This window comes from Lactuca serriola, chromosome 9 (genome assembly GCF_051521515.1).
Source record: "Lactuca serriola cultivar US96UC23 chromosome 9, Lser_US96UC23_V15, whole genome shotgun sequence".
Taxonomy (NCBI): Eukaryota; Viridiplantae; Streptophyta; class Magnoliopsida; order Asterales; family Asteraceae; genus Lactuca; species Lactuca serriola.
In genome coordinates this window covers 165288941-165361029 of record NC_136416.1, presented here as the reverse complement: position 1 = coordinate 165361029, position 72089 = coordinate 165288941, and the positions used below count along the sequence as shown (strand labels likewise).

General features: G+C 38.3%; 4 protein-coding genes and 1 long non-coding RNA gene across 9 annotated transcripts; 2 read left to right on the top strand and 3 right to left on the bottom strand.

Annotated features, from left to right (window-relative positions):
* Nucleotides 1–4480: 4480 nt before the first annotated feature.
* Nucleotides 4481–6822, bottom strand: LOC145076259 (uncharacterized). Its single transcript, XM_079022202.1, has 5 exons — nt 6025–6822; nt 5677–5862; nt 5351–5600; nt 4729–5276; nt 4481–4642 (listed from the first exon to the last, which is right to left on the bottom strand). The coding sequence occupies exons 1-5, from the start codon at nt 6820–6822 to the stop codon at nt 4481–4483; spliced, it is 1944 nt and encodes a 647-aa protein (XP_078878328.1).
* A 12739-nt stretch (nt 6823–19561) lies between these two features.
* On the top strand, nt 19562–20573 carry LOC145074007 (uncharacterized). Of its 3 annotated transcripts, XR_013691646.1 has the most exons (4): nt 19562–19751; nt 19840–20013; nt 20093–20201; nt 20337–20573. It is a non-coding gene; the product is annotated as an uncharacterized LOC145074007 (long non-coding RNA). The 3 variants fall into 3 exon arrangements; XR_013691647.1 differs by having other exon boundaries at nt 20101–20573; XR_013691645.1 differs by having other exon boundaries at nt 19563–19751; nt 20093–20573.
* Nucleotides 20574–38310: 17737 nt separating this feature from the next.
* Nucleotides 38311–41878, bottom strand: LOC145073102 (rab GTPase-activating protein 22-like). 3 transcript variants are annotated; one of them, XM_079019655.1, is made up of 12 exons: nt 40980–41878; nt 40698–40793; nt 40487–40590; nt 40246–40418; nt 40060–40140; nt 39817–39939; nt 39596–39684; nt 39383–39488; nt 39204–39301; nt 38843–39094; nt 38660–38743; nt 38311–38575 (listed from the first exon to the last, which is right to left on the bottom strand). In XM_079019655.1, the coding sequence occupies exons 1-12, from the start codon at nt 41076–41078 to the stop codon at nt 38549–38551; spliced, it is 1332 nt and encodes a 443-aa protein (XP_078875781.1). In that variant the 5' UTR covers nt 41079–41878; the 3' UTR covers nt 38311–38548. The 3 variants fall into 3 exon arrangements, with proteins under 3 accessions (XP_078875781.1, XP_078875780.1, XP_078875782.1); XM_079019654.1 differs by having other exon boundaries at nt 39204–39488; XM_079019656.1 differs by lacking the exon at nt 40698–40793.
* On the top strand, nt 41287–48842 carry LOC145076258 (uncharacterized). Its single transcript, XM_079022201.1, has 5 exons — nt 41287–41391; nt 46168–46226; nt 46765–46943; nt 47368–47648; nt 47721–48842. Exons 1-5 carry the CDS (start codon nt 41287–41289, stop codon nt 48840–48842), a joined length of 1746 nt encoding a protein of 581 aa, XP_078878327.1.
* Nucleotides 48843–52810: 3968 nt separating this feature from the next.
* LOC145076255 (uncharacterized) lies at nt 52811–53164 on the bottom strand. The gene has a single exon (XM_079022200.1). The coding sequence runs from the start codon at nt 53162–53164 to the stop codon at nt 52811–52813; it is 354 nt and encodes a 117-aa protein (XP_078878326.1).
* Nucleotides 53165–72089: the final 18925 nt, after the last annotated feature.

Here is a 72089-nt window from a genome sequence, read left to right as displayed (position 1 = left end):
CAAGTGCAATTGCGAGCATGACATGTTTCCATCACACCCAAAACCAATCAGTTTCTCTCGGCTTTATCTCTTGAATCTACTCATGGTCAATTGTCAACCTAAACATGTTGACCGAAACACAGAGAAGACTGTAACCAAAGAGGAAATCATGACCAAAATTGAGGAGTCCAAACTACAAGCAACAGAAGCTGCTGAACATGCTGTCACACACTGCCAACATGTATGGAGTCAATTAGAAAGACAAAAGAGCTCTGGTTTCGCTTCAGATGATGAAGCAAAACTAGCTTCTTCAGCTGCTTCCATTGCAGCTGCTGCTTCTGTTGCTAAAGTGGCTGCATATGCTGCTAAAATCGCATCAAATGTTGCAGAACAAGCAAGATTAATGGCTGATGAAGCTGGACGTGTGGCATATTTGGATAAAAGATATGAAAACCAAGTTAGAGAAAAACAAACTTGATTCATCAAAAGCCCATAAAGTAGAGCAAGTAATTTCATTTCCTTGTCTCTTTTTCATATTTCCAACTCTACCCTTGTTGTCAAATTACTAAATAGTTATCATTTTGTGGTTTTTCAGGAATGTCTAAAAGAACAAGAGGCTCTAATGACTCTTGAATAAACAAAAAGACAAAGAGCTAGCTTACAAATTTTATATATTTATTTCAGGTGTCATCCAAAAAATGATGAGTTTATGGGAACATAATCAAACATAACAAATTAGAGAGTCTGAGAAGTAAAAACATAGTCAAACATAACAAATTAATGACATTTAGCATATCATATTGCAAAAATTGCAGGGGGGTCTCATTATGGAGACATCAATGAATCAAAGGCAGCAAAAAAATCATTCACACACCTGAGTAACAATGAAAATATTTATTACTAACAATGAAAGCCTTGTGAGGATCTCAACAGTTGCACAGAGGTGGTTTGCTTTTTGTTAAAAGCTGATTGGTTCACCTGACGATGCAACTCTTGGGTTTCTAAGAAGCGATAATGCAAGAAGATATGTGAGACAACTTCCTCAGTATCCAAGACAACAATTCTCAGCAAGATTCCCAAATAAATCCCCAGGAGCTTTAGATTTGCTTGAAAAGATGCTTGTATTTGACCCAAATAGGCGTATTACAGGTATTTTTACCAAATAGCTTCCTCCGGTATTTTAACAACCGGCGTGATGGGTGGCTGAGCAACAGCGGCGACAAATTGAGAGAGGGAGAGATGCGATCAGCGTCCGGCGATTGGTTTGAACGGAATATTTTAGAACGTGATACCTCTAATTTGGGGGGGAGGAAGTAGATTTGTGTGATTTACTAATTTACCCTTAATAAAATTGAAACAAGGCTCAAGTTCATCAAAGGATTCTCTCTTTTCCTTTTTTTACTAAAAAATCAAAATAAAACAAATTAATTTTTTTTTTAGTAAAAGCTGGTACAAGGCTGATGGTAAATAAATTTTGATTTAGGGATAATAATTTTCAAAGCCTAAAAAATATGGGGATAATATTATTATACGAAAATTAGCAAATGTATGTCATCAAAATCTAAAAATTACAGAATATTTATAATGTAGAAATTATATATATAATTAAATTTTCAAGACAATTAAAAATAATATTTTATTTTTGTTGTTGAGTTTTTTAAGATAATTGTGTATTTTAATATATTTTTTTCAATAATCTTATATATTTTACTTCGGAAACATATTTCGTAACTACTTGACTACGAAATTTTCCGTAGACAAATACCTATGGATTTTGATTTCGTAGTTATTTTGCAAATTCATATTTTTGTAACAAGTTCCATAATAGATTAGCTACAAAATTTTAGTTTGTAGCAAATTTTCCTAGCAAAATAGCTACGGATCCCAATTCCATAGCTAACTAGCTACGTATTTTTATTTCGTAGCCAATTATATAGCTAACTAGCTACATACATGGATTTTGTAACAAGTTTCATAGAGAACTAGCTACAACCAAAAAAATTGTAGCATTATTTGTAGTAAACTGGCTAAGGATTTTAATTCCGTAGCAACCATTCAAGATTTAGCTATGGAATGCAATTCCATAGCCATTTCCGTAGCAAATTAGTTACAACCAACCATTTTGTAACATATTCCGTAGTAAAATAACTATAAATTTAGATTTTGTAACAATTTTACGTAGGTACTTAAGATTTAGCTACATAATGCAATTTCGTAACCATTTATGTAGCAAAATAGCTACGACAAGTCGTTTCGTAGCATATTCCGTAGTAAAATAGCAACGGATTTTAATTCCATAGTAACTTTCCGTAGCTATTTATGATTTTTCTTGTAGTGGAGGTCGTGATAACAACAAGTGTTTACGAGATTTGAAGTGTGGAAATGGTGCTTGTTTGACAAAGGTGAGTCAACTTGTGGTTTTAAAAGTACATTGTTAGAAGTATCCCATATCTTAGATGGATCGGGATGCACCTAGTTATCTAGGATGCATGTTCCCCTTTTGATGATTGATTGTTATGCCATTATTGTTGAAATGTTTTATATGTAATGATATCTAGGGTGTTGCATGCTAGACTCTTCCTTGTTTGGTGTGAGATGTGAGTTAGGGTCATGCTAGATTGAGTGAAGTGTATGAACATTATGTGATGTGAGCATGTTAATTCTTGTTTGAAAATATTTGTTTAAAATGTTTTAGGACAAGCATGCTAGTGTTGTATCAACTTCATTGATGTGTTGTGTATGGAAGTAGTGTGTGATGTAAAATCTAATAAATTCATGAAATTACATGTTTGCATGAAAATAACCTTTAAGGAGGTAATATGTTAATAAAAGAATATTCATAATAATTACATGATTACTTGAAAGAGTAAACGTGTAACTCCTTATTTAATTAATCATTATTAAATTAAAAAGAGGAACACACTAGCGGGGCGAAGGGTAGAAACCTAGACATAGGTATATACCCAATACGGATATTATGATGGCCTAGTGGGTTGAAAGATACCTATAGGAAAAAGAGCTTAAGCCAACTTTGACACCGACCGGTTTTTCTAGACAACCACTCGAGACATGGTCTTGGTACACCTTGGTATACCGGGACTAGGGTGATGTTGGTCAAGCGGTGGGACCAGCGCAAACATTACGTGGGATTTGGGAGGTGTATCTGTTGGTATTGGCACCACTCGTACCAATCCTGAACGACAACGCATGTATACGTATGTGCACAGTCGGAGTAGCGAACGCAGCGCACCGGGAGCAATGATTATGGGTGAGAGTCGCGCCTCATTTAGTGTATTGGGTCGTGTCAGTCACATTAGTAGCGAACGGGGTCTTGCTTTGTGGGTTTTGCGGTGAATAAATAGACCCTAACTAAGAGGTAATACTTTAATAATTATAGCAACGAGCGGTGAGTAATTATTAATGTAAAGCGGAGAAACATAATATTATATAATAATATTTAGACAAAATTTCACGATTGGTCCCTGTGGTTTACACAATATCGCACTTTGAGGACTTTCTAGCAAAAATTCACGCGAATAGTCCTTAAGGTTTCATTTAATTGCGCGATTGGTCCTTGACCCTAACCCCGTCATTTTTGAGCCGTTAGTGAAGGGGTAAATTTGTCTTTTCATCTTGTTGTGCATCAGAGTATATAATTTAAGGTCCGCCTTTGTATCCTTCTACTTCTCGTTCCTTGCCTCTGTTCTTCCCTCCCTACTCACATTCTATTCCAAAATTGAAGAAGATGGTGATATGCCACTGTGGAAGGCCGGCGATTTTGGTGACATCGTGGACTGACTTGAACCCAGGTCGTCGATTTTGGTCATGCTCAAGGTTAGGAGGAACATGCAGCTTTTTTGGATGGTTCGACCCTCCCATGTGCCCTAGGTCAACTGTTGTGATTCCGGGGTTGTTGCGTGGAAGAAACAATCTCGAAGCAAGATTGATGATGGTGAAATGGCTACTTTGTCTGAGTTGGTTGTTTTTCATGGTGTGTTACCTTTTCAAGTAAAAAATCAAGAAGCATTTGGGGGGGGGGGGGGAATCTATAATTTGGAATCTGTGTTTTGGTCCCATTTTTTTCATAGCTTTTGAAGGATTTTCCCTATGATTGTATGTAATGTTGGGACAAGAAAATGTAACAGATATAATATGTAATGTAAGGTTGATGTTTTGTTTTAATGTGATGGATATTATATTAGCAAGGAAGGAAATTGTCAATTTGATTGCATGTAAGTGTAATGTTGATTATTAAAGTGCAGTAACATAGCCAAAAAACTAATTACCAAAGTAGCATTACCATTAACCATAATGCATGTAAGTGTAATATCATGTTACAAACATAGAATACCCAAAAGACCTATCAAAAGTAGTTGTTTTGATTGACATACCATAACCAAACTTAGTAAACATGTTCTAACTTTAATTAGACATAATAGCAAAAGATTACTTAGAAATACAAACTAAGCTACAACATGTTTTCCCTTCTTTTGTCCACCCCCTATCCAGCTTCACTAGGACCTCCCTGCCCCTTGCAAGTCCTAGCATTGTGACCTTTGTTGTGGCATTTGTTACAAGTGACTGTCAAGTGTTTCCTACTTAACTTGGTACTTTGAATTGGCTCATCAACTGCCCTCTTCCTTTTTTTCTTTGGCCTACCAACCTATAAACAAATTCATATGGTTACATATTAACAAGTTTATTAAATAGTTTCAAGTTAAATTAAACAAAACATGTATGACAACAAACCTGTTTGTGATGTTTGGGTGGGAGAAGGGTTGTTAGACAATCAGATCTAGGCCACATGCTCCTTCCATTTATTGGGTCAATTGTGTGTTGGTACATAGCATTCCATGTACTAAGCCAGTAACATTTGCTCACCCAAGCCTCAGGATCTCCACATTCTGACCCATTCTGCATCTTATCATACATTGCAGCAATAGCATGCTGGCATGGAATACCTGTAATGTCCCATTTCCTGCAAGTGCAACTCCTCTCTTTCAAATTCACAACATACTGCTCCATCCATAGACCAGTCACTTGATATTTATCAGCTCCATTAAATAAAACCCTCATCTTACTTGCCTCTGTCTTATTGTTTTCTAAGATTGTTGTTGCAGTTGTACTTAGAGAACCTTTGCATTTGTCTAGCACCTTATGAACATTTACTATTCTCTTTGTGAGGTATTCTCTAATATATTCCAAACAAGTGATTATAGGCTTGTCCCTTGCCTCATCTAGCTTGGAGTTAAATACCTCACACAAGTTATTTGTTAAACTATCAGTCAATGCCCTTCCTATATATAAAACCAAACAATTAATTACTAAAATCAGTTATGAAATATGTTAGTGAAAAGAGTATGATACTTACCAGAGAAATGGGATCTTGCCCAGTGTTTTGTAGGAATTTTACTTAACCACTCATGTGCTTCTGGGTTAAGCTTTTTCAGTTTCTCCATAGCCCTATTAAATTTTGGTATGTTGTATACTTTTCCACAACACCATACTGCTTCCCTCAATTCATCTCCTTTGTGTTTCAGTTTCATGTTGTCATACACATGTCTTAAACAGAACCTTTGCTCAGCTGATGGAAATAACTTCTCTATTGCTGCCAAGATTCCCTGTGAGTACAATTAAAATAAGTTAGTAAATGAAATAATAAAAAAAAGTAAAAGTGAATAAAAAGTTAGAGGGTACCTTTTGCCGATCTGAAATGAAAGTGAAGTTAGATGAAGAATTCAAATCTAAGTCATCACCCAAGTGTTCCAAAAACCATGTCCAAGAGTTAATATTTTCAGTCTCTACAATGGCATATGCAACTGGGTAAATGCCATTGTTCGAATCAAGCCCAACTGCAGTAAGAATTTGTCCTGGAAAGGGACCCTTAAAAAACGTACCATCAAATCCAAGAAAATCCCTCAAACCTTTTTTAAATCCCTCCTTCAATGGACCTAAGCATATATATATATATATATATATATATATATATATATATATATATATATATATATATATCCGTTTGAAGATCCTTGTCTCAGAAGACACATTGGGTTCAGTTTCGACATCTATCTTCACAGTTGTTCCTGGATTCTTTGACTTCAATTCCATGGCATATTCTCTCAAAACACCGTACTGCTTTTCATAATCACCATAAACATATTGTTTTGCCATAGCTTTGGCCCGAAATACTTTCATCTTTGATATTGAAAGTGAATACCTCTGTACTAACTCCTCTTGTAAAGCATGTGTAGGGATCTTGGGGTTACTTTCAACTTGATGCAATATGTTGTTAGCTAGAAACTTAGATGAACAAGCCCTCACTGTCCTTGTTTGCAAACAAGAATGAGAATCTTCGTATGTTTTGACAGTCCAAAGTTGTTTCTCATCTGCCCTAGATATAAAAAGAACCCATGGACAAGTTGTTTTCTTGGAAAGTACTAAATTGCCCCTATCTTTATTACTGTCACCAGTCAATTCAGGAACAATACCCCTACACTTTACCCTAACTCTTGTCTTGTCATTCTTTACATAATGTAGATCCCTCCTTTCTTTTACAGAGTAGTTGGCAATAACTTCTCTTATTTTTTCCTTTTCCTTGAATGTCTGACCAATCTTAAAAGCTTTAGTGTGAACCTCACCAGATGAACAAGCAACTGGTTTTAGAATGGACCTTAACAATTTCTTCCTAGGCTCTTTTTCACTAGCAAATGACTCAACTACATCATTGTCTAAGACTTCTAAAGGTTCATCTTCAATGTCTTCATGTTCCTTAGTATTATTGTTTGTCGGATCAAGCTGGCCCAAGTCCATGTCTTCATCAAGTACACTACAGAAGTTGATCATGTTCACCTCCACATCATCTATCAAAGGTTCCTCATCAAACACTGTTTTTTTTTGCATCATGCTGACTATCAAAATCACTTTCATCTGCACTATCCTCACAATCATATTCATCATCTACAACTGGATCATTATTCATAACTGGCTCATCATATTGGTCATCTATGATTGGCACATCATTCATAACAGGTACATCATTCATAACTGGTTCATCATTCAAATCTGGTTCATCATTCATAACTGGTTCATCATTCAAAACCGGCTCATCAGTCATAACTGGCTCATCATCCATAACTGGCTCACTATCTTGTATCACTTGTGAAGGTCCATCAAATGTTCCATATGGCACAATGGACTGGGAGTAGTCTAATTTTATACTAGAAGACCCAACAACTTTTCCCTTCTTTTGGTTCCTATCTAGTTCAGGGGATACATCAGTAACCAACTCCTCAATAATAACCTTGGTGGGGGACAAAAAATAATTGTTAACCCTTGTATGCCCATGCTCTATGTAGATACTTAAAAGGTTTTTTTTTTCCACATAATTTGACAATACATGCACATCCCCATCATTTCCTAGAGGTAACAGACCAAAGTCCAACTCTATTTCTGGAATAAGAAAATGATAATACAAAGTTTTCCCTTCTACGTACCCTATTTCTCGAACCATTGTATCCAACTCATGCACAGAGAAAACGTCAATATCTACGAAGTCAACATAGTCTATTGTTCCATCTACGTACCTTCTCCCAGGGCTTTTCGTGAATATCCCACCATGATGGATTTTCAGAGTGAAATAGTTGCTTACTCCCTCTGAAATAAAGAATAACAAAAAAAATTTCAACAATTTGGGCATAATATCAAATCGAGAAAATCAAAGATCACTTTAGTAAGTCACTTACGGTATATCCTTTCCAAATCATAATTTGATGCTTTAGTGTGTTTGGAACGAAGTGACCATAACGTTAACACCATTATCGTTTTCAATCGACAGATGATCCAAAAGCCTTGTGTTCTGTTGGAGAAGAAGATGAATGCGAAAGGGTAATGGGTAGCTGAGGAAGATGATCTTTGTACTTAATTACAGAGTTCATGCGTATATGTGCATAATGATCGATTATTAGAGTGACTGCAAGATGAAAAGACAAATTTACCCCTTCACTAACGGCTCAAAAATGACGGGGTTAGGGTCAAGGACCAATCGCGCAATTAAATGAAACCTTAAGGACTATTCGCATGACTTTTTGCTAGAAAGTCCTCAAAGTGCGATATTGTGTAAACCACAGGGACCAATCGTGAAATTTTGTCTAATATTTAAGCGCTGAATCGATAAGATTAAGGGGGTGTTTGTCTTGTCTTTTTTAGATGCAAAAATCCTTTTTGGAAAAGATAAAAGATAAAAGATGTTTGGTAGAAACATGTTAAAAGCTACTTTTGGATTTTAGATAGAAGAAAAACTGACTTTTTGGAAAAGTTTGGAAAACCCGACTTTTTGTAACTTTTCCAAAAAGAACTTTTGCCTCTCAAAAAGACAAGCCAAACACCCCCTAAATTAGTTACAACGGCGTTGAGGAGAGTAACTAATAAAACAAGCTCTAACTGAAGAACTGTTGTAAATTGAGCTAAACCTGTGTTTGTTATGTGGTGTGATGTTGTATGTATTGCTAGTGAGTCTTTGACTGTGTGTAGATGTATTGTGTGAATTTATCTATGATATGTGTGTTCTCTCAACATTGTACTATATTGACTCACGTAGCTTATGCTAGCACTTGTTCTTTGCTTGTTGGCTTTCCTTGTGTGTTGGAACAGGTAGCTTGACATGATGCGTTGGTGAGGATGGGAGCTTTTGGGTAGTCTTAGTTAGTATCTTTAGTTATGATACCACTAGGTGTAAGACCCGTGTATTACACGGGTTTATAAAAAAGAAAAGTTTAATATAAAATTATAAGTATTATATATTCTTTAAAGTAATAGTTTTAAATAAATATAAAGGATATAATAAATAAAGTAAGTAATTTAATATATAATGTAGAAGATTTGAAAGGTTGTAGAGCATTTATTATGAAATTTAATAGAATAATCTACCTTACATGTGGATTTTGAATTTAAGAAAATAAAAAATACAAGAAAATAACAAGTGGAAAAAAATTAATACAAAAACTATTAAAAAATGACATGTGTCAAATTCAATATAAACATGACATTTGGCAAAATTGATTTTCATTTATTAAGATAGATTTGGACATGTTGAGTTTCATCATTATGTTTTTGTGAACTTTAAATTTTGATGGGTTTGTTTTTACATGAAAATAACTTTGATGATATTTTTGAAATAAACCTAATAAGTCTTCTGCAATGTATTCTGATAAATAAATGTTTTTAAAAATAAAAAAATTGGGTGAAAAATCACGATGTTACACTTCAGCGTCATTTGCTCCCCCTGAGAAGGAAGCCTTTCTTTTTCTTTGATTGAGCTACTCATCATCAAACTCAATGTCGATGTGAGTTCCTTGACGGATCTCCCCCTCATAATATGTATCATAGTAAATAACACTTTGAGGAACAACAATTTATGCCATAATATCCAAATCAAGAAACCTTTTATACACATCAGTCTCAAACTTATTATCAGCGTCTGGAATAGGTTGGTTATCATTCATTTCTTTAGGTTGAAAGACAACCATTTTTTCTTGATTTTCTTCCCTTCTTGATTCAGACTGATCAGGTAGGAACAACATTGTAGTTGTCATTACCAGTTCTTGATTATTCTCCCTCTTTTTGCATCATCGGTTTGGGGAGGAGAGTCATGAGGTGGAAAGGGGGTGTGAGGAGGAGGATTTGTTGGTGGTTGGGGATGTGGATTATTCCCATATAGTGGTAGTGGTGGTGGAGGTGGCTAATAATTTCTAGATGATGATGGGGTGGATTATTTTTGGGTGGTGGTGGAGATTGTTGATCATCACCTGGAGAGCGAGGAGGAGTGTCTTCAATCATCACAACATCATCATCAACCAAAGCCATTATGTGTTTGATGTCATCCATACCACTCTCTACTTTGGTTAGTCTTTCTCCAAGAGACTGAGTCATCTGAACCAATAGGGAGAGTTAGGAGACAAATGTTTAAAGTTGGAACTAGACTCCCCCTGAAAGGTAGTGGTAGACTTTATAGGAATTAGCATTGGAGGTACAATTCGAGCTTGAGGAGAAGGAGATCTTGGTCCTGGAGATTTCATATCATGAATCAGTGGATCAATAGTCTCCATATGAGGTGGGGATGATTCGTGCTATGTTGTATCTTCCACGGAACGAGTTGTAGATGAAGTAGAGGTCAAAGAAAAGCAAATGTGTTGGTTCAATATTGGGGGAGAGTTAGTCATTCCCTGATTAGAATCTTCTCCTATATCAGCGTCATATTCATTTGCTTCATCATCAATGTCTTCTTCATCATCTTCAATATTGCCCTTGTCATCCTCTTCTTCAAAGTCATAGGTTTCAACCATTGGATTAGGTGTCTATGACAATAATTAAATTGGTATATACTTGAATCCTATGTGTATGTTAAAGCTAGTGGGAGTATAGTAACTTTCCTAGTATTGTATGTTGATGGCATACTCCTTATGGGAAATGAAATTTCAACATTACAAGAAGTGAAATCTTGTCATGGGAAGTGCTTCGTCATGAAGGATCTAGGGGAAGGAGACTATATTCTTAGGATAAGAATTCTTAGAGATGGAAGGAAAAGACTTATTGGTCTTAGTCATATTACATACTTGGACAAGGTACTAAAACGTTTTAGTATGGAAAATTCCAAGAAAGAGGAATTGCCTATTCAGTGTATTGCCAAGTTGAGTAACACTCAAAGCCCTAGTACAGATGAAGAGATAGCTCACATGATTTGAGTCCCATAGGCTTTGGCTATAGGTTCGATCATGATGATATGACATGTAATTGCCCTGATGTGTATTATGCTTTGATCATGGTTAATAAATTTTCAGGAAATCCTGGCAGAGCTTATTGGACTGCAGTAAATATCATTCTTAAGTACTATCAAAGGACAAAGGAAATGTTTCTAGTCCTTGGTAGAAGTGATACATTGAGAGTGATTGGATATATTGACGTTAACTTCTCGACAGATCGAGACAAGTTATGTTCTCAGTCAGGCTGGGTGTTTTTTTAAACAATGGAGCGGTTACTTGAAATAGTTCCAAACAAGGAATGGTGGATGATTCTACTTGTGAACTAGTATACATCGCAGTGAGTGGAGCATAAAAGAAAGCGGCTTGATTGAAGAACTTTATCGGCGATCTCAGGGTAGTCACTATCATTCAATAGCCATTGGAACTTTTATGTGATAATAAAGGTGAGGGTTCTTTAACCAAAGAACCCAAGGATCCTGGTAGATCCAAACATGTCGACATAAAGTATCATTACATCAAACATAGGGTTGAAGAAGGGCATCTCCTGGCGAAGAAAGTATCCTTAGAAGATAATCATGTAGATCCTTTCACAAAGGCTGTATGTAGGGTTAAGCATAACCAACATTCTAGGAGCATAGGGTTGAGAGATGATATTAGTTTTAGTAGTTAGTTGATAGTTTGAAACTCGTGACAAAATAAATGTAATTGATTTTAGTGATTAAATAATAGATATTATTTATGAGTATGGTTACTACATTTTTCAATTGTTTATTCTTTTGTTTCTCTTTACATATTTTACTTCCTAAATAATTTGATTATTCGAAACTCCATAGTCACTCATACTTTTGAAAGTAATTAGTAAATCAAGACTGTCACGAACTGAATTGTAGATTGTCTACAGGAGTTAGACATTGCAAGAAGATTGCTACAATGTTTATGAGTACTTAGAAAATGAGATTTTGAGTATTGGATGAACCCACGCTCAGAGAATTACTTCATGGATTATATCATGAGTAGTTCTGATATATCTTTTATTCTTAAAATGAACATATATGAGTTGTAATTTACAAGTCGGTTATGCATTGGTGTAACGTAAATGCATCAATAACATGATGTTATAAAATGTAGCATCATGCATAGTTCGGTGAGTAAAATATACAAGCATACAAGTCGAATTTTATTCGTTCCTTTTGCCCTAATGGGAAAATCGAGATCTTTGGTCCCCTCGGTGATTCAATGTTGACATTATAGTGTTGGGCCCGGCCAGGACTAAATTGATGTGTTCAATTAGTAGTCTAATGAGGTCATCACAAAAATCATGAAATCCAAAAACAAATTTTTGGACAAGAGATTGATTGTAATCCATGTCTCATGTCTATATGATATCTTGAAGAATGGAGGAATATTTGATCACTTATCTTAAGGCTGATGTCTGATCAGATCAGAGTTTGGCAGTTGCATTGGAAAGCACATTTTGTTGTTTAATTTAGAAGTTATACTTGCAATTATAGTTATTGACTTATCCAAGTGGGAGACTGCTAGATTTGGTGTCTAAGCCAATAACTAAATTGGTATATACTTGAACTAAAATCAAAGACCTTTTGGGTTTCCCTCAAAACTAGTAATTGACTAGAATGACTTTTGGAGAAAGATGTTGGTTTATTGGTTTATTATATAATTAATAAATAGCAATCAATAATTTATTAATATATTATGATATTAATATATTAATTAGAAATAGTATTATTTAATTAATAATTAATCAGAAATTAATTAGAATTAATTTTGGGATTAATTAGGTTAATTAAAAGTGCAAGATCCTAAGCTATAATTGCTCAATAGTTGAAAAAGAAGGTATTCCAAAACCTTCTTATACCTTGGACGCTTTTAGGAGGCATATTTAGGGTTTATGGAATATTCCTTATGCACAATTAGGGAGTTGGATAATTACCAAATTTGAAATATTAATATTATATTCAAATTAGGGTTTCCAAGGCTCCTTGTCCTTTGGTTCCATATTTCTGACCACCACACATACCAAAGGAATAGCTGAAAATCGCATCCCCTCTCATCTTTTCTCAAGTATTCTAATTGCTAGGGTTTGGGTACAAACCATTAGAGGCATTAGATTTCTGGTGCTTGCTTTCTAAGAGCTTTTTGAAGAACGATTTGGTTGATTATTTGCAATAATAATCAAAAGGTATGTAAACCATAATCCTTTGTAACTTTCGATTATAGTAGGGTTCCCTCAGGGGTCTTGATGTTCATAGATTGTTGTTATCAATAGAGAAAACTTAGATCCAAATAAGTAGTATGTGAACTTAAGGGTTAAGTTTTTTCTACCACATGTTTTAATTATAGCCTATAAAACCCATCATCATTAACACAAGGATTTACAACCAAATTTTCCATGCTCTGGGTAAGATTCATATCCCCATCATTGGGACCGACATTGATGATCTTTTATGAGAGAACTAGAAAGGGTATGCAGTCTTCATGATTGACATTATAACCTTCTCCAGTACGAGCAAGAATTAGTGTAAGACAACGAGGATATGGAACTAGGTTGGATTCTTGTTCCTAGTGATGCATCCTACCAACTGATCGAACAAGAGTTGAGAAAAATCCAGTGCAGGTCATGGCATACAAAATTTGTTGCTCAAATAAGTTTAACTAGTCTAAGCTTCATGTCTTATGTCAAAATGTAACACACTGTTTTGAATCGTATCCTAATTTGAGGCTATGACTCGAAGATCAGTTATCATAAGGCTATGGGCCTTAAGGAAAGAAAGATTTAGACCCCTTGGATGTGGATAATATATATTAGGTGATCTGAGAGGTTGGTTTGTGTTTTAGAGCCTAAGGGTATAACTGTAAAGTGACAGTTTAGGGCTTTTATAAATTTTGGATTTAATCTCGGGAAGTCTTAAGGCAAAGGAAAATGGATAGAATTGTAGAGCTTCTCATTACCTTTATGTGGATATAAAGAACATCGAAATCGGATTTAGAATGAAGAAGTTATGCCCTTCGGAATATTGGTGGTTTTGGTCCCTAGCCGAGTACGTTGGGCGTACTCTATAAGTACCTTGAGCGTACTTGCTCGACCTCTACGAGTTTCCATAGTTGACGAGCGAGCGGTGTATGCTACGGAGGTGATACGAGGATGTTTACTCGAGATCTTCGGCATTGAGTTTCTGATAGATCTGGTCCCGATAGCGATGGGGGACGTGTGTGTCATAGTGGCCATGGATTGGCTGAGCCGATTTGGGGCTGTTATAGACTTCGAGCGTTAGTTGGTGACGATACGAGACCCTAGTGGGGGAGTACTTTCGGTGTACGGTGAGGGTACTCGTTCTGGGTCAGCATTTTGTTCGGCTACCAGAGCGAGACAGAGTTTGCAGCAGGGCTGCAGCGGGTTTGTAGCCTATGTGATGGACACACGAGGGGCCGCGAAGGGGCCAAGTTCGGTGGATGACGTTCCAATAGTGCGTGAGTTCCTGGATGTTTTTCCCAAGGAGTTGCCAGGTGTGCCTCCCGAGAGGCGGGTAAAATTCCGCATTGATTTGGTTCCGGGGGCAGCGCCTTATCGCCTTGCGCCGCCAGAGATGTAGGAGTTATCCTCGCAGCTTCAGGAGCTGCTAGGGAAGGGGTTTATTCGACCGAGTAGCTCGCCATGGGGAGCGCCGATCCTTTTTGTCAAGAAAAAGGATGGTTCACACCGGATGTGTATTGATCACCGGGAGTTGAACAAGTTGACGGTCAAGAACCATTATCCATTACCGAGGATCGACGATTTGTTCGATCAGTTGCAGGGAGCGTCTTGGTTTTCCAAGATTGATCTGAGGTCTGGATATCACCATATGAGAGTGCGTGATGAGGATATCCAGAAGACAGCGTTCAGGACTCGTTATGGGCATTACGAGTTCATGGTGATGCCTTTCGGGCTCACCAATGCACCAGCAGCGTTCATGGATCTCATGAATAGGGTGTGTAGACCGATGCTAGATCGTTCGGTTATCGTGTTCATTGACGATATACTGGTGTATTCGAGATATAGAGAGCAGCACGAGGAGCATCTGAGAGAGATTCTCGGAGTATTGAGGACGGAGATGCTTTATTCCAAACTCTCCAAGTGCGAGTTCTAGTTACGGGAGGTCCAGTTCTTGGGGCATCTCGTCAACCAGGATGAGATTTTGGTCGATCCGGCCAAGATTGAGGCGGTTATGAGTTGGGAGGTGCCGAGATCTCCCACCGAGATCAGGAGTTTTCTGGGGTTGGCCGGCTACTATCGGAGATTTATCAGAGACTTCTCCAAGATCGTCGTGCCTCTCACCAGGTTGACCCGAAAGGGTGTTGCTTTTTCATGGGGTCCGGAGCAGCAGACCTTCTTTGAGACACTTCACCAGAAGTTATGCGAAGAACCTGTGTTAGCCCTCCCGGAAGGGATGGAGGATTTTGTGGTGTACTGTGACGCATCGATATCAGGGTTGGGTGCGGTGCTTATGAAGAGGGGGCATGTGATAGAGTATGCATCGAGGCAGCTGAAGCCTCATGAGACGAGGTATCCCACCCACGATCTGGAGTAGGGGGCAGTGGTGTTTGCCCTCAAGATATGGCGTCATTATTTGTATGGGGTTTGGTGTATCATATACACGGACCACAAGAGCCTGAAGTATTTGATGGATCAACTCAATCTGAATATGCGTCAGAGGAGATGGTTGGACGTGGTAAAGGATTACGATTGTGAGATCATGTACCACCCGGGCAAAGCTAATGTCGTAGCTGATGCGCTGAGCCGAAGGGCGGAGAGTGCCCTGATTCGAGGCACTTGTATGAGATTGACAATGATGACTCCGGTGTTGGACACCATTCGGGAGGCCCAGGCTGAGGCCGTGAGACTGGAGAACCGCAAGAGGGAGCGGGTGATTGGACAGGTACCTGGGTTTGTTACCGATAGTCGAGGGCTGATGACCTTTCAAGGTCGGATTTGGGTATTGTATACAGACGGGGCACGTGCCATTTTGATGGAGGAGGCGCATAGATCGAGATTCTCGATCCATCCCGGGGCCACAAAGATGTATTTGGACCTGAAGAAAGATTATTGGTGGCCCTGTATGAAGAGGGATGTCGCGTGGTTTATTGAGAGGTGCTTGACCTGTCACAAGGTTAAGGCCGAGCACCAGCGTCCGCATGGCAAGTTGCAGCCGCTTGAGGTTCCCCAGTAGAAGTGGGAACAGATTTCCATGGACTTCATCACCAAATTGCCAAGGACCGCGAGGGGTGTTGATGTAATTTGGGTTATCGTCGACCGGCTGATGAAGAGCGCACATTTTCTTGCTATCAGTGAGAGCTCTTCTGCCGAGAGGTTGGCAGAATTCTATGTGAGGGAGGTGGTATCGCGTCATGAGGTAACGATCTCGATTGTGTCAGATCGGGATGTATGTTTCACTTCCAGGTTCTGGAAGAAGTTCCGTGAGGAGTTGGGTACGAGGTTGCAGTTCAGTACCGCCTACCACCCCCAGTTTGACAGACAGAGTGAGCGGACGATTTAGACGCTCGAGGACATGCTCCGAGCATGTGTGTTGGACTTCGGAGGAAGTTGGGACACGTATCTGCCGTTGGCTGAGTTTTTGTACAACAACAGCCACCATTCTAGTATTGGTATACCTCCTTTCAAGTTGTTGTATGGGAGGAGGTGTCGGACTCCCATTTGCTGGGGAGAGGTAGGGCAGCGTGTGTTGGGTAGTACTAAGATAGTACTTCAGACAGCAGAGTAGATACAACAGATTAGACAGAGGTTACTGACGGCTCAGAGTCCAGAAGAGTTATGCGGATCGGAGACGATCCGAGCTGGAGTTCCAGGTGGGGGACTTCGTACTCCTGAAAGTATCTCCTCGGAAAGGAGTGATCCAATTCAGGAAGAGGGGCAGGTTGGGTCCCCGGTACATCGGTCCATTCAGGGTGACCGCGAGGGTGGGCAAGGTAGCATATCGGTTAGAGCTACCTACGGAGTTGAGCCAGATTCATGATACCTTCCACGTGTCTCAGTTGAGGAAGTGTATAGCCGACAAGTCGGCAGTGGTACCGCTGGAGGATATTCAGGTAGATGAGAGCCTGAATTACGCCGAGAGACCAATCGCGATCCGGCATCGGAAGATCAAGGTTCTGAGAAACAAGGAAGTGCCTCTGGTGCAGGTCCAGTGGCAACATCGGAAAGGGTCCGAGCTGACCTGGGAGTCGGCGTTGGAGATGCAGGAGCAACATCCAGAGTTGTTTGCCGAGTAGGACTTCGAGGGCGAAGTCTGATTCTAGTGGGGGAGAATTGTAACATCCGGATTCTCAGGTATCTCATTTTAGGTATTTATATTGAATATTAGAGAGGGACTCGGCGACTAGGCGCTAAGACTCGCCAAGTGGGATCGCACATGTTCTGGTCTGGTTTAATGAAGGACTCGGCGAGTCCATACGTGGACTCGGCGAGTCCACACTGTTTAATGAAACCCTAATTTCTCGGGTTTAGGACCTATTTAAGGACCCTTATAGCCACCATTTGCGGCTACCAGACCCTTGAGAGAAACCCTAATAGTGCTTGAGCGTTTGTGAGAGAGAAGAAGCCATTATTGGACCTTTGTGGGTTTGTTTTGCAAGAAGAAGTTGATTCCAGCTTAGAGGAGGCCAAGGAGGTTGCTTATTTGTGGATTGAAAGCAAAGGACATCATCCTTGAGGTAGCATATCGATCCTTTTTCTGTTTTGTTAAAGAATCCATGGATCTAGGGTTTTCTATACCCTTTATTGGGTTGATTTGTTGGGAATATGGTCCCTTATCATGTTTAGATATCAGATCTGGATCCATAGTGGTCCAGAGAACTTATTCCATCTTGCTTTATGAGGAGTTATGGAAGAGATGGACTTAGGATGTTGTATTTGGGGCTAAATCATCAAGTAGAGTCATTTGGACGTTGCATGAGTATCAAGTTCGAACCTTTACGTGTTTATTGAGCTTGGGAAGGTCAGATCTATGGATTGGAGGAATAGATATGACCTCAGAAGGTCATTTGAGTGTGAGCATGGAATGAACTCGCCGAGTCCATAAGCAGACTCGACGAGTTGAGTCGAGTCGGGGTTGACTCGCGATTCGTGACAGGTGTAACTCGTCGAGTGGAAGAAAGACTCAACGAGCCAAGAGAGACTGAAAGGATTTAGAGGACCCACATGGACTCTCCGAGTCACCTTTGTGCACTCGACGAGTCGGGTCAAAGTTGACCGTTGACTTTAGGGTTCTGGTCAAGACTGATTCAGGAGAGTTTAGGGAAGGGTAGAATGGCTTTCTACCCAGTCTATAGAGATGAGATCATGAGAGAGTATTGATCAGGAATGTTATTTGAATAATAGGAGGAGGCTAGGTCGGGACGTTGAGCACAGAGTTTATCCGACTTCATTGAGGTGAGTCTTCTCACTATGTTGTACCTGGAAGGGTACCTATGTGTGACCGAAAGGTCTTGTATGCTATGATGTATGTGCTATATGCGGTTATGTGATATGTATATGCTATGTATGTTATGTATGATAAGGATCGGAAGGTCAAGATGATATTTATGTATGTGCTATGTATGTTACGTATGGTAAGGGCCGGAAGGTCAAGATGATATGGACTGGAAGGTCAAGAGGGTATAGACCGGAAGGTCGATATGGGTAGGACCGGAAGGTCTATCAGGATTTGGGACGGAAGTCCCCTGGGACACATGGATCGGAAGATCCTACAGAGTCATGGCCTGGAAAGGCGTATGTGGGGTATGTGGTATTTTGGGGAACTCACTAAGCATTAATGCTTACAGTTGTTGTGTTATGTGTTTCAGGTACTAGCGAGGATCGCGGGAAGGCACCGACATGATCCGTACACACTTATAGAGTTTTTGTCATTTAGATTCTGGGGACATGTTTTGTTGTGATACAACGATACATTATGTTTTATGATTATCGTGTGAATGAAAGTATGATTTAGAAATGAAAAATTGTTTTGAAAATTCATTACACTCCTCCATCGGTTCTGCCTTATCTTCCCCCATTGAACCGGATCTCAAATTCTTCTGTTTCAATCATTGTTTTGAAAACCGGACCGAACCGGCCGGTTGAACCGGTCGTGGTCCCGGTTTTTTAAGTCTTCAGAACCGCTTGAAAATTAAACCGGCAAAAACCAGCGGTTTAACCTAAAACCGGTCTGAACCGTTCTGATGTAACCGTAAAAAACCAACGGTTCTAAATATATATATATATATATATATATATATATATATATATATATATATATATATATATATATATATATATATATATATATATATATATATATATATATATATATATATATATAATTTGTACTGAGTGAAGATTGAAGGGGACCCACGCTTTTAAAGGAGAAGCCCATTCTTCGTTAGGAGGACTGAATGGACTTCACACGCTTATATAGAACTCTAAAAACTCCCCAACTTCAGTTCGTAGCCTTTTTTTTTTTTTTTACTTTTACTTTTCCATTATTTTTATAACAAACATTTGAAAAATAATCACACCGCATAAATTATTAGAACATAAAACTTAAAATGTGTTGCTTCATTTTAAATCGATATATATATATATATATATATATATATATATATATATATATATATATATATATATATATATATATATATATATATATATATATATATATATATATATATCAACAAGTGATCCGGTTCATCCGGTTTTTGGGACCGGTTCAACCAGTCGAACCAATTAAACCATCGACCCGGTACGAAAACCGGTTCCATGTCCGGTCCGGTTTTCAAAACATTGGTTTCAATGTGCCATCCATACCCTTCACCGCCTCTCTCTTCACCCTGCTTCGCACCCCCGGTCACGTTATCTTCCCTCCTACTCCAACGTCTCTACTGACGCTCATCCCCGACACTTAGCCACCGCCTCCATCGAGCCAACTCGGAGACTGCTCCACAGTTATCAACCCCGGCTTCCAGGTATGTTCTCTCTACTCTACTTTATCTCCTCAGCCATGTCTCATCTCTCGCTTCCCATCTGTTTCCGTTCTTTGTAACACTATCTCAGAACCCAGATTCCTTCAAACCATTCTCTTATCAATTCCCCTTTCTCGCTTCCAATAAACCGAAGAGGTAGACGCCTATTACTCATCTTCACACTCACCGCTTCCAACTCCTACACAACACCGACGTCTTCACGCATTCGAGCCCTAGATAGGACCCACGTCTACAATCGGTTCATGTAATGAACTTCAACCCTATTTTCGTTTCTTTCTATGCCATTACCTTCATATTGAGTTTTAATTTCATTTTATTTTTAGAGGATCAGATGAATTTTCCGTCCATCTATTACACAATTGGTTGGCTTTTGTCTATCGCTTTTGACTTCCCATCGATACGCAACCAGCGATTTAGGGATTATTGCTCCAGGTACGTAACTGATTTGAACTATCTCTGCCACGCTCTACATCTCTACCCAGTAAATTTCCAACTCTTCTGACAATTCTGCATTTGCTTACGTAAATAACTTCATTTCGATCCCAAAGATTCGTTCGAATTTTGTAGACAACTGATATGGTTGAGCGATACCGAGAGGACAAAAGGCTACGCCGTTGATTTCTTGTCAGTGTCTCTTCATGCGGTGTCTAGGGATCCTAAGGCATTTACACCTCTAACACAACTGTACTTATATTGTTTTGGCCTGTATTTTATCTCGATGTAAAATGTATTATGTTTAGATTGCACTAAATGACTGAAGTATTCAGTATTTAATTGAAATGCATTGTGTTGTGTTTAAGAGTATTTGGAGATGAAGTTTATCTTTGCTGTTACAACTGTTTTGATATGAATGAAGGTTCTGTGATTCATTGTTATTTTAGATTGATACAGGTGATGAAGATGATGATGAATCAGAAAATCAGATTCAGAATCTAATGAGACGTTTGATGATTATAGGCATAATTTGAAAGGGACCTACATGTAAGATTATGCACATCATGGGGGCCACATTGTCAAATTTTATAATCTTGAAAAAAATTTGATTTTAACAGTTTTGGACCAAACTGCTCCTCCATACTATTTTTATAGTTAAAAAAAAATTGATTTTAACAGTTTTGGACCAAAATACCCCTAGAGACTAGAAAAATAAAAGTAGAGTGCTATATATGGTAATATGGGTATATAGTCAAAACTGTAAATCGCCTCAGCTCTTTTATAGTATCCAAAGTACATTGGTATTTTTTAAAGTTTTTTTCTTATGGATTATAATATTTTCAATCCTAATTCATCCACTTATTATGTTATTTATTTTTATGTTTCATTTTTTTACTTTCATAAAAGTGGAAAGGGGCAAAATGGGAAAGGTAGAACAAGTGGGTGTACGCAAGTGATCACAAGTACACAGCCAGGAATCGAGTCTTATACAAGTCAAAATATTTTGAATTAAAAATTATAGGGGTTGATATCACGTAACAATTGCTAATATGAAATAAGAAATTTGTATTAGCAAATTGAAGAAAACGTCGTACTTATTATAGTAACTAAAAAGTAAATAGAACTGCTCAAAAATTAGGCTAATGGGATATGCTTAGGATCGTGGGTTAACTTCGAGTAGAAAGTTAGTCAACTCAAAAGCTCATTGTGTTTTACTATTATTTTAGCTGATCGACATAACAAAAGACAATTGGATAATTAAATTTATTGTTCTTATATTGATTGTTTCATGAAAGGAACTCTTCATCACATTTGGATTCATATCTGGATCCACCTTTCATGTCTTTAATCAAGGATCCAGATCAAAGACAAAAAGAACAATGGGAAAAAACCGCAAAAGCATAAAACGGGTTTAGATTGGCTAAAATTCTAGGGTTTGGTGATCTTGGTGGGCCCCCACTTTAAAATTATGTGCAAAGGTGTAGCCGTTTCCCTTGGCTAAAATGGGTTGTGAAAATTGTTTGCGAAAAACATGAAACTATAGAACAGATAGGCATATGGATGATTGAGTTAGATGACCACCTTTTGCAATAGTGAACATGGGTCCTTTTTGTTGTTATTATTAGTGATTACAAGTAACACATGGTTGTTTGTAGAATTGTAGGTGATCCTTGGAGGAAGGAGGGACATAGGACGTTTCTACTGGGGTTAAAGAAGCTGATGAAATATTATGATTTGTATGCAAACATTATTCGTGAATATTCAAAGTTTTACTTTCCTATTAAACCTGTTATTTGTGATAAAGATTCAAAATGCTTCCTTTGATTCAAGGGACACATAGTATTATAGATAGACTTACAACAACAACTGGTGTTTTCGTCCCTTTTCACAATTTGGTTTACGGTATGTAGGAAGGGTAAAATGGTAATTTAGCAGAGGCAAATAGTCTAGCCAAATAATGAGAAAAGATGGCATCCGACCCCGCAACGCGGGGTTACTCACCTAGTTATTATTAAAAAAATATATTATTGTTGCTAATTTTGAGTTAATAATCTAACACTAACTTGTTATAAAACATTTTGATTATTTTAAATAAAAGATAACATAAAAACTATTAAAATTACATCTTTTTAATAGCCCCGCTATCAGTATAGGTTGTACATGAAAATAAAAGTGAACTTATTTCTTGATTTATACTTATTTTTAATTATGAATGCGTGGCTAATTAGTTTATATAATATGACATTTTAATAGAATATATCCATAAGTTGCAAGTGAAATTGACATTTCAATGTATTATTAGACTTTAACATTATATTTAAACATTTAATTAACTTTCAAACCTCTTGATGTAGGTTCCATATTTAACATTATAATTAAACTTTCAATATTTTAAATAGTTTTAAATCTATCTTTTCTGAAAAAATTATTATCAGACAAAATTACAAAAATTCTTCCTGTGGTATGCATTTTTTAGGGGTTTAGTCCAAACCTTGACCTTTTTAGATTGATGGTCATTTTGAGCTAGTTTACATGCAATTTTAGTCCTTGTCCAAACTAAAAAAAAACTATAATGATTATTAAATATAAAATCGGTTCCACCTGTCCCTCTCTAATTATTATTAAATATAAAATCGGGTCCACCTCTCTCTCTCTCTCTCTCTCTCTTACACAACTGACATTTTGTTAGGAAATTCTATTCTCATGAAACCATCATCTATTGTAAGGCTTGTACTCTAAGTGAATACTACACTCTATGCTCATTCAAATACATCTCATATGGGCAGATAAGGGTTGGAAACCCTAGAAATTCTAGCTCAAGTTCATTATGGACTAGGACTTTCTTATTGAGCCTAAGGGACCAATAAACCATAAATTCATCAAATCTATAACATTTTGGACCATTTGGGCCTAGAATGATTTATTCTAACCCTAATGAGTCTTATTGGGCCATAACAACTCTAATTAACCTTAATGGACCTTAGAACCCATTCTTTTATACTATTGGGCTGTGAGATACCCTAAATGGGCCGAAAAGTCCTTATTGGGCCTCATAAATTCGAACCAAGGCTAGAAATGGTCCAAGCTAATCTACCTCCCTTGTCTTAAGCCCAAATTTTCGACCCATTACCCATTATCCATTATGCATTTAAACAAAAAAAAAAGAGATAAATGAGGAATTATGTGCATAAGACACCTCATGTTTGCATGGTGGTCTTCCATGCAAACATCACTTCAATCTCTCTCTCCTCCCCTTTAAAATTCGACCACTCTCTCCCTCTCACACAATAATTCATTCCAACTTCATCTTTACACTCCATTTCCTCTCTAATCTTCAAGAGTTTCTTCCATCTTTTACTCCAAAATTTCGTGAGTATGCTAGTATGTTCAAGAGTTCCTCATCAAAGATCCTAACTTGGTAAGTTACTTCATGACTTAGATGTTAAACTTCATCTTTATGCTAAGATCTTTTATCAAACATCATCAATCTCTTGTTCATGCCCCTAGAATCATATCATCTTCGAAGGTCTCCTCAAGAAACAAACTAGGCCGAAAAACAACATCACTTCTTCTCATCTCTTCACCAAAAACCGAACCCAACACCCGAAGGTGAGTTCATACCCCCTTGTTTTCGGTTTTTACTTGTTTTTGGGGGAGAATACAAGTTGATTTGTGTAGATCTATGTGTATATGCATGATTATGTGTGTTTGCTTGAATCATTTGGTGATTATGTGTTGCTTACTTCATAAGTCTAAGAATATGGAGTTTACCACTTGGATCTTCATAAGAACCTTGAGAAAAATATGTGTTATCACATATAATACATGTAAACTTGTAGATTTGGGATTTATACACTTAAAATAACAAAAACGAGTGTTGTGAACAAACATGAATAACTTATACTCAAAAATCAGCTTTTGACAGAAACGTTTTAGGCCAATCTCCAACTGTTTTGACCCCCTTAATGGTAATATTTTTCAAAACTGTTTTACATGCTCAAAGTTCAGGTTTATACCTTTAAAATGACTACTCTCACATTTTCATACGATTTTTCTACAATTTTTGGCGAATTTTACAAAACTGCCTATCATATTTGAAATAATTTCGGACCAACCTGTGAAGGTGAGTAATTTCACACTAGTTTGAGGTGATCAAAAATTATGAGAAAAATTGTGAACAAAGTAGACAAAATTCCCAAATGTCAAGAATTTACATATCCAAATTTTGACTTACGATGAATTTTCTACGGATTTTCTAACAACTAGGTCAGAAAAGCCCAAAACCCGAAAAATGTGTGTTTCCACAAAAATCAAGCCAAAAATGATATTTTTGACGAACATGGGTTTAAAATGTTATTTTTACCACAAACTAGTCATCAACACAATTTTTGAACAAAATGGAGACTAAAGTGTTATTCTTATAAAAATTGGGCCTTAATTGTAAATTTTTGGCTTATTGGGCCAAGAACGTCATTTTTACAAAAAAGTGGACTTTTATGCTATTTTAGTGAATACTCGAACCAAAACCAACGATAAACTAACAAACAGATTAATTTGATCATTTTCTAGGTTATTGGGTCTTAGTGTCCCATTTATATGTTTGATAGGTCCTGTATACTATTTATATGTTTATTGGGTCTCATTGACCCATTAACATGTGCGACGGACCTTGGATACTATTTGTGTGCTATTTGGGCCTGTAAATATCTTACATGTGAAATGGGCCTTAGTTGTCCTTTCATATATATTTCGGGCCCATCTTATATAATCTCGTTCCAATTGGGCCTTAAAATGATTTACATGTTTAGCGATACCTTAGTGGTTCACTTACATGGTTCATTGGGCCTGGAATGAGTTTATACCTTTCTTCGCATAAATTCGATTAAGGATCTAGTGATTTTTTTCGGTTGGCACCTATTAAGTGTACGAGTGTAGCCTGTAGTTATAACCAGAGTCTCTTGGAGGGAGAGCGGGGATTTGTGTATAGATCTATACGGGGTTGACACCCCACACCTGAACTGTTTGCTACAGTTAGACTAACTCAGTCTAGGATGACGAAAACCTTATAATCAAAAATCAAAACCGGCATCCAACAACGCTAAGACAGACGAAATTGTTATTATTTAGTATGGTTATGACGACTTACTTAGAGGAATTAACGTTATGAAGTTTACGGAAGACCATTCTCTTTTCTCTTGGATTACTCGGAAACATTCTTGTACTGGTACTCAACCTCGGGGGTTGGTATGGCAGCTTTCTCTTTTACAGACAACGTCGGGTTGTCTGGGAACATTCTCTTTACATGCTCTTTACATTCTCTCTACATTCTCTTTACCCTTTTAGTCAAATAAACAATAACATACATGCATTAATACAAGATCTGATACAAACACACTAAACAGTTTGCAGAAAATATAAGATTTTCTGGTGGTTTTCAAAGTTATACAAATCATTTTCACAAACATGCTTATGAACTCACCAACATTTTTATGTTGACCGTTTTCAAAATAACTTGTATTCTTAGGAAACTGTTGAAGCAGGATGAACGAAACAAACTAATGGATATTGTGTTATATTTTGTTTCATCATACTCTTATTATTTTGGCATGTAATATTCAAATACAATACTCGATGTAAACAATGAATGTTGTTATATTACATGTGTGATGATGATGATGTTATGTTTCATTTATATTCACTGTAATGATATTTCAAGATGAAGCCACGCACAAGCCCCCGGACGTTTCCGCCGTCTGGTTCGGGGGTGTGACACACACACACGCACACACACACACACACACACACACTCTCTCTCTCTCTCTATCTCTCTCTCTCTCTAGATAGTATCCACTGAAGATATCTTATTGGCAACAATCTCGTACCCACCATACAAACACATACCCACCCACCACTATCCGCCACCACCACCATCAATTATTTTATCTCTATCTCTCTCACTCTCCCTCTCCCCCCTCTATCTCTCTTATCCCTCATACACACATCAAAGAAAGTAAAACTCAAGATCGTCTTCATCGGGTGTTGACTGAAGATTTGACGGTGATATAGCGGCAGAAGGAAAAGAGACCGAGTGATAAATCGATCGATCAATACAGAAGGGAAGAAATCATGGGTCAAGGAAAAGGAAGTGGCTGCAAAAATCTGGCAGGGAATTTAGATCTAGATGAAACTTTTTGGTGACGGTGAAGCACACCCCCCCCCCCCATTCATCTTCTCTAACCAAACCCCCTGGTTGTAGCCCCAAATAGGTCTAATTTCTTCCAGTTTTTTGTGGTCATGCTCCATTGTATCTATATCCTTGCGTGAATTTGTGGTCTCGCTCATTCTTTCCTTGCTCTGGTGGTGTTGTTTAGCTCTGATGAACTTCTTCTTACCCTCCAAATCCAAAAATCTAGAAATCAAAATCGAGTACTATTCATCGTCTTCTACAACAACGATTACAATGGATTTATATGGTTTCACAACACGAACCCATGGTTTCTCTATTTCAATCGAGTACTATTAATCTACGTTTGATAGATAATAAATAATAAATAATAGATGGATAGATAATAGATAATAGATGATAGATTTTCATCACAAAACTCGAACATAAACACATAATCTAATGTTCAACATGATAATACAACCAACATCAACAATATATATTTAATAATATCTATGAAATACTACAGTGAAAATTATATATATATATATATATACACACACACACACACACAATAGTACAAATATCATATGTGAATATCGTATTATTGTAGATCATTTTTTAATGAATCTCATTTGGTGTAGAAAAATATAATATATGGGATTTCACTCGGTATAATAGAAAAGAAAAAATAACCATAAACTTTGTTTCATTTTATTTTCAAATAATATAAACAAAAATTGTATTATTCCACTAATATAAATTTGTATCTTCCTCTTCCTCATTCAATTTGAATAGATGCACCACAATAAATAGTTTTGAGTGTTCTCAAAACATATTTTTTTCCATCTTATGCATCAAACTTTAGAAATCTCATCTACATATGTGAACTATTTATATCTTTATAATAAATAATTAAATATAATAATTATCACTTACTAACCATAAGTTAAGACGCTCTTCATAAGTACACATAATTAATCATGTATGTACACATAAGTTACAAAACTCTTGAGTTGTAGTTATTAATTAATTCTTAGTTAAAAAGACTTTTGAGTTGTAGTGGGAGTTTAAAATGAATATATTGTAAAGAAAGTTCACTATTATAATAGATATATATAGATTAGACATTTTTTCATGTTGTTATAGTTAGGATGTAAGACCCAGACGCCATGTATTTTCCATTTCAACCCTTATAATGAAATTTGTTGCAAATTGGTCTCGTAGCTCATTTAATAAGGAATGTGTATTATGTTAGTATGTTGGGCGTACTAAAGCGTACGTCGAGCGTACGTGGATAGAGGTCAAACCCTAATTTTTACGGTTTGAGCCCTATTTAAACATCATTATCTCCTCAAGACATTTTCCCTCGTCAGCCATGGAAAGTCATAAATATGGAAACTTCATGACGGAGAATGATGTTTTGGGTTTAGATCTGATTTTGGATGAAAAGTCTTTATGGAATAAACACTTAATGAGAAAGAATATATCCTTACGGAGTACGTAGCACGTAGTGACTATGCCCAGCGTAGTGACTGAGTATGCAAGACGTACTCAGTTTGCTTTTCACTTCCTTTGACTTTTTGACTTTCTAACTTTGTCGGTTGACCAGGATTTTGACCAAATGTGATCTAGGAGCATTTTGGGTATTTTGAGTTTATAGCCCTGGTATTTGTGTAGGTGATCAGTAGAGGCAGTATTCAGAACAGTGTTTGGTCCAACTATTATTTCAGACTGTGATGTGAGTTTCCTCACTGTACTTGTAGGTCGTAGGCACCAATGTCGGCCCAGTAGGTTGTTATTGATGTATGGTCCATTAGCATGACCCAGACATCAAGACCTGGTGCGCCAGCCTTGCCTGGCACTCGCCTATCAACCTTGTTTGGTGCTCGGCGCTCGTCTGGCGCCCCCAGACGGTCTTTCCCAGCTCCTTGCTAGTTGGGCCTGATTGGGTTGGCCCAAGGCATGACCTAACTTTCCCTTGACCTAATTGTACCCTATAAATAGAATGATTCCTCCTCTATGAGGAGGTAGCTTCTAGACATCTTCTCTAACCTAGAGCTTTTTAGCACTACCTATCAGCCTCCACTACACTCAGGCATCTCCCACCTTGGGAGATCAGCCTCCATGGCCAAACACACACTTAATACAACAAGATGGCTCTCTCTAGTTAGAAAGAACTATCTCATATCTATTAATCGATCTAACTTGGTCGTCAGAGCTTGTTCCCGGGGCACACTCCCTATGGCAACTCTAACGACTTTGTTGTGATGATAACTTAGGTATCTCGGCAGGAACTCGCTAACGGCACCACTTCTAGATCTCCGGTCCAAATCCAAGACGGAAGACCCGGCGGCCTGAGCTCATATCGCAACATGTGGTGCCATGCGTGGGACCAAGAGCGAATAACTACCGTCTCTTGGTCTCAACGTCATTTTCACCGTCGATTTGTTTAGATCAGTTGTTCTTCGCCTTAGGTCTGCCCAGATCTGTTCATTTCTACCATTATCTGTTCAGATACATTTGGATCTCTCCAACATCTGTCCAGATCTGCTTCCCAAACGTTCAGATCTCTAGATTTGCTTCGTTCTTTCTCTTAGATCTCTAGATCTACTTTGTTTTTGCCCAGATCTAAAGATTTGATTTATTATTTTCGCTCATATCTCTAGATTTATTCTGTTGTTCATTTGAACATTTCTAAACCTTCCAAAACCATTTCCAGATTAGTTTTCGTTCATATTTTGGTGATTTATTCAGAAAGTCGGGGAGGAAAGAAAGCTTTATGAGTTATTGCACCTTTATCAGTTCATATTAAAAGAAAATCATTTTTAGTTGATGTTTTTTGTGCAACCTCATTCTTTAAAGTTGTTGTTTATACATATGGCTGCAAAGCTTGTACATTTCATAAAATCTCAGCAAAACCTCATAAATACGATAGACGTTTACCCATTTCACCAAAACACATCCTGTTTCATTTACCCTGCCTCAAAAGCTACCAGTTCCCGACATTTATAGTTCATTCATACATATTGTACAAAAATAAAAATAAAAACACAAGAAAAGTATATGTGTTTATTTCAATGGACAAAAGCAAAAATAGAGTGAAAAAAAAGAGGGATGAAAGAGGCCATCGGTCAAGAAGGTGTAGGCACATGTGCCCTCTCAACCGACCAACCATTAGGAAATGAGAAAAGTTGGCATGAAAAATAAAAACACCATAGGTGGGGCCCACCTGATCTATCACCCTCCTTGTCCATCTATGTCCATCGGTGACTGCAACCTCATGGCATCGTCGATAAATCACCTTCAACAAATCATCTTCAACGACCATCTTCGGACAATTCTAACTCTGATGTGGCATCTCTGATCGTCATTGGTCGCCTCCATCTCCGACTAAATGGCTTTGACAAAACAGCATCGCCAAACTCATGTTTTCTCGCTGCCACCTGCTACTCTTTCGGAACCACTCGTTGACCACAACAACTCTGGCACAAATCATCGTCACAACTGGACCGCGTCCAACCGTCGCCCCCTGGTCTGAATCTGTCACCACCGACTAGAGCTACATAGCACCTATTGGATTAGGTGTCTAAACCCATAACTATAATTGGTATATACTTGAATTCATAGTAGCATAGTGCTTTTAGGTTGCCTTCACTCTAGCAACTTGACATGATGACTTTTGGAGAGAGATGTTGAATTTATTATTTGGAATAATAAATTGGTGCATAAAATGATTTATTAATATACTATAAGAATAATATATTAATTAGAAATAATAATATTAAATAGTATTTAATTAGCAATTAATTTGGAATTAATTTTGGGATTAAAGGAACTGATTGAAAATGTGGGGGCTGTTTTGTAATTTATTGATAGTTGTGAAATTGGGCTATTGGACCCTTGGAAAGGAGTGGAATAAAATTATAGGGAGCTCCTATAAGTAGGGGAGGCAACTCTCGACCCAACCCGTAACTCCACATTGACCCAACCCGAAAATAGACGGGTTTGGGTTGAGATTTTTGACTCGCCAACCCGTCAACCCGCCAACCCACCAACCCATTTATTTCATGGGTTGGGTTGGGTTATCTATTTGGGTTTGCGGGTCAACCCGCCAACCCGTATATATATATATATATATATATATATATATATATATATATATATATATATACACACACAATGATATATTTAATTATTAATTAAATTTGATTTCCATCCGTATTCATAATATTTTGTATCATTGTATTCCTTCCGTATTCGTATGTGACCAATCTATGTTTGCGATTCGTTAATCAGAAAAAGAAAAAATACATGTCGTTATTTCACGAGTCACGAACGAAGAACACATCCGCTTTCTATGAATGTTTTCATTTTTCATTTTTATTTGGATGTTATTGACTTTATGAATTTATGTTGAAAACCCTTTTTTATGTTAATTACTTTAATCATTTTATGAATTTATGTTGAAAAAACCTATTTTTTTTAAAATGTGTTGTTTATTTATTAAACGGGTTATATGGGTTGGGTTTGACCCATTAACTTGTGAACCCATGAACCCATGAACCCATATACTTAAACGGGTTATATGGATTGGGTTGGGTTGAGGTTTCCAACCCACCAACCCGTGACCCGTCAACCCATATATTATATGGGTTGGGTTGAGTTTATGTTTTCTGACTCGTGACCCGCCAACCCGAACCCAACCCAATTGCCAGGCCTACCTATAAGTTTTCGTCCAAGGCTCTTTGATAAGGAGTGCATGGGATGCTTAGGCCCTAAGCTGGAAATTAGGGTTTCCTCCAGCAAATCCTAGCTTTGGGACTAAGCAACAACAACTATATAAAGAGCCTCACCCCTTAGAATTTCGGCCCCCATTGAAACATCCAAAAAATACGGTCCAAAAATTTTGTTTTAAATTCATTTAAGAAAACCATAATTCATATAACTTCATAATAAAGATCATAATTCATGTATCTCAAATCATCATAACAAAATAATGTATAAAAATCATTTATCAAATTATCATAGTAAATCATCCCAGGCTAAAAGTTATGGTGTGTGCCATGCAGTCATCCCGAGCTCTTCCCCTGGCTAGTGGAAGTACCTAAAACCAAAACTGAAAACTGTAAGCACGAAGCTTAGTGAGTCTCCCCAAGCTACCACATATCATACACATAAGCACATATCAACATACATTGGGCCTAGCCCACTACCTCGGGACCCGCCCGCCATCGGACAAATCTGGCATCAGGCCCTGCCTGGCATTAGTCCTCGCCTAGCATCGAGCCCCGCTCAGTATACAAATATGTTTCTACTAGGCCCCGCCTGTCTCTGGGCCTCGCCCGGTATACGCATACAAATAATAACATATAATCATGCTATTACATAACAGTCAAACACAACACTATAACGGCTAGTCTCAAGGCCCCGCCTATCTTGAGTCGCGCCCCTACTCTGCTAATAACGAGATATGGAACCCTGTCCATACTCAACTAGTGATGAGATATGGGACCCCGCCCACACTCACCTCCCTACCAGGCACATACAAGTATCACAAAGACAACAAGTATAACTAATCATGCATTCCTTCCTCGGGTACCACCCGACATCGAACCGTAGTTCGAAAACATACATATAAACTTTCCCCGGGCCTCGCCCGACATCGGATCGGAATTCGGAAACATATAAGCTACATCGGTCTATCCCCGACATCGGATCTAATCTAGCGTACACTAATATACATAAATGGGCCAGCATTGGTGCCTTCGACCCGTTCCTACTGGAGAAAGCTCACCTCACAAGCTGACTGCAGAATTTCACGAATAAACCTCTCGCTGCTAGCTAGTAGATCCTTAAACTGCTGACCGCTCGACTCCCCGAGCTATCATTACCAACATAATACTTAGTCAAGAACTGATAATCATTCTTAGGATAAAATGACCATTTTACCCCTGGTCCAAGTCAAATTCAATGCTTGGTCAAAGTCAAAGTCAACACCCCGAGTTGACTCAACTCGTTGAGTTGTTCCATCAACTTGTCGAGTTCTATAAACCAGAATCCTGGAATCACGATCCAACTCGTCGAGTCACTCCCCTGACTCGCCGAGTTCCCTGGCTACTCATAGTCGCAATTTCGCGAATCAACTCGTCAAGTCATCCTCAGACTCCTCGATTTCTACCATAAACAGAAACGGGACATCACGACTCAACTCATCGAGTCCCTCTCTGGACTCGGCGAGTCCCTCTTTCTGATTGGGCTATCTTAAAGGGTGAAGCCCCTATTCTTCAGATCCAAGCTTCATGCTTCAACTACATACTGTAAATGCTCATTTAAGGGTAAAGTTTCAAACTTTACCCACTAATAGTCCTTCTTATTGGGTTTAGCTAAAACCCTAGTTCTTTAAGACATAGCTCCATGTCCAAAAACCATAATACTCCACAATAAAGCATGCAAACTAAGATCTAGACCCTGGACACCCAATGAATGCATAAAGTTTCATGCTTTCCTTCCATGCATGGCCTTTTAGGGATTAAAAGTCCATAACAACATCTTAAAGCTTGCATGGGGCTTCCATGGCCATAAATTTTGCACCTTTATGCCATGAAACCCCTTCTAAACCTCAGATCTGAAAGGTAAGTCACTTGGGACGTCTATTCCCCAAGGACTAAGCTTCTTGGACTAAAACCCTCATAAAGTGAAATAAGGAGATCTAAAAAACTACTAGACAAGTTAGAGGCATGATTCCTAGAAAATAATGAGGATGGGATTTTTCTTCTGGATCTATAATCTTCTCTTGGAATCCTCTAGCTTCTTCTTCTTCTTCTTCTTCTTCTTCTTCTTCTTCTACAAGCTTCAAATCACACAAGGTTCACTCAAAAATGGCTCACAAGCATTAGGGTTTCGTGGATTAGGTTTTGGACACTGGAGGCTGGAAATGAGGCCATAAGGTGGGGATTAAGATACTTAAATAGGGTGCAAAACCCCGAATCTAGAGTTTCCCAAACCCATACCAACTCGTCGAGTTGGTTTCTCAACCCGCGTCCCAAAAGCTTATTTCTACTCATCGAGTTGTCACCCTAAGACTCAACGAGTAGACCTTCAATTTGCATAATATCTTTCCTTAATTAGCCTTCTAGTTTCTGGGTGTTACACTTATCCTTCCAAACCCTAGTAGAGCTTAAATCTTGTGCCTCATCCTCCTCTTTCCTCTCATCCTCTCGCATAGAGTGTTTGTAAGCCATTAGAGGTGTCACATTTGAGGCACTTGCTCTCAAGAGTTCAAGATCTTCAAGGATTCTTTGTTATTACTACATAACAAATCAATGTATGTATCTAAACCCTAGTTTGTGTTGATTTCGAAAATAATACATGCCTCCTAGGGTTTCTAGATTTGTTTTCAATGCTTGTATGTCTAGTAGAGAAAACATAGATCCTTCAATTAGGGTTGCATGCACACATAGGATTGTTTGCTATGTATAAAACCCATCAGTGGTATCAGAGCGTATGGTTTTTTGTTTTCAATTAGATTTGATGTAATAGGCTAAAATTGACAAAATTAGGGTTTATGGCATTTAAACCCTAGCACTTGGAATTTTCGCAAATTAGGGTTTCATAACCCTAGTTTCGAAAAGTGTAAAGGGTGTTTGAACCCATTCCTTAGGCCTCCTTAAAGTCAAAATCTAGGGTTTCCTAACCCTAGGGTTTTCGAAAATAAGGCAAGGTTGAAAGCCTTGTCTTTCCCCCAAGTCATGGATTTCAAATTAGGGTTTTGGATTGGGTAGTTGTGTTTGGTAATTATCTTTTAATTGTTTACTAGATAATTATAAAATCTTGTAATTATCCTTCCTTATTTTCGAAATCTAGGGGGTAAAGAATTATGTTAAATTAATTTAATTAATTTAATGGATAATCCTTAATTGATTTAATAATTTAAATTAATTGTTTAATTTTGGATAATTATTTAATCAAGGTTTTTAATATTTAAAATTTTAAATTAAAAGTTATTAATTTTTGAAAAATTTAAATTAGATTAAAAACCCTAGTATTTTAAATGTTTAAAATGCACCCTTATATTATATAAAATTAAAAGTCTAATATTATATATGTATAAGACAAGCCAGTCGAACCACTAGTACGTCTCATTCACGAAGCTGATCTATAAGAGGGTATAAGGAATCTGCCTATAAAATAGCGGTTGAATGGGTGTCCACTCTCACCCATCACTTCCTTGATTGGTGGAGGGTCGTTAGCCGAACGGGTTTGATAGGACACTTAATTTTCATTAATAAGTATAATGGAATATATACTTAATTCTCTTAATAATTATAACCAAACGGGTTTGATAGGACACTTAATTCTCTTACTAGCTGGGCCTAAGTTGGGATAGCTCAAGGCCTGACCTAACTCTCCCTTGACCTAATTTTCCCCTATAAATAGAATGTTTCCTCCTCCATGAAGAGTCAACTTCTAAACATCTTCTCTAACCTAGAGCTTCTTAGCCCTACCTATCAGCATCCACTAGGCTCAGGCATCTCCCACCTTGGTAAATCAGCCTCCATGGCCAAACACACACCTAACACACCAAGATGCTTCTCTCCTGTTAGGAAGAACCATCTCATACCTATCAACTGATCTAACTTGATCGTCGGAGCTTGCTCCCGGGGAAAGTCTAACAACTTTGCTATGTTGGCAACTTAGGTATCTCGTCGAGAACTTGCTAACGATACCACTTCTAGATCTCCGGTCTAGATCCAAGACGAAAGAACCCGTCGTCCTAAGCTCGTATCGCAACAGTTGCGTATCCTAGTTTAGGATATTGTTATGATGTAGTGATCTATTAAGATCTGCATGATTATCTGTTTGATGTTATATGTTTTATCTGATGCATATGTCCACATAGTGCGGCTGGGTTGAGGCAATACCGCTCTGTGAGAAAGCCAACAAACTTGAGAGCAAACCAAACATAAGCTATGGGCTAAAAAGAGGCAAGCCAAACTTATTTTGTATACTCTAGAGCAATCCAGACATGAGTTATGGGCCAGAAAGGCAAGTCAGAATCATGTTGTGGGCTCAGGAGTAATCCAGCCCGATGGTTGTAGACCCAATATGCATGTTTGTTATATGTTTGTGTGGTGGTATTTTGGGGGAACTCACTAAGCTTTGGCTTACAGTTAAAGTGTTATGTTTTAGGTACTTCGACAGTTTGTGTCTACCCATCATTAAAGTACCATCTCTAAGCTTCAGGATGCCGCATGGAAACGGGAGATTAAGATTGAGACTCAGATGAGGGACCAGAGGTAGGCTACTGTTTAGTCATATCCTGCAGTGAAGCGGTTCAAGCCCGATGATTCACAATCTAGGGGATAGAGGGGTTGTACTTGTGGTAAATGTGGCAAGGTTCATGAGGGTATTGGTCGGTTTTCTTCTGGGTGCCACTAATATGGCGGGTAGGGCCATATTTCTAGGGATTTTCATTAGTAGGGCCCAATACTGAGCACCAAGATTTGTTATCCCTATGATCAGGTTGTCCATGTGAAGTCCAACTGTTCATTGCTTGTTGCAAGACCGGTGCAGCCTCCATCCCCGACTACTCTAAGGATTATGAATGGACACTAGGGCAGGGCGGACCCCCTGAGGGCTCGAGGTCGTGCTTTCCTGCTCACGGCAGAGGAGGCCAAGGCGGTGCTGGATGTCATTACTGGTATGTTTCCATTTATTATTTTGTCGAGATATTTATTTGTATGCTTATGATTGTATTTATGTTAGGTACCTTCTTAGTGAACTCCTTGCCTGCTCTTGTCCTTTTTGACTCGGGTGCGAGTCGGTCTTTTGTGTCTCATTCCTTCAGTATGAGTTTTGATATATCTCTTGGAGAGTTGAAGTGCATGTTGCGATTTTCCATAGCTAACAAGCATGGGATTTTTGCATCGAGCGTTTTTTGGGATTGTACTTTGGAGATTTTTGGGGTGTCTTACCCAATCGATTTGATCCCTATTCCTATGAGGGATGTATGTATGATAATGGGGATGGATTAGTTGAGCAAATTTGGTGACATGATAGATTGTGAGGGGCAGTGAGTTGTAGTTCAAACCCCAAGTGGGGGAGAACTGATTATTTATGGCGAGGGTACCAATGTTGGATCAGCCTTTTGTTCTGCTGATAGAGCTCGACAGTATCTACAATATAGATGTTTGGGGTATCATGTTTATGTGATTGACACTCAGGTAGAGAAGGGGGTTTCGGTTTCAGTTGTACCTGTAGTAAGAGAGTTCCCAGATGAACTACCCGGTGTGCCTCCCACGAGGCAAGTGGAGTTCAGGATTGATTTGATTCTTGGTGCGGCCCCGATTGCTAAGGCATCGTACTGATTAGCACCACCAGAGATGCAGGAGTTGTCCTCTCAGCTTCAGGAGCTGTTTGACAAACTTTTTATCAAACCGAGTAGTTCGCCTTGGGGAGCACCGATCTTGTTTGTAAAGAAGAAGGATGGGTCCTACCGTATGTGTATCAATTATCGGGAGTTGAACAAGTTGACGGTGAAGAACCGTTACCCACTTCCAAGGATTGATGATCTCTCTGATCAGCTGCAGAGTGCATCTTGGTTCTCCAAGATCGATTTAAGGTCATGGTATCATCAGATGAAGGTTAGAGATGAAGACTTAGAGAAGACAGCGTTCCAAACTCGTTATGGTCATTACGAGTTTGTGGTGATGCCGTTTGGGCTCACCAACGCACGTTCGAAATTTATGGATTTGATGAATCGGGTGTGCAAGTCAATGCTTGATCGTTCGGTCATTGTTTTTATCGATGATATACTGGTCTATTCCAAGACCAGGGAGCAGCATGAGTAGCACCTTTAAGAGCTTGTAGGAGTTTTGAGACGGGAGAGGTTTTATGCCAAGTTCTCGAAGTGTGAGTTTTGGTTACGGGTTTTTGGGACACCTTGTTAACCAGAACGGGATTCTGGTCAACCCTACCAAGATTGAGGTTGTTATGCAGTGGGAGGTATCGAAGTCTCCTTTGGAAATCATAAGCTTTCTAGGTTTAGCAAGATATTATCGAAGATTTATTCAGGATTTCTCCAAGGTTGTTGTACCCCTTACTTGTCTGACGAGGAAGGGTGTGGATTTTCACTTAGGGCTGAGCAGCAGGCTGCGTGGATTTTTTATATTTATATTTATTATTATTATTTTTTTTTGCTAAAGAAAATGCCACGTTGTCAATAAAAACGGGCTATAACAAGTCATGCTCCTTTTTAGAAGGTAATATAGACTTTAAGCCTTTAGAAAACTAATAAAAAACGAAAAAGAAAGAAACATAACATAAAGAACTTTTTATAGGAACAAAATGTTTATTTTCAAAGAGTAGGGGTCAAAACGAAATGTTTGTATTTACACCTGATTTGGGTTTTGTATATCTCACGAGGGAAATCGATGAGAGCTCGGTTGCAGCTATTGAAATGGCGGAAGGACAAAAACTTAAAATTGCCCCAAAACGAATAAAGTTTGATGAAATTATGGAGGAGGTGGAAGAAGATCGAATCAGTGTGTTACCATATTGCTTGCTTCTTGAATAAAGTTTACCTTCTACAAAATGCGCCATAAGAACAGGTACACTCTCCATGGGAACATGTATGGACTTGTCAATTTTGAGCGAAATGTTGGTAATCAATCCGGTTCGGATTTCGTTTTGATGGTCAGCAAAACCCTAGCTCAATGTCGCCAATTGAAGCTCAAGAAATTCACAGTGCACACCACTTATGATATTCGATTTGAATCACAACTCAACAGTTAGATTCATTATGCTATAAGTTGCAACATTGAAGAGTTTAATTTTCAAATGGGGAGTTAAGTTTCCGTTAGATGAATTCTTCTTAACCAATTCATGTTTTACTAATATCACATTAATTATACAAGTAACAAACAAAGTTGATTCAAACTATAAACAAAAAGCGAACAGAAGTTTCTTTTATTCATAAAAAAATATATAACTTAATCATCTTCATGGTTTCACATATACAGAATACAGTACGTAGTTTAATACACATTACTTCAATAAGAATCGACTGTAATTGTACACAACATACATTAGTAGTCTTTACAAATTACAAACTAAAATTGTCTCCAACCTCTATCTTTCATCATTAACACAAATCAAACACTCAAAACTCATCATCCTGTTATGAAGCTGCCTTTTCCAATTTCACCTAAAACACAACCAAAATTCATCAAGAACCCAAAAAAATCCCACATTTTTAATAACAATCCATCAAGAACCAACAAGTTTGTACCTTTTTAAGATACTTTTTATGAAGTTTCATAGCCCCCGAGCAAGATTTTTTAGCATCCAAATTCCCAGAAGTGTCATTCAATATCTATAAATAAAGATGAATCAATCAATCAAGAAACACATCATCATCATGAAAACATTACAGGAAACTTTTGTGTTGTTAAGAAAAAGAAAAAGGTTTGACCTTGACAACATCATCGAGTCCCTTGGCTTCGGTGAGCAATTTGACACTTTTCTCCTTGAGGACACTTGCAACAAGAAACACAGAAATGGGGAGAGTTTCTTCATCTTTAGCCCCACTTCTCAAAATTTCCCTTTCAAATTTGCCACATTGTCGTGATGATTTTGGTTTTGCTTTAGCATCTTCAGGTCTATCAGAATCAGGTTCTTCATATAAATTGTAAAGATCAGGATCATACTCCAAAGCCCACATCATCTGTTTCAAATTCATTAAGTCATGTATTGAGTAAAGTGGTTGAATGTGTAATGATGTTTGTCTGAAAAAAGTTTGGTGTCTTTATAAGGTTATTATTATTATTTATTACCTCCCATAAATACAAAGAATCACCAAAAGAAAGTTCTCTTCTGAACAACACCATAAGCATTCTGAATGCGAATAAATAATCACCACCACCTAGGTGATCTGCATTTGTGTTAATATTAGTTTTTTTTAGCATTTTTATTATTATAAAAAGAAAATGTAAAAAAGTTGTTAAGAAAGTACCCAAGTGTTGATGAAGCTTAGGGTCAACAACTTGAATAACATTTGCTAAATTGCAAAGTTGTGACTCAACCCCAACAGATGCCCCTACGCATTTGAAATTCCCTCTCTTCAAACCCATAAATAAAAATCGCATTTAATTTCTTCAAATACAATCAATAACTACATAATTATTTCTTGCATTTAACCCATAATAATGAATATATATATAAATACCAATCTACGCATTAAACGTTCAAAGCACCAAAATGCATCTGCTTCATCTTCAAGAAGCATAATCATAGGAGAACAAAGATCACTCATTCCTGTTTCATATGTTTACAAAACATACAGATCATAATCAAAACAAATACCATTTTCAAAAGGGTGTTACAAAATATAATAAAAAAAACCTTCAAGAAAAAGAAAATTTTTAAATGATAAAAACAAAGATCCACCTTGACCATAACCGACTTCTTTATCAAACCACGCATACACCGAAAGAACATCCCACAATTTTGACAAATTCTCCTGCTTTTCATAAAACACAAGTGTCCTATCTGTTCGAACCACATCAAGACCTATCATAAATAGTAAAATCCAAAGATAAAAAACGCTACATTATTATGTTTAAACAATGTTGAAACTTGAAAATGAAATGATTTTAAAACATGTACATGATAGAATCTTTATATATCAACCTATTTGATGTAGGGTAAGTTTCCATTGGATTATCTTATTGTCTTCTTCCTTTGGGACAGATATTTCTTTGCCTGAATTAACTACAATATACGAAACGTAATAACGTATTGCATTAGTAAAAGTGTAAAACCATTTAAACAACTATTAATTTGTGACATTTGTCAAAAGGGGGAAAAAAAGATTACTTGTTGCTTGAGTTGTTGGTGTCATAAGTTTCTCAGGGTTTGCTTCTAGAAGCACTATTGGATCTTGAGTTGGGGTTCCATCTTCTGTTATCACAGGAGCAGTTATAAACTTGCCACTTCCAACAAGTGGAAACATGTATGTGCATAGTTCTTTTAGTCTTCCATATTCTTCTCTAAAATTATAAAAACGAATAAATATATATAAGTCATCATGAAAAAAAAAATTCTAAAGAGAAAATACCTTCTTGTTAGGCGTATCTCTTTTCTCTCCTCATATGTACTCTTGGGATCAAAACAACCGAGTAAAAATTCCCATACTTCTCCTCTAATCGTTGGATGTATCCCCTGATTTATATCAACGATTCAACCAAAAAAAAATGTCAAATTAAGTACAAATTTAATAGAAATTTCAAATTAACATTAGTAATTTGGTTGGGAAAATAAAAACGTACACCACGATAAATTCGACCAAGGGTTTGGCCTATATCGAGATGACCTTCTGGACTGAATGATGATTGCCATTTCCTTACACTAAGAGTCTTCCCCGACTAGATAAACATTTTACGAATTAGAAGCCTTAAAAAGAATCGAATTCCAATTTGTAATTTTAAACATGTTCGTCGTGTTCCTTGTAGATCCAACAAATGGTAATCCAAAAGTGAAAAGAACTTTTAGCAAACAGTGAAATTGATTGGTATATATATGAATATAATTATAGAAAAGAGATGGGTTACCTTGATTTTAAATTTAGTTTTAGGAACATCGGTGCATTCAGCTCGAACCTCATAGAATGAATCTGTCGGAAGCCCTGGGTCTTTCCACAATATATTCATCCTCTCTTGCTAACTTATCTCTTCAAACAAAACTTCAAATTCGTGAGTTTTTTTTCGTTTTGTTCTTTAAATCGATCCAATTGATTGAAGAATGGTACACCCCGAACCCTAAAACACCTGACGAAACACAACCCAGATGAGATCTTGGCTGGATTACCCAAAGCAACAAACTTTTTTTCTTGTTTTCTCTTCCTTTTCGTTATCAATTATGGGGTTTGTTTGTCTGTTTTTCTCTTTGTCGGAGTTGGGTATATGTTCTTCGTTCTGGATGGGTGGAGGCGTCGGCGTCGGCGGCGGTGGTCAGACGGTGGTGGTAAAATGAGCGAAGTTACCGCATTTTCTGATCTGCTAAAGCTTTTTCCGAGAAGAAGATCATTATTCTCAAATAATTGCACGATTTTCCTTCTTCTGTGTCGAGTTGTGGAGCGCAAAAGACGTGAGAATGTGGGATCGAGGAATGTGAGATCCGGCCGCCGTGTTTCGCGGGGAGGACTCGTTCAATCGTTCGTCGCATCTCATTGTATTAAAGCTGCGGAAAATAGAAGGAGACAAGAAGGCCGGAGGAGGAAACGGGGGAATAAGGGAAAACCACATAAAACCCCTATCTATTACGTGTGAATGTTTAAAATAACCATTTTATTATTTTTAGGTATATTTTAACCATTATATTTTGTACATCGTTTAATTTAATGCCGGCTAGCCTAAAACAACCCGTTGCATTTATTACCTGGCTTGAAATTGGTGACGTGTGTGGAAATTACAACAAAATTCTAGGTTAAATACATTAATTATATTTATAAGGCGTTCTTCTTCTTCTTTATGAGGTTTTCTAATTGATGGGTGATGCTCTTTGTTATTATCTTCGCTATGGTGTCTTTTCTATGATGGACCATACTGCCCCTGGTTTGTTCTGACTTGTCTGCTGGTGCATTGAAGAATTGGTTGCCATTGTTGTTTACTGCCGGTTTATATAATTCTCTTTTTTAGGAGTTTGACGATTTTACCCCGTGGTCATGGTCCTAGTTTTATGTTTGAAGTATTAACATATCTGATATCTGCTTCATGGTTTTTGCTTCTTTCACTATGGTAGTTCTTGTTGTTGGTGTTTCTTTTCGGTTGATTTTCCATCCTTTTGGAGTTCACGATTATACCCCTGGTGTCATTTAACTCTTTTTTGTGGTTGATGATGTTGCAGTTTAGCCTTGGGTGTTTTCCCCATCTTTCTTTGTCTTTGTTTATCCTGTTTTTTTTTTATGATGTAATAGTCAATTTAGGGTTATGTAATATGAAACATGACAAGTTAGGTCTATGTAATTGACTTGAAGACTTGCAGCCATGTTTTCAATCGTTTATAGCAATATACTTTTGTTTTCAATTGTTTATAACAATGTATTTTGTGTAAAATTGCTATAAACAATCCTTGTAAAAATGATCACTTATTGTAAGACCAAACAGGCCTGGTAAAGCAAACAAAAATACAAAAAAAGAAGAAGGTGAAAATATGATAAAATGAAAGCTACAAAGAGGGTTGTTAAAAATGCTTAATTTGGTTGTTTATGGTGTCATTCAGGCAAGTGGTGAAAAATGTTGAAAAGTTTTCAAACAATAAAAAAAGGTTCTTTTACAGCAAATGGTTATGATGTTGATAGCAAATAGTGTCAATGTTTACAACAATTTGTCGAAAATGTTATGCCATTTATAACAATTTAGTTTGGTGAAAATGGTAAAAATAGGCGTTTATAGCAATGTACTTTGGAGAAAACGATTAGGAGTAGTCAAGTTGGTCACTTTTTACAAGAAATTTTTGAAAAGATTATGGCATTTTGGCATTAATAACAATGCGGTTTGGTGAAAATGGGCGTTTATAGCATCATACGTTAGTGAAAATGAATAAAAATGGTCAAGTTGACCATTTTTTTCAAAAGTTCAGCCACCAAAAACTACAAGAAACTTATAAATTCCATTTTCCAAAGTAGCACCAACACCATATATAAGTCAACATAAATTTAAAAAAAAAAATCTCATAAATTCCATAACAGCCCACTTCTCATATATCCTTGATGTCATTGAAGGGTCTTGCTCTCTAAATGAATAGAAGCTAAAGGCACCTTTAATGCTTTTGATATGTGATCAAGCTGGAAAAACTAATTCACCTTACATAACCAAGGGAACTCGATCTTTGTCAATCGAGAAAAGTATTGATTAGGATGTCCGATTAAAAAAGAAAAAATTTAATTGGCCTTTTTTATTATGTGTAGCTTTCTGTGGTGTAGATTGTTTTTTATAGATTATCTTCACTTTGTATTGATCGTTTCCAAATTACAGCTGCTTAGATATCTTGCTGTCTTCGGCTCCTGTATGCACATTTTTATCTGATTAATAGGTTCTTCTGTTTCCAGGGGCCTTAGTGAAATTAATTTTCATAAAACAAAATGTAATTGAATTCTGCTTTTTTTGTTAGTATGTTAACAGGTTTTATATGACATGCACCTTTGTATAGAGGTCTACTTCCATTTTGTATACATGTCATTCTATGTCTGTTGTTCCAAAATTACCCCCGCATTGATAACTTCATGTTGCTGCCACTGCAGCCATGTGTTTCCCACGCTTCCAGGTGGCTGCAGAGTCATGTATCATAATTTGTTTTTTTTTAAAAAAAAATATTAATTGCCCCTGTACCCATTATACCCTTCTGTTACCACCTCACATATTTCATCCCATCGTCTTCTTCTTTATCTAGAAACTGAAACACACAGACACACATACACACTTCAGGGGTAATTTTGGAACAACAGCCTTGTATGGTTTTTTAATTAAACAAAATTTAATTGAATTTTGAATTTTTGTTTTATGACATGCATCTTCCTATAAAGGAGGTCGTATTTTGGTCATAATTTCATTTTGTATATTTTGTTCGAAAATTAGCTCTACATCCTGCCACTGTATGCACGTATTTGTCTGCTACTCAGCTTCATACGCATTTTGAAAGCTACGTATGTATACATATGTTACCTTTTTTACCCCTGTTTGTATTTTCCTTTAAATTCAGATTTTTGTTTTCATTTTTAATTGCTCTGGTCCCAATCAACGAAAACACACATATATCATTTATTTTTTTTACCTCTGTCTGCACATATCACCTGGACTTTTACTTTTGTATATGTTGTTCCCAAATTACCCCTGGATGAAGAACTTACTATTGTTGGCCTTGCATGCTTAGCTTTCTTATTAGCAATGTTTGGTCACTTTCTACATATTCAATCCATATGAATGTCATTGCCTTATGATTTGGATATCCGATGCTTTACAAGATAAACATCACCTCTTACCCATATCATCCTTTACAACAAATGTATTCAAAATTGTTGATCCTTTTCAAATGTACATTATTGCAGATCTGTACACTATTGAATTCCAGAAAAGAGGGCTTCCCCATTGTCATACCTTACTCTGGGTATCAACAAAGGACCGTATAAAAATTGCAAGTGATGTTGACAAGTATATCACAGTCGAGTTGTCGGATCCAATTAACGAGGCAGAATTGTACGATACGATAACAACCTGCATGATCCATGGTCCATGTGGACCACTTAACCAAAAGGCTCCATGTATGAAAGAAGGAAAATGCAGTAAACACTTCCCCAAGCCGTTTCTTCATGCTACATTTTTCGACACAGAAGGATATGTACGCTACAAACGTAGCTAAACTGCACACCACACTACTCAATATGGACAGATTGTTGTTAATGGATATGTTGTGCCGTATAACAAAAGGCTTTGTTCACGATTTCGTGCACATATAAATGTTGAGTACTGTGGGTGGAGCATGATGATTAAGTATCTATTTAAGTATATTTCCAAAGGTGCAGATCGTGTCAGATATAATATCCAAAAACAGGGAACTTCTGATGCGTCAGTCAGTTCAGCGCCTACCGGTAGTCATGACAGATCTGGAAATGATGATTGTCGTCCTATAAATGAGGTCCAATTTTTTTTGGATGGGCAGTATATATGTCCACATGAGGTAGCATGACGGATATTGGACTTCCACATACATCATCGACATCCACCTCTTCAGATTCTAACCGTTCATGAGGAAAACATGCAACAATTGGTGTTCAATGGGGATAGTTCGATACCTGAGGTATTATCTAATCCATATGCTAGCACTACTACCCTCCTCAGGTGGTTTGAAAGCAATTCAAGGGACCCTCAAGGTCATGATTTGACATATCTGGATTATCCAAAAAGTTACAAATGGGATAAGTCGAGTAAATCTTGGGATCGGAGAGTTTATGAATCATCAAAATGGTAGGCCGCCTTGTATTTGTACACCCGACTTCTGGAGAGTTGTTCTACTTACGGATGCTACTGTGTCACCAAAAAGGATGTACATTATTTAAAGATTTGTGTACTGTTGTTGGCAGGGTCGGTCCTGACGGTGGGCGACACAGGCGACCGCCCAAGGCCCACGACTCGAGGGGGCCCAAAAATTCTAGAATATATAGTATATATATATATATATATATATATATATATATATATATATATATATATATATATATATATATATATATATATATAATTAGGGCCCAAATTAGTCCAAAATCACGTTAACCTAATTACCCAAACAAATTAATAAAATAGGCTCCTTGAATCTTGATGTCGTTGAAGCATGAAGTATTGAACGTGATTCTGATTTCGGTGAATATCAAATAGGAACGAGACTAAGGATGGTAGTGGGGAACGTGGGAAATCGAGATTAGGGCGCCATATAAATCGGTAGGTAGTTGAATCGACGCGTTCCCTTGATACTGAATCGTCGATTTTCTCTCACAATCTTTAATCTCTAACGGCTAATTGTCTCTCGAATCTAGATATAATACATCTTGTTTCCGGTTTCGCAATACTCAAATCTCGATTCTCACCTTGTCTCTCACAGTCTCACGCATCTCTCTGCTCTCTCGGATAATCATAAACTGATTGGTATTCGGGTGAATTTCTCATCTTCGACTACTACAGTGCAACTTGCGAGTTCATTGCAGAAGGTTGAAATCGACTATTAGATTCAATTTCTAATCGATTTCAGTTGCAGAAGGCTGAAAATAAACTGATATTCATACGCCTACACAGGGACAAGGACACCAGGTAATTGTCTAATCGATTTCAGTCTCTTAATTCTCATTCAATTCGTTGGTTTCATTAGATTCATGTAAAGAGGAATATGAAGAATTAGGGAAGTAGATTTTTGTTTCACTAATTTAGGAAAATTTTGTTTCTGTATCAAATTGATTCAATTCAATTGAATATCTAGTTTTTCATTTTAATTTCTAGCCTTCTGTCTAGTAATTCAGTTTCAATTCTCAAATCTCAAAAAAAAAAAAAAATTGGATGCTTTAGCAATTTACCAGATTTTGATATTGAGTAGTGGCAGTGTCTTGATTTCCCATATTATGCTCTGTATTTTTATTGTTGATTTATCATAAGACTAACAAACCTCTATATGAAATCCATAATATTATTATTTGTTTTGGATATTTTGGATATTTTGCTTAGTAATATGAAAGATATTTTGAATTTCAAGTTACCCATTTGACAATTTGTTCTATTTTTTTTTATTATATCAGATTTCAGTCTTCAAAATATCTAATGTTTTGCTTTTGACTTTATTCTTTTATAATTTCAGCTTCAAAGTTCAAACATTCAAAGTATTACTACACTACCAGATATATGACATTCCTAATGATATAAATTCTGCTGTTGAAATTTTGGAGTTTGTTAAAGTTGTTGATTGTTACCCAAATACTTTTATTGCATATAACATTATGTTAACCATTCCTGTCACTGTTGCGTCTGCAGAGAGAAGTTTTTCAAAGTTAAAGTTATTGTAGAATTATCTAAGATCGTCAATGTCGCAAGAAAGGTTGAACGGATTGGCAATGTTATGTATAGAGAAAGACATGTTAGATAAAATTGATTTGGATAGTATTATTAAAGATTTTGCATCAAGAAAAGCTAGGAGAAATGTTTTCCTTTAAATTATTTGTTTTTGTAATGTTGTGACAATATTTGTGTTTTTTAATAGTAATAGTGAATTTTATAGTGTTTTATTTGAACTAATTTTTATTATATTTATGAATTTGGGGGGCCCATTTTTTCTTTTTGCCCTGGGCCCACAATAGCTTTGGACCGGCCCTGGTTGTTGGTACTGTCTATCCAACTTTCGGGGCTGCCTGTAATGCACTTCGATTGATAGGTGATGATGTCGAGTGGTTGACATGTTTTACAGAAGCTTCAACGTGGGCAAACGCATCGCAGCTACGATCACTTTTCTGTCATCTACTCCTTTTCTGTGAGATTAGCAGTCCACTTTTGCTGTGGAACACTACGTGTGATAGGATGAAAGATGACTACTTACATACCCTGAGAGCTGAATTACCAAATAAGACGGTAACCTTTGCTGCTGGGATTGTTGAACAACAACTCCTTCATGATTTAGATGACACGCTCCGGTCTGCTATCCCATCTAAATCAATGGCAGACTTTGGTCTTCCTGTTCCGTCAGTCGATGTTATTAGTGTTTTACGAAATCGACTACTATTGGAAGAAATGAGTTATGATAAGGAATGACTATGGAAACAGCACAATGATCTATTGCCAAAGCTAAATCGTGACCAACTATCAACTTACAACAAAGTCATTGCTTCCATAGAGAACAAAAAACAAGCACTAATATTTGTTTATGGACACGGTGGCACTCGTAAAACATTCTTATGGACGAATATTCTTTCCTATTTGAGATCGATAAGGAAGATCGCTTTGGCTGTTGCTGCTTCCGGAATCGCATCGCTTTTGTTACCTTCTGGGACAGCCACACACTCAAGGTTCAAAATACCTATTGATTTAAACGACAAAAAATCATGCGATATAAAAAAACGTACCTTCCTTGGCGATCTTATGCAGCGAACAACACTCATAATTTGGGATGAAGCACCAACGAGTGATAGAAGATGCTTCGAATTTTTGGACCGCTCACTTAGGGATGTGTTAGACTGCGACGAAAAACCATTTGGAGGCATATCGGTACTTCTTGGTGGTGATTTCCTCCTAACTCTACCTTTTCTACCTAAGAGCACACGTTCAGAAATTATAGCACTAAGTCTACCAAGTTCGTATTTATGGACATATTTTATAATTTACTTTTTACATACAAACATGAGACTTGAGTCCTCTAACACAATACCCCACACCTCAATGACTTTATCCGACTTTGGCACATGGTTCTTAGCTATTGGTAATGGACATATAGGTGTACCTGACAAAGATGACCCACGAGACTCAAGCTGGATACAAATCCCATCTTCACTCCTAATATCACCTTCCCCTAATTCCTTACAGACCTTAATAGATTTCGTGTATGGGGATGATACACTTAATCAACCAACTGCGTCACACCTTTCAGCAAGAGCAATAGTTTGTCCCACAAATGATTCAGCAGACGAGATAAACGCTCACGTTTTGAGAATGGTCACAACAGCTGCCAGGGTATACAATAACACAGACACCATGCAACCCAATGGAAAACACACATCGGATTTGGAAGGCATCTCAATCGAATATCTAAACCAATTAAGCTTTCCAGGAATACCACCCCACGAGCTTCTACTTAAGGTAGACTGCTTGATAATGCTTTTAAGAAACATAAATCAGAAGGAAGGTTTATGCAACGGTACCCAGATGATTGTTTCACAATTGTTACTGTAAACTAACAAATGAAATACATATAACGGCTAGGGTTTCATATTATTATCAAAAAGAAGTACAAATACAATAAAAAGGAAATACATAATATATAGACAAGCTAATTAGGGTTTCCTAGTGAAAAGGCCCAATCATAAAACCCAATACAAAATAAAGCCCAAAATATTATTAGGTTAACATCCCCCTTCAAACTCACAATGCAACAGCAATAAGCATTGAGAATTTGTCAGACAGAAAGAATATCAACAATCTGCAAAGAGGAAGGAACATAAGGAAGGGAGATAGTGCCCTTCTGGAGATGATGACGTGTGAAATGACAGTCAATCTCAATGTGCTTTGTGCGCTCATGAAACACTAAATTCTTGGGAATCATTATCGCACTCTCGCTATCACAATACAAAGGGGTAGGCTGAGAGATGTGAATGCCCATATCTGCAAGAAGCCATCTCAACCAAACAATCTCACAAGTGGCGATAGCCATGGCTCGATACTCAGATTATGTAGAAGATCGAGAAACAACATCTTGTTTCTTGCTTTTCCATGATATCAATGAATCTCCAAGAAAAACACAATACCCAGTAGTGGACTTACGATCATAAATATCACTATCCCAATTTGCATCACTATAGGCACGCAACTCAAGAGAGGATGAAGAAGGAAACATAAGAGTGCGGAACTGAGTACCACGTAAATATCTCAAAATACGAAGAACAGCGCCCCAATGAACAGTAGTAGGAGCTGTGACAAACTGGCTAACCACATGAACTGCATGAGCAATATCCGGTCTAGTGACAGTCAGGTAAACCAAACTCCCAACAATGGTACGATAAAGACTTGGATCTGATAATGGGACACCATCAGTTGGAGAGTACTTTGCATTACTCTCTATAGGCGTATCAACTGTTTGATTATCCGTGAGTCGTGCACGTTCAAACAAATCTGAAATATACTTCGTTTGAGATAAAAGATAACCCTTTGGATATTGAGCAACTTCAATCCCCAAGAAATAACGAAGTAATCCCAAGTCTTTCATAGCAAAACGGTGAGCCAAATCACGCTTTAAAGACTCTATACCATCATGATCATCACCAGTAATAATCATGTCATCGACATACAAGGAAAGAATAATCCGCCCTGCATTCGTACATCGAATAAATAGAGCCGAATCATGGTTACTTGGTTGAAAACCAAGAGAAGTAATCACCGTAGAAAATTTCTCAAACCAAGCACGAGGGGCTTGTTTGAGGCCATATAGAGCCTTCCGAAGTCGACAAACTTCACCTGGTCGGTGAGCAATACCAGGGGGAGGAGACATGTATACTTCTTCATGAAGATCGCCATTCAAGAAAGCATTCTTGACATCCATTTGATAAATCTTCCATTGACGAATGGAAGAAACTGCAATTCAAGGTGCGAACATTCGTCATTTTTGCAACAGGAGCAAACGTCTCCTCATAATCCATACCATACTTTTGCGCGTACCCTTTCGCAACAAGTCTGGCTTTATAACGCTCAACGGATCCATCAGACTTTGTTTTGATTTTAAAAACCCAACGACAACCAATCGTGTGTTTTCCAGGTGGAAGCGGAACCAGATCCCATGTATGAGTCTGATAAAGAGCTGCAAGTTCCTCAGCCATAGCAGTCTGCCAAAAGGGATCAGAAATGGCCTCTTTATAGGATGTTGGCTCAGAGAGACGATGTACATTAGCAATAAAAGAGGCAAAAGCCGGTGAGTAAGAGGAATAGACAAATTCAGGATGCTTTGTGGACTTCTTATTACGATAAGGTCTCGATGGAGGGGGATCTTGATGATTTGTAGGCAGAGGATCAACGATAGGTGCTGGATCAGCCACATGTGGTGGATCAGCAGCAAGTGGTGGATCAGTGACATGTGGTGGATCATCAATGTCAATGCTAAACAGATCAATAGTACAGAGCTCCTCTCGGGTTGCATCATGTGACTGAACAGGAATGCTATAGAATGGAATATGCTCCAAAAAGGTGACATTGCGAGATACATACAGTTTCTGATTTGAAGGATCATAGCACCGATAACCTTTCTGACCAATACCATATCCCAGAAAAACACAAAGAGCTGATTTTGAAGACAACTTATCTCTCTCTACATGAGGCTTCAAGACAAAACATATACACCCAAACACTCGTAATGAAGAATAATCTGGGAGTTGTCCAAACAACATTTCATAAGGAGACTTCCCCGAAGTGTACGCAGTAGGAATGCGATTAATAACATAAGTAGCGGTATGAACAGCTTCTCCCCAAAACATATTGGGAACTTGAGCAGAGAGTAGTAAGGATCTAGCAGTTTCTAGGAGATGTCGATGTTTTCTTTCTGCAACACCATTCTGCTGAGGAGTGTCTGTACAAGATGATTGATGTATAGTGCCATCAGATGCCAATAATTGTTTAAAATCATTGGAGGTAAATTCTCCTCCCATATCACACCGAAAACATTTTATGACAGCAGAGTGTTGAGCCTTGACAATAGCTCTGAATTCACTATATATGGTGAAAAAGTCAGACCTGCGCTTCATAAAATAAACCCACATATAACGAGTGTAATCATCAATGAATGAAACATAATAGATAGCTCCTGACTTGGAGGTTATCGGAGAGGGACCCCACACATCAGAATGCACAATATCAAAGGGAGCAACAGAACGAGTGACACTTTTATTAAACGGTAAAGCAGAAAATTTTCCCAGTTTACAACCACAACAATCAGAAATATCATCAAATTTCAAAGAGCCTAACACAACAGTGGAAACCAAAAATTGTAAACGAGACGTTGAAACATGTCCCAAACGAGAATGCCAAAGATAAAAAGGAGACGATGAAGGGTTTAAACGAAAAGACGACAAATCGACACTAGATGCAGCAACATCAACAACATGTAGCTGCTCCAAGACATAAAGCTCCCCAAGTCTACGGTCTATCCCAATCACCCTCCGAGACCGAATGTCCTGTACACAGCAGAATGAATCAGAAAAGAAGACCCAACAACCAGATTTACACAACTGACTGACCGATGCAAGATTCAAAGCAAGTGTAGGAATGTAATACACATCTGTTAAAGATATATAAGGAGTGACAATAGAACCAACACCCTCTACTGACATGGGTGTAGCACTAGCAGACATAACAGAGACAGGTGTACGAGAAGATAATGAAGAAAAAGATGAAAAATATGGTGACATGTGATGAGATGCACCAGAATCCAATATCCACAAGGATGAAGGAATACCTGACGTGTTGGATGAAGACAGACCTGAATGAGACATGGAAGCTGACATGGCAATTGGATTGGTAGCTAAGAACTGTCTGAACTGCTCAACAATCTGTGGATCCAAGGCTGATGGTGGTGTGAAATCTGTTTCATTCTCAACTGAAGATGTAGCAGCAGCGTACTGTGCTGGCCTAAAAGATGAAAAAGAGGGACGTGACTGTCCAGAAGACTTGTTCTACTATGAAGACTGAGAGTGTGCTGGTGATCTTGTTTGTTGTTGCTGTTGATTTCCCTTGCTTGTCAGTAAAGGACAATTTGCCTTCCAATGGTTTTTCTTCTTACAGAAAGCACACTCATCAAATGCAATTCTGGGACGATTTTGGTTTGAAGATTGGGGTCGTTGTGAAACAGCAAAGACAGTAGGAGTGGCTGTCTTGGGAGCTTTGTCAGCATGGGACTTGATACGAGTTTCTTCAGCAATCAACTCGTGAACAACCGAATCAACAGTGGGAAGAGGTGTACGATGCAAGATTGATCCACGCAGACCTTCAAAATCTGAACGTAATGCCATCAAGAACTGAACCAAACGTTGCTCTTCCCTTCTATCAATATAAGGCTTAAAAGTCTTCAACACATCAGGTTCTGTAAGAGCTAACTGATCCCACAAATCCGACATAGCTGCATAAAATTCTTGAACACTAAGATTGTTCTGTTGGAGTGCTCAAATATCAAACTCTAACTGATACTGCTTTGCAAAGTTAGACTGAGTATACAACCTAGCCAAGTGATCCCAAACCTCCTTTGCCGTGTCATACTTCGCCAACTGAGTACCAATAGACTGGATGACAGAATTATTAATCCAAGTAATGATCTTGGAGTTATTAGTCTCCCATGAATCCAGTAAGGTTTCATAATTAGCGGCCTTCTCGTCTGTTGGTTTCTTCTTGTCACCTGTAACAATCCCCCACATAGTCTTGCCCCGCAAGAAATTTTTCATAACATAACTCCAATAGGCATAGTTTTTGCCATCAAGTTGAATACTAATGGACTGAAGAGAATCATCTCTTGGGGCCATATTTAAATATCAATCAAATAGTAAATACGAGTAGTAGCAAAAAATGATCAAGATCTCGAAATCAACAAAGCTAGATGAAAACGAAACCCTCAAAACCGACAAACGAACAAATCAAACCAAACCAAATACAGAAACGAGCAAAAAAGGCATACCCCAAAATTGCAAATGGTGACAATGAACAGCACACGTGAATAGTGCCGATGAACAGTAACTCCGATGAACAGTACTCGCCGATTAACAGTGTCGATGAACAGTAATCGCCCCCGATGAACAGCGTCAGTGAACAGTACTCGCCCCCCAAAAAAACGAAAAGCTACAGATAATCAACCGAGCTCTGATACCATGTAAACTAACAAATGAAATACATATAACGGCTAGGGTTTCATATTATTATCAAAAAGAAGTACAAATACAATGAAAAGGAAAGACATAATATATAGACAAGCTAATTAGGGTTTCCTAGCGAAAAGGCCCAATCATAAAACCCAATACAAAATAAAGCCCAAAATATTATTAGGTTAACAGCTACCAAGTGTTATTGAAGCAACCATCATAACAGGCACTTCCATCGGAAAGCGTGTGTATATACCACACATAAAGTTCATACACAAGTCCTCAGATTTGCCATTCATCTTCTCATAAAAACAGTTTCCAGTGAAAGTTTGTTACGCAATGACTATCAACAAGAGTCAAGGTCAATTACTACGTAAGATTGGAATCTATTTGTTACAGCCCGTATTTGCACATGGACAACTTTACGTTGCCTTCTCCCGAGCAACATCACCAGATTCGATAAAGATACTAATAAACAACAGTGACACAAGTAAAAACAACGAAACAAAAAATGTTGTCTTCAAGGATTTACTACACAAAGTTACTTCAACTGAGTTCTACAATATCATTGCCTGTCCTACCTTTCAACATCGTTACTACTTTTCATTTTATTCATATGCTTTTCACTATTTAAAGACTTCTTACATGTTTATAGAATTTTATATTCTCATCCAAATATACAGCTTACCTCTACACATTTCTTTATATTAGAGAACACAAACAACAAATGACGAGTATCTCAGAACTGAAAGCTAAGGGTATTGGAGGCCCCTTACAGGTTAGAATACTACGCAAATGGAAGCACGATGTCCGGAAATACGAGACCTGGTACATGGCTGTTGACAAATATGTAAGTTCCCACCGGAATATATCACGATAAAAACAGGTTTCAACTTCTAATTATTCAACAGATGAAATATGTACGAAGCAAATTATTAATTATTAGTCTATTATATTCACAAAAACAACCAATATGCCCTTTAATAAGACATAAATCCTTACAAGAAGATACGATTTTATAAGAATAAAAAAATGTACAATACCGGTTTATAAAGGTACAACAAAAACAGGTTTCTAGTTTCAAATTTTCAACAAATTTAAATTTGTAGAAAGCAAATTCTTAATTATAATTCAATATTCACAAAAGTAATCGGTTTCTTGCCCAAATAAACACATATGATCAGCAGATCATACAATTCTACAAGAATAAAAAGACATGTAATACCATTGAATCTAATGTTATAATAATATGTTCCTACAGGCAGATGCAATTCAAATTCTTGGACAGCGAACAAATCAGACCTACATTGAATCTGTTTTCAATGTTTCAGAATGTTACATTATATCAGATTATAGTTGTCCTCAATTAGACAAGTATCAAAAGGTTCTCGAAAATGACTTCTATAGTGATGTTGGTATGAAGTCCATCATACAGCGAATTCCAGACACAATAACGGTTCCAATAACCTAGTTTCGCTTCGTATCAAAGTCACAGCTGATAGAACTCGGAGAAGCACCACCATACTATCCAGGTATATGTTGTGCCATCCATATAACCGAAATGGAAATATGCATTAGTTATCATTTGTATAAAATATCAAAATTCTTCTGGTATTTTTTGTTATTTGGCTGAAAACATCAGCAGGGGTATATTTGTCAGCTTCCGAATTCAATAAAAAAAACTACTGTGAACAATCGGTTTCAAAGATATAAAAAATTTACTTCCATACAGTTCGTATTCATGATTCCCAGTTGTTCTTTTTTTTTGTTTGGCCCAAAACATGAACATGGGTATATTAGTCAAATTCTAAAATCAAAAAAATATAAGAAAACCGAAAAAACTGAACCCATAAAAACATTTGCAGCTTTAAAAAAATTACTTAGTAGCCTTTCTTCTTATGATTTGTTAGATTGTGGTAGTTGTTAACTGTGCCAACATCTGTTACATTTACTTCCAAACAGACTTCATTGGCGTTCTGTCGAAGGTAAGAGATTGCACAAAAGCAAATGGAGAACCGTTTGTCTTGCTTATACTAAGTGAAGAAAGGTATATATACTAACTAGCAAAACACACACACAAATCTCATCATCCCCACCTAACATTAAAAACAACTCAAATTCCATTAGTGGCAGTGAACTTGCAATAAATCTATGGAAAGAATGTATAACAAATACATAGAAATTCAACCGTGCCTCCCTAGATCACCCATGTGCGACAACAGTTGTTGCAGTAACGAACCTAAAACCATCAAAATCCTATGGCACCCTCTTCTACAAACTTCCATATATATATATATATATATATATATATATATATATATATATATATATGTGTGTGTGTGTGTGTGTGTGTGTGTGTATTATCACTGTCACATCACATCTTCTAATGCCTTTAATCACCAAATACCATCCATGTAGGAGCATTACGACACGGATCATCACATGCTACACATATCTATGTAAATGGTGATATACCGGAGACAACATCACTCTGTAAGTGACATAAATTACAGAAATATTTTACAATCCATATCATTGAAATTGTATACCAACAACAACGAGGTTTCAGATTCACAGGACCCTCAAGGCCAATAGCAGCATTATCAGGGACTCCCACAACCTTATACAAAATGAAACTGAAAAACATATCTGATCTACTGGTAAGATGACAACAATGATATTACTATTTACTAATACAATCCCTTTCACATTCTCACAATCAATTACTTTCTATGTATAGGATAAAACTTTCAGAATACAGGCTTCAATCAAGGAATTTCACTTCCAAAACACTTGGTACCAAACAACATGTCCAATCTGCAAAGATCCGATTTTCAGAAGAGGTGACCAGTGGTATTGCAGTGCACATGGACTCATTGAAAAGCCAACCTACATGTAAGCATCCTCTGAATCATACAGAAAACCACTATTCACTGACCATACCACTTACAAGTTCTTCATATGCATAAATACAAACTCACTGTCACCATTATCGACACAACGGACACCATACCTACTATTGCCTCCGAAACATCATGTCGGAAGCTGTTAAAATCATCGCTTGAAAAGTTCATATCCGACAACCCGCTCACAAACAGAAACAACCTACCTTCGATCATCACCGATCAAAAAGAACAAACAAAAACTATGTGTATCCAAATGCTGAGGGCATCAACTCCCGACAACATCTTTTTCATAATAATTGACATCCAACAATCAACAACACCACCAGAGACACCTTTCCCAACAACACCCGGCTAAACACAGATGACAAGAATGCGATCAGATAACGGAACACCTCAGGCAAGTGGACCTCCACGCCCTGTCGCACGCACCCTGACCTTCACTCCACCAGGTAAAAGACAATGTAATAAAATGAAAACTAAACAACAAAATACCAAAACGAACACTAACACTTTTCCATTTCTCCTATCACATGACCACCACCCTCAAAAATTCAAAAACGGACCACAAAGTAGCAGATACCAGGAAACAGCACTGTGAAATCCAACTTTTGTTTCGGATAACATTTTTTCTTTTGTAGCAAACATGATAAAAAACTATCCTATGTAATATAAACAATAATAAACAAAAACCGTTTGCATGCTTCCAGTCTTCCAAAATTTCACAAAAAAAAACCATATATAGTTCTTTAAATATATAATGGGGTTCCCAACATAGGCCCGACGACATCCAATACTTTGGATACAATGACATAGTCATATTTAATATCATACCGATACAGACAACAATTCAATAAATCTATATACAACAACAATTTACAGATTACAATTTACAAATATTGCACTATTTCTCTATTGAAATACATAAAGATGCTACAAACCTTATTGAAGACAACACATGTATTAATTCCGAATCCCATATTATCCCAGTTTCCAAAGCAAATATACCCTATGCAGTCAAAGATATACCCATATATTACCAATTTAATACCACACCGATACCTAACAATCCCATCTATCAAATAAAGGAAAAAAAGGTCGACGCCACCCTACATCTATAACTTCCCAATACATGAATTAATTGCCTCTAATAAATACAATCCAACAACCGCAATAATCCCCAATAAAATAACACCCCAAATATATCAGCTTTCCACCAAACACGAAAGATAGAAGATGGAGACGATCATGCAGAAACTGCACAACCAGCCGGAGACAATGAAGGAATCATTGGCCATGGTCCAAAACACATTCACCAGCATCTCCGAAGCAAGGCAGAATATGATAAAAGAAGCTCCAGTGGAAATACCATACATTCATGTTGTCATCATCGAATCCTTCATCAACGACCTCGACCAAGACACCGTGCTCATGCTCGACATGTTCCAGACGATGCAGGAAAACATGAGTGCATCAACAGACATCTACAAGAAAATCACTGACGACCACCAAGCCCCATGACGAAGCATACCACACCAACCCTTTTGTAATCAAATGTCCAGTAGCCACCTCTTAATGAATGGACGCTTTTGTAATCGAATATCAACTAATGAATGATATCTTTTGATCCTTATCACGTAATTTATTTATCTGTTACGACTAATTCTAATTAATAATATCTTTTAATCCTTATTCTGTAATATAATTATCTGCTCTATTAACAAATTCTTAAATAGATAGGAAATATCTTAAACAAAGGTTACAACTGATATCATAGGAACACTTCTGGTCCCTCTGCCCCGCGAAGCGGGGGTTACCAATCTAGTTTACATATTAACCCCTAATATATATCAAAAAAAAATTTAAGCCTTTATATTTTATAATTTTTATTTTAATCCTTATCATTAAATTAAAATAATTTATTATAAACTTAATAATTATGTATTTCCAATGAATTTTTTTATTAATATTTTATAATATCTAAAAAAGTTTTAATTAATGTCATTTAATAAAAGATTAATATTAATATGTATTCAACTTGGAAATAACTTTGTTTACTATATATATATATATATATATATATATATATATATATATATATATATATATATATATATATATATATATATATATATATATATATATATATATATATATATATATATATATATATATATATATATATATATATATATGAGATCATAAAATATACTAAAAACAAGTTATTTTTTGTTTCAACACTGTTAAACTCAATCGGTAGTATACACAGACAAAAGAATTAAAATGTTATTTAAAATCTACTCCTTTTACAAACTATTATATATATATATATATATATATATATATATATATATATATATATATATATATATATATATATATATATATATATATATATATATATATATATATAAAACAAAGATTGTAAATAAAATATTTTAAAATTATTTAAACAGAAAATTCATAACAAATATTATTGAAATTATGAAATGGTTTTAAACCTAAAAATATTAGTGAATTGGTTGTTACTAATTAGTTTAATATAATTAAAATTGTGATTTATTATATATAACAATGATTGTAAATAAAATGTTTCACATTTAATAAGGATTTAAACAGAAAATAAAGTATAAATTAAAGGACTCAAGTTGTAAATTTTTATGGTAATAGGTTTTTGTTGGGCTGAAAAGAGTTTTGATGTTGCGTCTTTTGGGCTCGTTAGATTAGCCTTTTATTCTCCGGTTTGGGCCTGTCCAACCGAGAGCCTTTTATGTATTGTATATAAGTTAAATGCTTGCATGCATATTAGGTTAAGATTCTAGAGGTTATCGATACAGCGATTGATCAAGAGTATTAGATTTTTCTGTAATCGTTCTTGTAATCTTCTAATCCTTTACAGTTGATGTTCTTAATCGAGCTCTTCTAAGGATTTTATTTAATCATTCGACACGTCTGATTCAAGCTGTTTGTTCTTATTATTGCGTTTTTAACTGTTTTATATTCATATACTTGTTCAAGATCTAATCGATCTTCTTAGATTAAAAGTTGTTTTAATCCCATCAATTGGTATCAGAGCAGGAGGCTGTGTAATCGATACACATCTTTTCTGTGAAAAAGATTTCCATTAGGGTTTTCCGCAATCATCGATATTTATTGAGCCGTCATCTTAATTGACGTATCTTAGTATTTATTGTTTTGCCCTAATCTGCTTTATTACAAGTCTGATCTTTGAACAGGTTTTTACGATCATTATGGACGCAACCCAATCAAACCCTATTAATATTTCCAACAGCATCGGTTCGACGACAAAGATTCCAATCTTGTACACCCATGACTATGAAGTATGGGCGCATCATTTCGAAGATTATGTGATTGGATCGGAGGACAATGGTTATCTCATATGGGAAGCCATCATCAGTGGACCGTTTTCTCATTCTACGTCGTCCAGAATCATTAAGACGCAAAAAGAGTACAATGATCTGCTCAAGGACGTGACGAATATCGCGCAAGATGAAAAAGACAAACTCCAGTGCAATATTAAGGCACTTAGGTTGATCAGATTCGCCCTTCAGTCCGACACATTCAGGCTGGTTAGCTCATGCACTACGGCGAAGGAAGTGTGGGATAGACTTCGCGAACTGTATTCCACAGACGAAGATCTTGAACATTCCATCCAAACCTTACTTCTATCTGAATTTGGTGAATTCAGGCAAGGGGCCGAAGAAACTGTGACCCAGACGTTTGATCGCTTCAATCATCTTCTCAGCAAGATGATCAAACACGACATTGAAAGGAAGCTTATCGAACAAAAGGTTACTTTCTTGAACGGACTGCGATCTGAATGGAGAGCAGTTGTTTCCACAGTCAAAGCCCATGAACAGTTTAAATCATATTCTTTGGCGAAACTGGTGGGAATTCTAAAGTCCCAAGAGAAGATTGTGGTTCAAGAGAAGAATGTTGTCTCCAGTCTTGGTTCGTTGGCCCTCCTATCTAAAAGTAAAGCTGTGGTGGAGGATGAAGAGCTCAACTTGGATGAATATGACCTCTCAACTGAGGATTATGCCATGATGGTATCCAATCCTAAGAGGTTCATAAAGAAGAGATTCCCCAGCAACAAAAACCGAAACTGGCAGGGGAGTTACAGCTCAGAAAAAGCAAACAAAGAACCGAAAGCTGAGGAGCCCAAAAAGGAACCGAAAGCAGATGGCGATTCCGGAGTAAGCTGTTTCTATTGTGGTGGCAAGAACCACTACGCTAAGGACTGTGTTCTTAAGAAGATGGCTGAAAAGGACAATGGAAATGATGAGGAAGCGGTGCTGCAGAAGAGATTGGATGAGTTAAGAAAGAAGAAGTCTACCGCTAACCCTTCTATTAATGCTCTTATTGTGCAGGGTTCGGTCAATGACGATGAGTTCGGTAGCACTGAAGTTTGGTCTACTGACTCAGAAGACGAAGAAGTGAGAAAGCCTACTCATGGAAAGGCATATGTGGCTAAGGAGGAAAGCAGTGGTGGAAAATGCTTCATGGTGACAGAGGTGTCTCAAATGAGGGGATACAACACCGATGGAGGAAGCAATGGACCGAAGGTGCAGGAGGATATGTGCTTTACGGCCAAACCACTCAGCCAGCAGTTCAATGAACTCGATGAACTGATAAAGAAGGTACAATCTGCTTTTATTTCATCTAAATTACCACCATCCTCTTACGAGAAAGAACTAAAAAATATCAAAACAAGAATTTCTCATTTAGATAGTAGCCTAACTCAAACTCGAGTCACCAATTCTAACCTGACTGATCAATTAAGCAGGGCGGCGTCGAAGAGTGAGGAGCGGCGAATGTGGATTGAGTTAAAAGAGTCGGAATTAATTAAAGTTAAAGACGAAAACATTTATTTGCAGAGAGACAATTTGAAATTGTTAAAACAGCGAAATGTTTTTTGTTTAATAGCTAAACGTTTATATTCCAATATTACTCAACTTCACTTGGACTGTGAGATAGGTCAAAAGATCCATCGCATGATTTTGCCCTTTCTAGAATTTAAGGAGGATGAAATCGATGCCGAAGCTTACAATTGTGAAAGTGTGATATCGTCTGATGATGTCAATCCAACCTATATGTATGGACTGGACAAAATTGAGTCCTTCATTAAGTCCAAAGACCACAAGGACATGCTCAAAAATCTTTTGGACGAAAATGACCGACTTAAACTGAGAACCGAAACCATGCAAAAATTTGACTCTCTTAACGCCAACGTAAGCTCAGAAAACAAAATCGATGTTGAAAATTCATCTGAGCTTAACGAGGACGAAAACATGAGTGAAATTTCGGTGGAGGATACGGTTGACTGCTCAGAATTTGTTAAAAGCGAAACTGAAAACCACAAAAACCTTATTTCTGAAAATTCTGTGGAATTCGCTAGATTGTCCCAACAAAAGTCCCCGAAATTAGTAGAAAAAGCTGTTGTGTATCAAAAGGTCAGGACCACTCCAAATCAAGTATACAAGGTGACTGGAGTAACCGAACATCAAACAGCTGAACTCACAGCTATTGTTAACGAAGACAATGCTGATGGTTGTGATGAGTATTTCTGGGAAGCTCCTATTGATAATGGAAACGAAACCGTTGGACTTTCTGAAAGAACCTCCTGGATGAAGAAAGGGAGGTACATACCTGAACCCTTGAACAAGCCTGATAATTTCAGTGAACTAAGTACAAGTGGTACCAAAGAAATTCCTCACGAGGATGATTGTTTAGCAAAAGAAGACATTCCTTCAACACCTACAGCCCGAAGCGAAACTTCATCAGATACTCCTTCCACTTCCTCAGGGCAAACTGAATCTTCTTCAGATATTCCATCTGTTCCCTCTGTACAAAGAAAAACTCCTGAAGTTCAAAAGGAATCAGTCAAAGTGACAGCAAAAACAAGAGCGAACGTTCATCATCAACCTAAGCAAATGAGGGATAAGAAGATAGAGAGGAACCAAAGATACAGGAAAAATCTTTCTGAAAGGAAACAATTCTGGCACTCCCAGAACGCATACTATACACACAAGGACAAGAATCTGAAGTATGAAAACAATCCTGTACGAAAGCCTGAAAGTTCCACTAACCGAAAGCCAAGGTTCGGTTCGCAAGAAGATACTAACCGAAAGCCAAGGTTCGGTTCACAAGAAGATACCAACCGAAAGCCAAGGTTCGGTTCTGAAAAGGACTTCGACCGAAACCAAAGGTTCGGTTCCAAGAACAACACCAACCGAACACAGAGGTTCGGCTCCAAAATGAAAAAGGAACAAGTCTCAAAGGTTAACCCCACCAACGATCAAAAGCAAAAGGGTCACCTAGAGTCATCAGCAAGGAAGACATCTCCATCCAAATCCAAATCTAAATCCTCTCTTCCTAATTCTTCTTGTTCTTTTACTTCCACTCATTCATCTCCATTTAGTTCCAAAACTAATCCCGCTTGCCCTCAAAAACCTCATTCTTCAGCTGAACAAAAGGGAAAGCAAAAGGTCGATGAATCCAAACCTGAGTCCAAAACGAACATCCCTAATGTTCATAAAATAAAAGTCTTTACCATTAAAAAGAAAGATGAAACAACTCTAATAAAACGAACATATCTAGTTGACATCACTCTTACTATTCCTGTTCCCATGAAATGCTCACATGGACCCAAGAAACTTTGGGTTCCTAAATCTGCTTAATTTTTGCAGGTTATAAGTGACGAGCAGTTTGACGAAGAATGGTACATCGACAGTGGCTGCTCGCGTCACATGACAGGGAGGAAAGAGGAGCTTAGGGAATACAGATCCCTTGCAAATGGTGGCAACGTTAAGTTTGGAAATAACTCTTTCGGCACCATAAAGGGATATGGGATGATAACGAATGGTGATTTTACCATAAGGAAGGTGGCCTATGTGGAAGGACTTCAACACAACCTCATCAGTGTATCTCAGCTTGTTGGAGGTACTGGTCTCAAAATTTCATTCGATGATGAAGGTTCTGAAATCATAGAGAAAAAGACAAAGAAAGTGATTCTGAAGTCAGAGCGAAAGGGTGAAATGTTTCCTCTGAACATGAAACCCATCAAAGGAAACCCAGCCATATGTCTGCTATCAAAAGCTCAATCCGACGAAAGCTGGTTGTGGCACCGAAGACTCTCTCATCTCAATTTCAAAGATATCAGCCGACTTGTCACTGGAGGTCATGTTAGGGGTCTTCCATTGCTCAAGTTTGACAGAGAGCATTTGTGTGCTGCATGCGAAATGGGAAAGCAGAGTCGTCAAAGTCACCCATCCATAATTAACACAAAAGTTGTTGAACCACTCGAATTGCTTCATATCGATTTGTGTGGTCCTTCATCTATTGAAAGCATCGGTGGTAGCAAGTACATTCTTGTTATCGTTGATGACTTCTCTCGATTTACATGGGCGTTCTTTCTAAAGCTCAAATCTGAAGCGACTCAAAAGCTGAAAGTGTTTATCAAACAAATTGAAGTCCAGCTCAAGAAGGTCGTTCGCAACATAAGGAGCGACAATGGTCTCGAATTCAAGAACAAAGAGTTTGAAGAGTTTCTTGCAGAAAAGGGAATCAGTCATAATTTCTCAGCTCCCTACACACCACAACAAAACGGAATAGTCGAAAGACGAAACCGATCGTTGTGTGAAGCTGCCCGAACTATGTTAAGTTTCGCTTCCTTACCTCTTTATTTTTGGGCTGACGCTATTTCTGCTGCTTGTTATACACAAAACAGGTCCTATCTCAACAAGCGATTCACGCTCACACCATATGAGATAATAAATAACAGAAAACCCAACGTGAAATTTTTCCACGTGTTTGGCTCAAGGTGTTTCATCTTTAACTCTAAAGAACACCGCAACAAGTTTGATGTCAAGGCTGACGAGGGAATTTTTCTGGGTTACTCACTCACTTCAAAGGCGTACAGGGTCCTAAACAAACGATCAAGAAGGATTGAAGAGACATACTATGTGACCTTCGACGATAGCTATGTCAAGAAGCTACAGGCCATAGATGACACTGCCAGGGAAATCTTTCCTCAAACTGGTCAAGTCACAGTCTCAATCGCCAATATGTACGAGAACTTTCTGGATCTCTTTGACGAGCCGGAAAAAGCTTCTCTCTCAGAAACAGGGGCAGCCGACAACAAAATAGATAATATGCAGCAGATAGTCGAAGATGCTGCAAGAAGAATGCATGAAGAAGAATCGCCCACTGATGAATCTCCAACCAACAATGCATCAGTCGAGGGGGAGACCAGTACTCAAGTCCAGGGGGAGCCAAGCTCACAAGTCCAGGGGGAGCCAAGCTCTACTACTTCAACCGAAGGTCCTTCAACAACCAAAGGTACCTCTCCTACCGAAGATCCCTCTTCAAGCGAAGGTGCTTCAACGCCTGAAAATCCAGCACCACAAGAAACCCCTGAACCTCATGTTTCTCAAGACTCATCAATTGAGGGGGAGCATGATGATATGACGCTTGATTTCGATAGCCAATCTGAGCCAGAAGAGATGATCAACGCCGAACTAGATCCAACCTTCGATCCGAATTACCCTCCTCTCACAAAATGGACCAGAGATCATCCTATCTCCCAAGTAGTTGGTGATGTATCTGAAAAGGTTCTGACCCGATCTCAACTGAAGGCAAAACAGACATCCTTATTCTCAAAGGTTGAGTTTTGTATGTTTAACTCATTCGTATCAAAAGTTAAACCGAAGACAGTGAACACTGCCCTCGATCACTCTGATTGGGTTCAAGCGATGCAAGACGAACTGAACGAGTTTGAAAGGAACAAAGTCTGGCGCCTCATTCCAACTCCTCCAGATGCTTCGGTTGTTGGTCTTAAATGGGTTTTTAGAAACAAAATGGACAAGGAAGGTAATGTCATAAGGAACAAGGCTCGTCTGGTTGTCAAGGGATACTGTCAGGAGGAAGGAATAGATTACGAAGAGACGTTCGCTCCAGTAGCTAGGCTAGAATCGGTTAGAATATTTCTGGCCTATGCTGCTCACAAAAACTTTGAGGTTTTCCAAATGGACGTCAAGTGTGCATTTCTCAATGGAGAACTTGAAGAAACTGTGTATGTGGAGCAACCTCCTGGGTTCGTGAACGAAAAGTATCCAAATCATTGCTATATTCTGGATAAAGCTGTGTACGGCCTCAAACAAGCTCCGAGGGCCTGGTATGAAACGCTTACAAAATTTTTGAAGATGTCCAAATTCAAACAAGGTTCGGTTGACCCAACCTTCTTTCGCAAAAAGGAAGGTAGCCACCTTATGATAGTTCAAATTTATGTCGATGACATCATCTTTGGCTCCACGAATCCCAGCTTAACAGCTGAATTCAGAAAGTTGATGGAGACTAAGTTTGAAATGAGCTCAATGGGTCCTATTAACTTTTTCCTTGGTTTAAACATAAGACAGGGACCCGAAGGCATCTTTATCAATCAGGAAGCTTACACGAAGACTCTCCTAGCGAAGTTTGGAATGATGGGAGACTCAAAAGTCAAAGTCCCAATGGCATTCGGCACCAAGCTGACCCCTTCACTAGATAAACCGGCTGTTGACATCACGCTCTATCGTCAAATGATAGGCTCATTGATGTATCTAACTGCTAGCAGGCCTGATATCATGTTTTCTGTGTGTTATTGTGCTCGATTTCAGGCTAACCCACGCGAACCTCACATGCTGGCAGTAAAGAACATCCTACGCTATCTCAAGCGAACCGCCTCTTTAGGTCTATGGTATCCATCTAATTCAGGCTTCTTCGTTCAAGCCTATTCTGATGCTGACCTTGGAGGATGTGGACTCGACCGCAAAAGCACAACTGGTGGCTGTCAATTTCTTGATGGGAAGTTGGTCAGCTGGCAATCCAAGAAACAAACATGTGTGTCGCTGTCTACTGCTGAAGCGGAATACATTGCCGCTGCATCCTGCACATCACAAGTGATTTGGATCCAGAGTCAACTTCGAGACTATGGACTCAATATGAAGAAGATCCCACTATATTGTGACTCTGAAAGTGCAATTAGGATCTGTCATAACCCAGTGCAACACTCTAAAACCAAACACATAGCACTGAGGTATCACTTCATCAAAGATCATGTGGAAGATGGAAATGTCGAAGTTCACTTCGTAAGAACCACTGATCAACTGGCTGATGTCTTTACCAAAGCTCTTCCTGAAGCATCATTCAATAAAATATTGCAAGGGCTCGGTATGATGGAATCAGAGTCAGTACCTCACACTACCTCTCAATCTCAAACGTAAGAAGCGAAACCAACCGAACGTTCGGGTTCGGTTCAACCATCTGACTCGCTCATTACTTCAAAGGTAGTTTTTCTGTGTTGTATATTTCTTGTGCAAAATTTGTTTTTCTTTATGTAAAAAGTTTTTTTATTGCATATCTAAACTCCTTGGTTTCTTAAAAAAAAAAAAAAAATTTCAAAGACCGGAACCTCAAGAAGGTTCGGGTTCGGTTTTTCAAAATTTTCAAGAACCGAAACCAACCGAAGGTTCGGGTTCGGTTTTTCAAAATTTTCCTGAACCGAAACCAACCGAAGGTTCGGGTTCGGTTTTTCAACTTTTTCCAACCGAACGTTCGGGTTCGGTTTTTCAATTTTTTTTGGGTCTTATTTTTATTTTAACTCTTACTTTTTTATTTTCATCTATTACTGTTTTAATTTTTTTTATTATAAGTTTCAAAAACTGCAAAAATATTTTATTTATTTGTGTGCTCATTTGTTTATGGGGATATATTTGATGACTTACTTAAGTGTCCCTAGAAGCATGCTGCTGTATGTGTCCCAAGCCTCATAAGATTTTGAATAATGGCCTTCATGACCTGGTATACACAAACCTTGTCTTCCCAATAAGGCTAACTCATTTATTCTAATCGTGAGCTACCTCACTCTTTTCTCACATGAGTTCAGAGTCTCCTGCTTGATCCTTTTGTTCGCAGCAGAGGTACTATGTCTTCTTTCACCATCCCCATTACACTTCTCCATAACATTCGCTTCATCACTGTAACCCCTGAGACTCTCAGAAACTACCACTGAGGTTTATGGTTACACAACATCTGTGTTTATGATCTTAGCTTCGTGCCACTACGAGCTGAGTGAAACCCAAAATTCAACACCAATGAATTAACGGTGACCAATTAACGTGATCAAGTTTTCACCAATGAATTGACGAATGTACCGTCATGAAATCTCCATTTTTTTTTGCGTGATTCCAATGAAATTGTTACACACCATAACATTTCTTCCCATGGGATCCAGTTTTAAATTTTTATTTGAGATTTCATTTTAATCCACGCCACTTACAAAATCAGCTCAAACCTACTTGTTCAACAGACTACACTGGTCTCACAAGTACTTTGTTCACAATCGTTCTTATATCAAGAATTGTATTGTTGAATCAAAGCGAAACCACCCTTAATTAGCCTTATTAAAAGAAGCCTTTCAACATTTATTAATAAATGTTTGATCGTAATTCAACGGGATTCCACACTAACACTTTGAGGTCTCTCTTGATCTTGAAGGAAGAGATTCGTGCCCGGGATCATCAGTTTCGTGTCATAATTGACATCACAGATTATCCCAAAAAGAGTTGCTTTATTTCCTTATCTTTTACAATCTTTGCACGAAAATCCTAGATTTTCAAAATTCCGTTACTAATTATTTTACAGGCTGGTTTATTACTGAGGGATTACTAATGAAGTTGTGGCCAACAATTAGCCACGTGGGTCCTAAATTGAATACAGCTGATTAAAAAGGGGAAAAGACAAAAAGTTGCTGACGCGGCGGAAGTTCAAAGGATAGAAATTCAATCGACGGTAAAAAGGAGGGCGCGTGAATTTGAAGCGGCCGCGCTTTTTCTGACATTTTTGGACGCGTGTGCAGTATTGAAGCGTCATCCATCTGGCATTAATGGCGCGTGTGGAAATGGAAACGGTTCCTCTCTTTGAACCGGCGCTTATTGGGCGGCGTGATCCTAGGAATCTGACACTCTCTCTCCTACGTGATCATCGCACGTCCCAACTGTCACCAATCAGTCACTCAAAAACCCTTCCGTATTTCCATAAGAGATTTGCATCGATCTTTCTCTCTCCTATCACCTACTATAAAAACCCATCCAGACCACCTTTTACCTCTTTACTGCCCCATAATTTCCAAAGCAAAAATACTTCCAAACTCTCTCCCGGTTATCTTCTTCTCCAACCTGCAACAATGGCTGAATCCTCTTCCGTCCATGCTACTTCTCAAATTCTTCCAATCCGTCCTCAGCAATGCCTTGTGATTGATCTGAACCCACTAGCCTATGATCCCTACATGTCGCCGGTTATCGAATGCCTCAAGTACTCCCAGCTTGCTCCGACATTGTCCAGAATTGCAACGGTGCCAATGGTGGCTCTATCTCAGGTCTATGCGACGGCCTACTACGACAAGGGCGTCGACAGGATATTTTTCGAAGTGGCGGAACACAAAACGTTGATTTCTCGTCCCCGCTTCTGCACCATGCTTGGGTTTGCTGCTGACCCATCGCGTGTTCACCCGGAGACGATTCCGGTTGGTATGCTCTACAACATGTTCTACAATATGGGCTACACGGAAGTTCTTACCTCCGTCGCCAGGTTCAAGAAGTCATGCCTACCGCCCCTGTGGAATGGGTTATTTACAGTTCTCTTCAAGGGACTGTCTGAGAGGAGCTCAGGATCGGACGGGGCCAGTCGTCTTTTCCTGTCAATCATGTATGGGGTGTACAACGGAATCAACCTCGATTATGGGTTTGTCCTTTGGCAACAACTGATTCAGAGCCTTTTTTCCACTTCTCGACACTCTGAAGTGTCGCTGGCCCAGTTCTGGATCTTGATCACAAGATGGGCCATGGACAGGTTTGAGGTCCCAACTGCTGACGGTGCACCGATGTCTTCTGTTGGTACGTTCCATACCAAGAAGATCATCGTATCCGATGCATCCAAATTCTCCTTCATTGGCTCTATCCCGGAGTCGATGTATGGTAGTGTGCCATCAGACAGCAGTATGATCAAGGCGATCAAGGAGTTAGGGCCATCTGGTCCGAGGGAACTGACACCGGACATGCTGCGATCAATTCATGATGCCGACAAACCGGTGGCCAGGGGGAAGAAACCATCCAAAGCCCCAAAACCTTCTCCCAAGAAGCGCAAACAACCGAAGGCTGCTTCGTCACCACAACCGAAAAGGAGGAAGACCCAACAAAAGCGAAAGCTAGTCCTTCCCTCCTCATCAAGTGAATCCGAAGCTGAGAGTTCGGACACTGAGGGATCACAAGGAGATGAATCTCCTCTACGAGGCAACACACCCCCTCGGTCCCCAACCCCGGAGATGGAACTTCACCAATCCCCAGTTCCTTCCCCTCCACCCACAATACCTATTTCCATTCCCACCATAACCCCTACTATACCACCAACCTCATTCCCTATACCTCCACCCATATTCACCACATCAACCGAAACACCACCTGTAACCGAAACCCCTCCCGTAACCGAACCTCCACAAACCGAAACCCATATACCACCACCACCCGAAACTAACCCCCCACCCACTCAACCTGAACCAACCAAACCCACAACACCCCCTGCTTCACCACCACCTCAATCTCCAGAAGACGCCTCCGATGGCGATGATCAATTCCTTGGTGGTGATCACATGAACTTTGATTCGGTCTACTATAGTCCGTTTCAAGTTCAGAGTGATGAGGAGGATGATGCTCCAGTGACAAAGAAGCATCTTCGCGATCTTAACGAGAAAGTTGATCAACTTCTCGCCTCCTCCTCCAACCAGCAGTCATCCGTATCTGAAGCTGCCCTTCAGAAGATAGTTGATGCCTTCTCCAGGGCTCAACATGACTCAGTGGCCTCAGCTACTGCCGCGATAGACGCCTCCACCCGAGCATGTGAGGCTGCGACCGAAAAAGTCGATAAACTATTCTCCGACGCTTCTGACCTGCTAAAGTCTCTGCAGGAAAGCGCCAATGCCACAACGACAACTCTGGAACCGATTGTTCAGCAATTGGCCAAGTTCGTCTCGACGGAGTTGACTTCGTTCGCTACCCTCCGACAAAATCTCAGCGACGACAACTCGGCACTCCGTGCCTCCATCGATGCCCGTCTGGCAAAACTACAAGAGGATCTTGCGGCAGAGAACTCTCTGATGGATGTTCTGGCAAGCAAAACAACTGCCCTAAAGGTCAAGAGCACGCAACTTTCCAACTCTGAACAACAATTGGAAGCTCTTCGATCCGAGAGGGAAGTCATCAAGACGTGTGTTTCGGATGTCCACGCGGCTCTATCCAACATCCTGGAAGCACACGACCCCATCCTTAATCATTCGGTGAGGCGCACCCTCGCTGAAAAGCTCTCCCCGGCCATGGACCTCTTAAGCAAAATTGAAGGCCTTCCGAGTTTCGTATCCATTCCGAAACAAGGGGGAGAAGATAAGAAAGGATCGAAACCACCTCCGTCCTCCAAAGCTACTCACACAACCGAACCAACCCCAACTGGTCATGCCTCGGGTTCGGGTGTGAAGGACAAGGGCAAACACATAGCAGAGGATGGAGATGAAGATGAAGATGAAGACAAGGAGACCATTGCGGACATGTTAAAAAGAAAGAACAGTCGCAATGCTGAAGACGATGCCAGTCGTGTGGCGCGTGAGGCTGAAGAAGCCGAACGAAAGCAAAAAGAAGCCCACGATCTCCTTGAGAGCCGAAAGTTGCTCTTCCCTGCCTGGACCAGGGATCGTTTGATAAAAGAGGCCATAGAGACTCCAAGCATACTATGGCTCGAGCCGTTGATATCGTTCGACTGCAACAACACCATCGATTCGCAGTTCGATATGCCACTGACTCGAAAGCCGTTCATCTTCCACGCCTTCTCCAACATCTTTGAAGTCCCGCATCCGAACGATGAGCTTGACAGGGAGCTCATTGACTTCTACCTGGAGGCCGCTCGCCCTCAATACCTTACATGGAGCGCCCAGAAGATTGTCAATGTTCGGGTGATGAAGCCTTTTGCCATGGGGAGATTCACAAACGTCAAGTTCAAGCTTATCCGAGGATCTGCAAGAACTGCTCACATGATCTCTCTGGCGGATCTGCCCAATCTGAACCCTCATGATTGGATAGTCTTGTACAATATCCTGCTGACAAACGAAGCCGAATATGGTCCCATCTTAGACCATGTCAAAAGGATGCTGGCATGCTATATCATGGAGGTGGCCCTAATGGATCAGGAGGTTGCCACAGTTTTTAAGAAGAAACCGAAAGTCAAGCCTGTGGGATCGGCCAGTGATCTGAATCAAATGCAAATGGGCAAGATAGATTCAAGGCGAAACTCTGTGATGTTCACTAGAGCCGAAGGACAGAAATGTCTCTTCGCTTTAGCTGACAAACATCTTTACACTACAACTTGCTTGGAGCACATCTTATTCATCATCAAGCAGTGTAAAGACAATTCGGCTGATGATATCAAGTACTTCAATGATATGATCAATTGGTACATCCGGTTTAGACAGACTATCCTTTCCATAACCAAGTGTCTGTTTAGTACCGTGAAGAAGAAGGTACCAGCTTCAGCCGCCGGCCCAAGTAGGAAGTGAAAGTCTCGCTCCAAATTGACGCAAAGGGGGAGAT

Excerpts from the sequence above, each read along its gene's own strand:
- LOC145076255 (XM_079022200.1), bottom strand. The coding sequence starts at position 53,164 with ATGGCCCCAAGAGATGATTCTCTTCAGTCCATTAGTATTCAACTTGAT.
- LOC145073102 (XM_079019654.1), bottom strand. The coding sequence starts at position 41,078 with ATGAATATATTGTGGAAAGACCCAGGGCTTCCGACAGATTCATTCTAT. Across the intron at positions 40,794-40,979 it reads AAACTAAATTTAAAATCAAG|TCGGGGAAGACTCTTAGTGT; the intron begins GTAACCCATCTC and ends ATGTTTATCTAG. Across the intron at positions 39,940-40,059 it reads ACTTACCCTACATCAAATAG|GTCTTGATGTGGTTCGAACA; the intron begins GTTGATATATAA and ends TATTTATGATAG.
- LOC145076259 (XM_079022202.1), bottom strand. The coding sequence starts at position 6,822 with ATGATCAACTTCTGTAGTGTACTTGATGAAGACATGGACTTGGGCCAG. Across the intron at positions 5,601-5,676 it reads TCATTTCAGATCGGCAAAAG|GGAATCTTGGCAGCAATAGA; the intron begins GTACCCTCTAAC and ends TTGTACTCACAG. Across the intron at positions 5,277-5,350 it reads GGCAAGATCCCATTTCTCTG|GAAGGGCATTGACTGATAGT; the intron begins GTAAGTATCATA and ends TTTTATATATAG.
- LOC145076258 (XM_079022201.1), top strand. The coding sequence starts at position 41,287 with ATGGGGTTTGTTTGTCTGTTTTTCTCTTTGTCGGAGTTGGGTATATGT. Across the intron at positions 46,227-46,764 it reads CACAGGGACAAGGACACCAG|CTTCAAAGTTCAAACATTCA; the intron begins GTAATTGTCTAA and ends TTATAATTTCAG. Across the intron at positions 46,944-47,367 it reads TGTTGCGTCTGCAGAGAGAA|AAGCTTCAACGTGGGCAAAC; the intron begins GTTTTTCAAAGT and ends CATGTTTTACAG.